The sequence below is a fragment of the Hyla sarda genome, chromosome 6, assembly GCF_029499605.1.
Source record: "Hyla sarda isolate aHylSar1 chromosome 6, aHylSar1.hap1, whole genome shotgun sequence".
NCBI lineage: Eukaryota > Metazoa > Chordata > Amphibia > Anura > Hylidae > Hyla > Hyla sarda.
In genome coordinates this window covers 53,619,696-53,691,784 of record NC_079194.1, presented here as the reverse complement: position 1 = coordinate 53,691,784, position 72,089 = coordinate 53,619,696, and the positions used below count along the sequence as shown (strand labels likewise).

Here is a 72,089-nt window from a genome sequence, read left to right as displayed (position 1 = left end):
CGGCTTACTTTTCTACACTGGACCTGATGAGTGGGTACTGGCAAGTCCCTATGGCCGAGGAGGATCAAGAAAAGACGGCATTTGTGACCCCAATGGGGCTCTTCGAGTTCAAGAGTATGCCCTTTGGGTTTTGCAACGCCCCAGCTACCTTTCAGTGGCTGATGGAAAGATGCCTTGGGCACTCGAATTTTCAGATTGTCCTTCTCTATCTGGATGACGTCATCGTCTACTCTCGGACGTACCAAGAGCATCTTGAACATCTCAGAGAAGTCTTCCAGGTCCTTATCCAGCATGGCCTGAAAGTAAAGCCCTCCAAGTGCCACTTGCTGAAGCCCAAGGTCCACTATCTGGGGCATGTCGTCAGTGCTGAAGGTGTCCAACCCGATCCCGATAAACTGAGTGCCGTAAAAGAGTGGCCTACACCCAGAACTGTACGTGAAGTTCGAAGTTTCCTGGGGTTTGCCGGTTATTACAGACGGTTCATCCCTTATTTCGCCCAGATTGCCGGGCCTCTGACTACACTGTTACGGGGAATTGCCAAGGAGAACTATAATGGGAGACTCCCTATACAGTGGGGTGAAGACCAAGAAGTGGCTTTTCGGGCTCTGAAGCATCTCCTTACTGAGCCTCCTTACCCTATTCTAGCCTACCCTGACTACAGCCAGCCGTTCCGGTTATACACTGATGCCAGCTTTGAAGGCTTGGGGGCTATTCTGTCGCAGATGCAAGATGGTAAGGAGAGAGTCATAGCCTGTGCTAGCCGACATCTTCGGGGAGCAGAGAAGAATGATGCTAACAGCAGTTCTTTTAAACTCGAACTCCTTGCGCTGGTCTGGGCGGTCACCGAGAAATTCAAGGACTATTTGGCCGCTACGCCCTTCATTGTCTACACTGACAACAATCCATTGGCGCATCTGAACACTGCCAAGTTGGGGGCCATTGAGCAACGCTGGGCTTTCCGATTGGCAAACTATGATTTCAATATCAAATACTTCAGTGGAAAGAGTAATGTTAATGCAGATGTGCTCTCCCGTATGGCCCCTGGTGAGGAGCCCCCCATGGAGGATGTATGGGAAGATGTGGAGATGCTGCCTTTTTATCAGATGTTCGTGAGCCAGAACATTCTAACCGCTCAAGAAGGTGATGACCCTTGGCCTCCTAACGCACCCAAAGACTTGTACACTTGGAGGACTCTGCAAGACGAGAGTAGGGTCATGGGAGACCTCTTGGACTACTTACTGCAAAAGAGAGTGCCGACTAGGCTCCGCAAGGCGCAAGGGGACTTGGAATTGAAGCGGTTGTGGCAGCAAATGAATAGTCCGTTCCTTCACAAAGGACTGCTATGTCGAAATTCCTTGGACCCAATGTCTGGAGAACGCCTGCATCAGATCTTGGTCCCGCGATGGTTCTCAATGCTTATCACGACAAGTCGGGACACTTTGGGGTCCACAAGACCGAGGCCACTATCCGAAGAAGGTTCTACTGGGTAGGGATGCGTGGAGATATAGAGAGGTGGTGTGCCAAGTGCATTATCTGTAATGTCGCCAAGAATTCTCGCAAGGACGCAAGAGCTCCGTTGCATCCCATTCATACTAAGAGGCCTAATCAACTGGTTGTCCTGGATCACGTGAAGTTAGCCCCAACTCGATCAGGATACACCTACGCCTTGACTATGGTGGATCATTACTCCAAGTGGGTAGTTGTTGTGCTCGTCAAGGATCTTACTGCCAGGACGGCCGCCCAGGTCTTCTACAGCCATTGGGTCCAACCACTCGGGTGTTCTGAATCGGTCCTCACTGATCGGGGAACTGCGTTTGAAGCTCAACTGTTCCAAGAACTCTGTCAGTTTCATGATTGTAGGAAGCTCAGGACCACTGCATATCACCCTCAAGGGAATGGGCTGTGCGAGAGAATTAATCAGGTGTTTATTCACATGCTAAGGGCAGCATCTGTTTCGAAGCACGAAGAGTGGCCTAGACTACTGCCTGAACTGTTGGAAATGTATAATTAATACTGTCCACTGTCCACTGTTCCACCGGGTACACTCCCTTCTTTTTGATGATGGGCCGACACGGTCAACTGCCTAAAGTTAGAGCCTTCGGCTTGCAAGCACCTTTCAACAACTCTCCTCAGGCCTCTCAAGAGTGGGTCTCTGAGCACCAAAGACAGATTGAGGAAGCCAAAGATATTGTATAGAAGAAGATGGGCGAGGCTCAGTACAGACAGCAAAAGTACTACAATCGGCATGCATCCGCTCGACCACTGCAACTTGGGGATAGAGTCTGGCTCCGAAAGTTTCCTCGGTCGCATAAACTGGACTCTCTGTGGGAGACGGAGCCTTACACTATTACGGCCCTGCCATACCCCGACACGGTCGTTTATGAGGTACGGAAGGAGGGGTTCCAGCCACAGATAGTCCACTGAAATAGGCTAAAGCTGTGCATGAAAGACGACTTGCCCGAGCCACCTCCTCCAGCACCCTCAGAGGCAAGGCCAACAAGAGAGTATGTTCCGGGAGAGGGAATCCACCCCACAATGGATGTTTCGCTGTTCTCCTCTCCTCACCCTACTATGTTCTTTGTTGTACAGTGTCCGGCTGCAGTGCAGCCAACTTTGATCTCTACGCCTGGCCCAGAGTGTCCTATAGTGACAGCTCCAAGTACTCCCATTCTCCTACCAAGTACTCCATGACTTCCCTCACCAAACCTAATGGATCCCGCCAGTCCCATAGAGAGTGTGACTCCTGTTGCAGATTCACCAGAGGGTCGAATTGGGATCGAAGTTGTCAGAGAATTGTCCTTTGAAGACGTCCCTGAGAGTCAGGAAGTGGTGTTGCGTTGGTCTCAAAGGTCCACTCAAGGGAAACTACCCCTAAGATATCAAGACTGACCTTCCACACAGTAATAAACACATAGTACCTCAAAACAATCACTGAGTTTACTTAAATTTAGTACACCAAACAAACAAAAATTTATATCACACTAAAGTAAATGCCTTGGGAATTGTAGCTAATGTAATTTTTCCACTAATTCTCTGTTCCTATATGTGTGCGAGATATTCTGCCTGGCCAGTTGATACTCTTGCTAGCTTAAAGATAATGCACGCATTTAAAGGTAACCTAGGAAAGGATTATCTGTTGTATTCTAGGGATAGGAGCATGTAGTCAATAGACCCTAGTAGCCAGCTTTATTGGTAGAAAGCCTCGGGCAAGCCAATATACTTCCAGTGTACTAAACAGGTAGCTAATATGGCACAAATGTATAGTGAGATTTCAATTTTCTAGTGAACCTAAATAAAAATGTATAGTGAGATTTCAATTGTCTAGTGAGCTAGAGAAAGAAAAATGCTAAGTAGGATGTGTCTCATGTGACTAATATTCTGTTACTAAATTCATGAACTAACCCACCTTGTTCGTGAGTTTACCCAAACCAATGTATGTACATCAAAAGTAAATGTTAAGTAGGTTTATAGGTTGTACCCGACCTTCACTTTGTCCCTCTGTCTTAGGGGACTGACGTTGAGGCCGACTTATCTTAAGTAAGGGGGTTTGTGGTGTCCCGGTACCTTATTACATTCAGTACCTAGTGTAGAGGTCCCCAAAGTCAGAGTAACTACATTCAGGTAGGGTTTCTCAGGTGGGACAGCCCCTAGTCGCCTCTCCTTATGTCTAACTTTAATGTTAATAAATGTATATATTAATAATTGTAACTATATTGTATGGAAATGTATAGTACTTACCTTGTTCAGCGTCGCAGGGCCTTCGGTCATGTGACCAAGCTAGTAACCTATATGGTATGTTGCAGGACCTTAGTAGGTCCTTGGGTCACGTGTTACCCAGAAATCTCTGTAAAGGTGATTTACATACGTTTGGACCAATTAGCATTAGTCCAGCCCCTGCCCATATAAGGGAGCTGTGTCCAATTAGCGCTCTCTTGGGTTGCTGCTCTCGTGGATGCCGGACTAACAGGACAGTGTGCTAAGCAACTTTCAAAGACACACTAGGCCTCCAAACCTACGGCCTCAGCAGAATCAAAAATTCTGAGTCTTACTCTAATTCCTGCTAATACTAGCGTCACTACTGGACCGCAACTAATTCCCCTAAATCCAGTGGAACAGCGCAATATACTAGAGACTCTTAAAGCTAAAGTCCCAACCATTGTCAATCTCCAAAAGGAAGCTGTATTGATGAGAGACTGTTATGTTAATGAAGTGTACAGAAAATCTTCAGTAAAGTTAATGCTGTTTGCAGAAGCTTTCTGGTTGTGGACAATCCATTATTACTCTCTACTTAAACTCACTATCATCTACCTCCCTATTGTTCCTGGGAAGGGCGGTGGTAGGAAAAGCTTTATTGAGGAGCTTTCACCCTGGCATCACGAATAGCAAGGGTTACCAAGCACCCTTTAATACCAGTACAGCTACACTCCCCATACTCTACACCCCCCAAGCTACCACAAATTCGACATGGGGGAGGCCACCTCGTCTTTCTGCTAAGCCCTGCACACTTTTTGGAAGTTGATGCGGGAGGCGTATAGTCCCATGAAACTAGGCCCACATGTATGATGAATTCATCTCCGTCAGTATTGTTTCGCAGCCTTTCTATACTGGGTCTTCCCGAGTCAAAGAAATTTAAAAGAGTTAAACTAAGTCTACACTGTTTTATTGCAAAGTAAATGGCATATTACACTGCACTGGTGCCAGTTAATACGTAATAATAAATGTAAAATGCGACTCACAGGAGAAAGTTGATGTCACTCAATGTCATGCAGGGGACCGCTAGAGCCGTCACCCAACAGGGAGGGTTTACAGCCTGGAGTCCCGGGTGCGCGAACGACTGTTAAATACTTGCCAATAAAAAATTGTATACCCTGTTATGTTCCAACTAAGGCTGGGTCCACACTACGTTTTGTCCCATACGGGAGCGCATACGGCAGGGGGGAGCTAAAACCTCGCGCTCCCGTATGTGACCGTATGCGCTCCCGTATGTCATTCATTTCAATGAGCCGACCGGAGTGAAACGTTCGGTCCGGTCGGCTCATTTTTGCGCCGTATGCGCTTTTACAACCGGACCTAAAACCGTGGTTGACCACAGTTTTAGGTCCGGTTGTAAAAGCGCATACGGCGCAAAAATGAGCCGACCGGACCGAACGTTTCACTCCGGCCGGCTCATTGAAGTGAATGGCATACGGGAGCGCATACGGTGACATACGGGAGCGCGAGATTTTAGCTCCCCCCTGCCGTATGCGCTCCCGTATGGGAGAAAACGTAGTGTGAACCCACCCTAAGGTATGTCTAATGCACTTATTGCTTCAACTATATAGAGTATTAGAGATTGGAGAGGAGGTGCAAAAATTGTGACACATTTCCTTTAAAGGGGTTCTCCGGTGCTTAGACATCTTATCCCCTATCCAAAGGGGATAAGATGCCTGATCACGGGAGTCCCGCCGCTAGGGACCCCCGGGATCTTGCAAGCGGCACCCCGTTTGTAATCAGTCCCCGGAGCATGTTCGATGATAGATGTCACGCCCCCTCCCATAGACTTGCATTGAGGGGCGGAGCGTGATGTCACACACCGCCGGCGGCGTGACGTCACACACCGCCGCCCTTGTGGTCGTCCGCAATCAGACCCAGAGCGAACACGCTCCGGGGACTGATTACAAACGGGGTGCCGCGTGCAAGATCCCGGGGTCCCCAGCGGCGGGACTCCTGCGATCAGGCATCTTATCCCCTATCCTTTGGATACATTTAACATTTCAGCCAATTGTGGTGTCCCAGCACCGGTGGCTGTCCTGTGGTTTTAGACTGTTTCGGGCAGCCTGATAGCACGAGGTGTTGGGCCCACTAGAGTCCTATTGTTCTATTAATTATATGTATATTGTAATATAAGAATAATATATGTTCCCTAAATTAATTCTGTTTTGGTTCCATGTATGTATGTTTAACAAGTTACTGTGCCTTTAAAACGTGAGCAGTAACCCCATGTGACCATGCGAGCCAATGAGACCCCAAAAGTCTCCCTCTGTGTAGTGAGGTACAGGGGAGGAGTTAGTCAGTCCACAGTTAGTTTCCAACCTAGTGAGACTCCTGAGCATCAGCTAAGCTCAGGTGTGCTGTGTGCTGTGTGTCCTATGTAGAGGCCTACTTCAGCTTTAAAGGGGTACTTCACTGAAAAACATTATTTTTTTTAATCAACTGGTGCCAGAAAGCTAAACAGATTTGTAAATTACTTCTATTTAAAAATCTTAATCCTTCCAGTACTTTTCAGCTGCTGTATGCTCCACAGGAAGTTCTTTTCTTTTTGAATCTCCTTTCTGTCTGACCACAGTGCTCTCTGCTGACACCTCTGGCCATTTTAGGAACTGTCCAGAGTAGGAGCAAATCCCCATAGCAAACCTATCCTGCTCCGGAAAGTTCCTAAAATGGACAGAGGTGTCAGCAGAGAGCACTGTGGTCAGACAGAAAGGAAATTCAAAAAGAAAAGAACTTTCTCTGTAGTATACAGCAGCTGATAAGTACTGGAAGGATTGGAAGGATTAAGATTTTTAAATAGAAGTAATTTACAAATCTGTTTAACTTTCTGGCACCAGTTGATTAAAAAGAAAAACAAAAAAAAATGTTTTCCAGGGGAGTACCCCTTTAATATTTCCAATGGTCATCCTACAAGTGTCACCCGCAGGAGGGATACATGCTCCTGCAGAATAGTCTACAGTGCCTTGGAAGGACCCTAGCAACCAGAATCTACAGTCTACAATGCCGTCCGGTGAAAAGTACCACAAGTCTCAGAATGGCAATAAGACCCGCAAGGGGTATGCTGGACTCTCACACCAAGGCCAGCTGTCTGTGTAATAACATTGTATGGAGAAAATAGTATGCACTCACCGCTAGGCTATGGTTGTCAATCCTAGAAGTCCGGGGACACGAGTGGAATCGGCGTCTACATGGAACAATCGGAGGCTACACCGGTTGTTTCGCGGGATCAACCCACTTCTTCCGGCCTCGAGGCCGGAAGAAGTGGGTTGATCCCGCGAAACAAACGGTGTAGCCTCCGAGCGCTCCATGTAGACGCCGATTCCACTCGTGTCCCCGGACTTCTAGGATTGACAGCCATAGCCTAGTGGTGAGTGCATACTATTTTCTCTATACAATATTACTATGATACTGCAGCTTTTCTGATATGCACCCCGCAGGTGGCGTTTTCACGCGAGTACCCCGGACCGCCATATCTGTATATACGATCCATAAGGAGCCATAGAACAGGCTTAGATAACATTGCACACCTTGTGAGTGCCCCCTGAGTGAGTAACCTGACGTCAGTGTGTTCATTCACTCATCGGGTCTGGCCCAGAAGAAGCTGTCTCCCACCTTCGGACCGTGAATTGGTGCCCTGGCATCACAAAGTGATAAGGTAGGTCTACTAACACCCAGTGGTTGCCACATAATGATACACTGCAGCAATCAAAATGCAACCTAAAGCCCAAATGTGAACCACCACCTGCAGCCCGGCTTGTTAAACCATAGAAAAACACATATACTTACTTGAATGAAAATCTTCACAATCCTAGTCTACAGCCTTGCTTATTCCATCTAGAGAGACTGGTTATAAGTAGTGTTGATCAACCAAATGTTTCCTGGAAACTCATTACCACATGCTCCGAATCTAGTCTAGTGGCCAATCACAGGAAGTGCTGGCCTATTTAAAACCGCAGCTGTCTACATCCTGTGTCTGATTAATTTGGCCTGCAAGTAATCTAACTTCTTGCTGCATTTTTGAACTTTCCAATTCAACAAAGAAACCTGCATTATATTTTGTCATACATTTACATACTAAACGCTGTTTTAGGTCTGACTAAGTGGAACCCTTTTTTTTCTGTGATCATTAACACCACTATACTCCAAGTAACTATTGTCCAGGGTTGTCATCCTCCACGGGTGCCACCCGCTCAGTTTTTTATTTTTTTTGGTTGACAGTAAACAGAACTGTATCTTCATTCCTGGGATGTGCATACTAGAGATGAGCAGATTTTTTGAAAAATTCGATTCTGACAAATTGTATTAATGTATTTTAATAATGTGTGTGTGTGCGTTTCACTTTTTTTTCCTGACACCCGATGTGATCATCCTATCTAGAGATGAGCGAATCGAATCGGACGAAGTCGAATTCATTCCGAATTTCCTGAAAAATTCAATTCGGACTTTGACATGCTTCGAAATAACGAATTTCTTCATTAGCGACTCCCGCTGCGATCCTCCTGTATAATGTATAGATGCGGGCAGCTTTCTCGCATCTCTGCAATAGATAAGACGATCACAGGGGGTGTCAGAAGTGACACCCGCTGTGATCTGTCTATTAATGTAGGTACTACAGCTCTCAGAATGAAGCAGAGTGTGCTCCATGTTGGGAGCAGTAGTACCTGCAGTTAAGGTCAGATCAAAGCGGGTGTCACTCCTGACACCTGCTGCGATCGTCCTATCTATTGCAGAGATGTGAGAAAGCCGCCCGCATCTATACATTATACAGGACGTTAGCAGTGGGTGTCGCTAATGAAGAAATTTGTTATTTCAAATCGAGTTGAAGTTCGGATTTGGTCTGAATCAAATTTCTCATGAAATTCGGAACGAATTCCACTTCGTCAGATTTGATTTGCTCATCTCTAGTGCATACAGTTGAATACTATGGCAGAGCAGGGGGCTGACAACCTCCTACATGTTATTCCCTCCTATGGCCTACAACAGTGTTTTCCAAACAGTGTATCTCAAGCGGTTCAAAACTACAACTCACAACATGCCCAGACAGCCTTCTGCATCTACTGCTACCATCTTGCATACAGGGCTGGCGCCACCTATTGACAATAGGCCTTGAACGCCTACTTGATGAGAGGTGCTATCCGGGGCCAAAACATTTTTTTAGACTGCTTCCCTACCCCTGCGAGGCCCCCTTGTTATGTTGGGCTGAAGGGGACCTTGTTCAGGGCAGGTGCCCCGGCCCCATGGTCGACAACTTGGAACTGGTTATCCTGAATCCATTGTTCTATCAGCACTTTCACACTTTTGTATACTGTCTATTTGCATAGGTTCAGCCCATAGATCATGGTAATTCTTTGTCTCAAAGTTTCTAGAAGTAACAGTTGCCATTTTAGGTCCAGGTAGATCTCCACTGTTCTTGTCTATGCTTTGGCAGCTAAGTGTCTACTTGAATACAATGGTGCACAAAATAATCATATTGGAGGATCACCTCACGCAAACTCCGTATTAAGGGCAGACAGCTATTCTTAAAGAATTCTATGGCATATTCTGCAACAAAGCACCAGCTCTGACATACAGTCTACAGTCATAGGATCATCAAAAAGCTCATTATTGCTAGGAAGGCTTCCAGATCATAAAGCCAGCCGAGCATTGTGAGTATTAATAAGAGGCCTGCTTGGTCTACAGCCTTATGTGTCATACATATCATTATACACAGATCGGCAGAGAAGTAAGCAGGGTGTGCAGCAAAGTATAACAGGATTGACTGATAAATCCATTGCCTTGTCATAGAACCCGCAAAACCTGAACACGGAGGGTGGAAGAAAGGCTGGAAAGGCACATCTGTTTTGAAATTCCAGGATCTTCGCTGCTTTCTGAGCCACGTTGGTCAGATGTTGTACAACTTGTCCAAAATTGGGAACACAATGGGAGTTATAGGGTACATTCCCACACGGTGTATTTGCTGCGTATTTGCTGCTGCGTATTTTATTTTCTCTGTTGAAGTCAATGGGTAGGAAAATACGCAGCACCAAATACGCACCAAAATACGCCGTGTGGGAACGTACCCATAAATGCCAAAAAAAAATGTTTCCTTTAAACATTGCATCATACATGTTAGTGAGCAAACAGTTCATACAGAATATACCGTGCCCTCCAAACTCAATTCCCCGGCAGATTCCACAGACATAGCTTGAGTATCTTGTTACAATATTGGTGAAACGCTGCCGTAATAAAATGGCCTAAGGCAAATTAGCAGAGCACAGTAAGGCTAGGTTCAGACTACGGAATCTCCAGGCAGAAAATTTACGCCCGGAGATTCCAAGTGCGGCCGCTGCAGTCTTCAATAGACTCCAATGTGTTCCGCGCGGATTTCCACCTGAAGAAAGAGCAACCCCATTCTTCAGGCGGAAATTTCCAAGCGGATTTTCCGTTCACAAATTCCGCTTCACAAATTCCGAAGTGTGAATTTGTGAACGGAAACCCATTCACTACACTATACATTTTAGCATCATGAATTCACTGGGTATTCCTCTGATGTGGTCCACAAGAGAAATTCCGACAAGGATTGGAATTCTGTCAACAGATTGAACATCTTCTGCAAGAATCTGCAAGTAAAAGCCCATAAGGCCATGTTCACATGGTGATATTTTTGCATAACATCTGCCTGGAAAACAGAAAATGCTGGCAAAAGGAAAGCTCGGAAATGCGCAGTCTCCATAGAGGTGTCAATTCTATTGGTGAAGACCGAAATTGGGATTTCCATGGCAGCATCTGCAGTGGACATTTCACCATATGCACAGTGCAACAAAATCCCATTACAAGTAACGGGACTCCGCTTGGGAATCCTGTTGTGTGGACTCTGTAGATGGAAAAATATCAAAAATGTATGGTGATGCCTTGAAGGCCAAATGGGGCTGTGTTTTTAAGGGGTTAAGGATTTTTGTTTAGTTTATTACTGGTCTAAAATGGAACAAAAACAAAAACTTTACTCGCCTAGGACACAGACAATTTTTATTTTTGCATTTCCCTCTTTTTTCCTCCTCAGCTTTGAATAGCTAGAACGCTTTAAAAAAAATTTCATCTCAGATCCATGTTTTTTTAGGACCAATTGTACTTTGTAATATTACCTTTAATTTTTCCATTAAAAAAAATCAGCAAAACCCCAAATAATTAGTTGTATGATCAAATAAATTTTTTAAATAAAATTTATTAAAAATGTAAAATTGGGGAGGGGCCATACTGACATGTTATCTTGATTCTTTCAGGTCAGTCTTCTAGGCAAGTCATTACAACAATAACCAATTTATATTGATACGCTTAAAAATAAATAAATAATATATATATTTTTTTCTTTCTTTTCAAGGGTAGGGTTACACGTGCTGTATTCTGCATATTTTCAGTTTCTGCATATTTTCTGTAGCTGATTTTGCTACCCATTAACTTCAATGGGTAAAAAATACCCTGAATAAAATGGCACAGGTGATCCTACCCTTAATGAGAATGCTAAAGATTTCGCTGTTCTGACCCATATAACTTTTCTTTTCTTTTCCCACCAATGGGGCTATGTTTAGGGCTTATTTTTGCATTGCTATCAGTAGTTTTTATAGGTGCTAATTTGGTGTATAATTACGTTTTGGTCATTCATTAGTTTTTCTGGGATGTGAAGTGACCAAAAAAAACTCAATTCTTGAATTTGTCTCCGTTTATGCAGTTTACCACCCTAATTTCATCCTGTATTAAGAATCCCAGAAAACCACTTTTACCCCTAGAGGACATGTGACTTACATGTACATCGTTGCTGCCTGGTCCTTTGTGCACAACATACATGTACGCACGGCCGGTTTAAGGCTTAGCGTGGCCCTGGGCAAAATCAAAAGAGGGGCCCCAAAAGTCGTAATAGTGCACTAACCAGATTTGCAAATTTTTGGTCACTTCAAATACCATTAAAAAAATATCTAAAAAGCAATTGAAAAGTTCCATCAAAAACAAAAATGGTACCGATAAAAACTACAAATCACAGCGCAAAAAATGACCCTCATACATCCCCATATACAGAAAAATAATAGTTATAGGGATCAGAATAGTACAATTATATATTTTTGTATTGTTCCCTTACATTAGGTTGGCAGTATAGTTCCCCCCACATAAGGTTGGCAGTATAGTCCCCCCACATTAGGCTGGCAGTATAGTTCCCCCCACATTAGGTTGGCAGTATAGTTCCCCCCACAATAGGTTGGCAGTATAGTTCCCCCACATTAGGCTGTAGTTCCCCCCACAAATGTGGTTGTAGTTCTCCCACATTCGCTTGGCAGTGTAGTTCCCCCACATTAGGTTGGCAGCATAGTTCCCCCACATTAGGTTGGCAGTATAGTTCCCCCACTTTAGGCTGGCAGTATAAGTCCCCCACATTAGGTTGGCAGTATAAGTCCCCCCACATTAGGTTGGCAGTATAGTTCCCCGACATTAGCTGTGCAGTATAGTTCCCCCACATTTGGTGTGCAGTATAGTTCCCCCAAATTAGGTGTGCAGTATAGTTCCCCCAAATTAGGTGTGCAGCATAGTTCCCACACATTAGGTGTGCAGTATAGTTCCCCCACATTAGGTGTGCAGTATAGTTCCCCCACATTAGTCGTGCAGTATAGTTCCTCCACATTAGGTTGTAGTCCCCCTAGATTAGGTTGTAGTCCCCCTAGATTAGGTTGTAGTCCCCCTACATTAGATTGTAGTCCCCCCACATTAGGTGCAGTATAGTTCCCCACATTAGGTGCAGTATAGTTCCCCCACAGACATACAGCCTTCAGCCATATACAGTGTATGTGTCACGATGCCGGCTGGCAGGTAGTGGATCCTCTGTGCCAGAGAGGGATTGGCGTGGACCGTGCTAGTGGATCGGTTCTAAGTCACTACTGGTTTTCACCAGAGCCCGCCGCAAAGCGGGATGGTCTTGCTGCGGCGGTAGTGACCAGGTCGTATCCACTAGCAACGGCTCACCTCTCTGGCTGCTGAAGATAGGCGCGGTACAAGGGAGTAGACAGAAGCAAGGTCGGACGTAGCAGAAGGTCGGGGCAGGCAGCAAGGATCGTAGTCAGGGGCAACGGCAGGAGGTCTGGAACACAGGCTAGGAACACACAAGGAAACGCTTTCACTGGCACGATGGCAACAAGATCCGGCAAGGGAGTGCAGGGGAAGTGAGGTGATATAGGGAAGTGCACAGGTGAACAGACTAATTGGAATCACTGCGCCAATCAGCGGCGCAGTGGCCCTTTAAATCGCAAAGACCCGGCGCGCGCGCGCCCTAGGGAGCGGGGCCGCGCGCGCCGGGACAGGACCGAGGGAGAGCGAGTCAGGTACGGGAGCCGGGGTGCGCATCGCGAGCGGGCGCTACCCGCATCGCGAATCGCATCCCGGCTGGAAGCGGAATCGCAGCGCCCCGGGTCAGTGGATCTGACCGGAGCGCTGCAGCGGGGAGAGTGTAGCGAGCGCTCCGGGGAGGAGCGGGGACCCGGAGCGCTCGGCGTAACAGTACCCCCCCCCTTGGGTCTCCCCCTCTTCTTAGAGCCTGAGAACCTGAGGAGCAGACTTTTGTCTAGGATGTTGTCCTCAGGTTCCCAGGATCTCTCTTCAGGACCACAACCCTCCCAATCCACTAAAAAAAAAGTTTTCCCTCTGACCTTTTTAGAAGCTAAGATCTCTTTGACAGAGAAGATGTCCGAGGAGCCGGAAACAGGAGTGGGAGGAACAGATTTGGGAGAAAAACGGTTGAGGATGAGTGGTTTAAGAAGAGAAACGTGAAAGGCATTAGGGATACGAAGAGAAGGAGGAAGAAGAAGTTTGTAAGAGACAGGATTAATCTGACACAAAATTTTGAAAGGACCAAGATAGCGTGGTCCCAACTTGTAGCTAGGGACACGGAAGCGGACATATTTAGCGGAGAGCCATACCTTGTCTCCAGGGGAAAAAATGGGAGGGGCTCTTCTTTTCTTATCCGCGAACTTCTTCATGCGTGATGAAGCCTGTAAGAGAGAATTTTGGGTCTCTCTCCATATGATGGAAAGGTCACGAGAAATTTCATCCACAGCGGGCAGACCAGAGGGCAAGGGGGTAGGGAGGGGGGGAAGAGGGTGACGGCCGTACACCACGAAAAATGGGGATTTGGAGGAAGATTCAGAGACTCTGAAGTTATACGAGAATTCGGCCCATGGAAGGAGATCTGCCCAGTCATCCTGGCGGGAGGAAACAAAATGTCGCAAATAATCACCCAAGACCTGGTTAATTCTTTCTACTTGTCCATTGGACTGGGGATGATATGCAGAAGAAAAATTTAATTTAATCTTGAGTTGTTTACAGAGAGCCCTCCAGAATTTAGACACGAATTGGACGCCTCTATCCGAGACGATCTGCGTAGGCAACCCGTGAAGACGAAAAATGTGTACAAAAAATTGTTTAGCCAACTGAGGCGCTGAAGGAAGACCAGGAAGAGGGATGAAATGTGCCATTTTGGAGAATCGATCAACGACCACCCAAATAACAGTGTTGCCACGGGAAGGGGGTAAATCAGTAATAAAATCCATACCAATCAGAGACCAAGGCTGTTCGGGGACAGGCAGGGGATGAAGAAGACCAGCGGGCTTCTGGCGAGGAGTCTTATCCCGGGCACAGATAGTGCAGGCTCGCACAAAGTCCACAACATCCGTCTCCAGAGTCGGCCACCAATAGAAGCGGGAGATGAGTTGCACAGATTTCTTGATGCCCACATGACCTGCGAGATGGGAGGAGTGACCCCATTTGAGGATTCCGAGGCGTTGGCGTGGAGAAACAAAGGTCTTTCCTGGAGGAGTTTGCCTGATGGAGGCTGGAGAAGTGGAGATCAGGCAGTCAGGTGGAATGATGTGTTGCGGAGAGAGTTCAACTTCTGAGGCATCCGAGGAACGAGAGAGAGCATCGGCCCTAATGTTCTTATCGGCAGGCCGAAAGTGAATCTCAAAATTAAATCGGGCAAAGAACAGAGACCACCGGGCCTGGCGAGGATTTAGCCGTTGGGCAGACTGGAGGTAGGAGAGGTTCTTGTGGTCGGTGTAAATAATAACTGGAAATCTTGATCCCTCCAGCAGATGCCTCCATTCCTCAAGTGCTAATTTGATGGCTAGAAGCTCTCGATCCCCGATGGAGTAGTTCCTCTCCGCCGGAGAGAAGGTCCTAGAAAAAAAACCACAAGTGACAGCATGCCCGGAAGAATTTTTTTGTAGAAGAACAGCTCCAGCTCCCACTGAGGAGGCATCAACCTCCAATAGGAAGGGTTTGGAAGGGTCAGGTCTGGAGAGCACGGGAGCCGAAGAAAAGGCAGACTTGAGTCGTTTAAAGGCGTCTTCCGCTTGAGGAGGCCAAGACTTGGGATCGGCATTTTTTTTGGTTAAAGCCACGATAGGAGCCACAACGGTAGAAAAATGTGGAATAAATTGCCTGTAATAATTGGCGAACCCCAAAAAGCGTTGGATAGCACGGAGTCCGGAGGGGCGTGGCCAATCTAAGACGGCAGAGAGTTTGTCTGGATCCATTTGTAGTCCCTGGCCAGAGACCAAATATCCTAGAAAAGGAAGAGATTGGCATTCAAACAGACATTTCTCAATTTTGGCATAGAGTTGATTGTCACGAAGTCTCTGAAGAACCATACGGACATGCTGGCGGTGTTCTTCTAGATTGGCAGAAAAAATTAGGATATCGTCCAGATATACAACAACACAGGAGTATAACAGATCACGAAAAATTTCATTAACAAAGTCTTGGAAGACAGCAGGGGCGTTGCACAGGCCAAAGGGCATGACCAGATACTCAAAGTGTCCATCTCTGGTGTTAAATGCCGTTTTCCACTCATCCCCCTCTCTGATGCGGATGAGGTTATAGGCACCTCTTAAGTCCAGTTTAGTAAAGATGTGGGCACCTTGGAGGCGATCAAAGAGTTCAGAGATGAGGGGTAGGGGGTAGCGGTTCTTAACCGTGATTTTATTAAGACCGCGGTAGTCAATGCAAGGACGTAGGGAGCCATCTTTTTTGGACACAAAGAAAAATCCGGCTCCGGCAGGAGAGGAGGATTTACGGATAAAGCCCTTTTTTAAATTTTCCTGGACGTATTCAGACATGGCAAGAGTCTCTGGGGCAGAGAGAGGATAAATTCTGCCCCGGGGTGGAGTAGTGCCCGGGAGGAGGTCGATAGGACAATCATAAGGCCTGTGAGGAGGTAGAGTCTCAGCTTGTTTTTTGCAGAAAACATCCGCGAAGTCCATATAGGCCTTAGGGAGACCGGTTACTGGAGGAACCACAGAGTCACGGCAAGGGTTACTGGGAACCGGTTTTAGACAGTCCTTGGAACAAGAGGGCCCCCAACTCTTGATCTCCCCAGTGGACCAATCCAGGGTTGGGGAATGAAGTTGAAGCCAGGGAAGTCCAAGGAGAATTTCCGAGGTGCAATTGGGGAGGACCAAAAGTTCAATCCTCTCGTGATGAGATCCGATGCTCATTAAAAGGGGCTCCGTGCGGAAACGTATGGTACAGTCCAATCTTTCATTGTTTACACAATTGATGTAAAGGGGTCTGGCGAGACTGGTCACTGGGACGTTGAACTTGTTGACGAGAGAGGCCAAAATAAAATTTCCTGCAGATCCAGAGTCCAAGAAGGCCACAGTAGAGAAGGAGAAGGCAGAGGCAGACATCCGCACAGGCACAGTAAGACGTGGAGAAGCAGAGTAGACATCAAGGACTGTCTCACCTTTGTGCGGAGTCAGCGTACGTCTTTCCAGGCGGGGAGGACGGATAGGACAATCCCTCAGGAAGTGTTCGGTACTAGCACAGTACAGGCAGAGGTTCTCCATGCGGCGTCGTGTCCTCTCTTGAGGTGTCAGGCGAGACCGGTCGACCTGCATAGCCTCCACGGCGGGAGGCACAGGAACGGATTGCAGGGGACCAGAGGAGAGAGGAGCCGAGGAGAAGAAACGCCTCGTGCGAACAGAGTCCATATCTTGGCGGAGCTCCTGACGCCTTTCGGAAAAACGCATGTCAATGCGAGTGGCTAGGTGAATGAGTTCATGTAGATTAGCAGGAATTTCTCGTGCGGCCAGAACATCTTTAATGTTGCTGGATAGGCCTTTTTTAAAGGTCGCGCAGAGGGCCTCATTATTCCAGGATAATTCTGAAGCAAGAGTACGGAATTGTACGGCATACTCGCCAACGGAAGAATTACCCTGGACCAGGTTCAACAGGGCAGTCTCAGCAGAAGAGGCTCGGGCAGGTTCCTCAAAGACACTTCGGATTTCCGAGAAGAAGGAGTGTACAGAGGCAGTGACGGGGTCATTGCGGTCCCAGAGCGGTGTGGCCCAAGACAGGGCTTTTCCAGACAGAAGGCTGACTACGAAAGCCACCTTAGACCTTTCAGTGGGAAACTGGTCCGACATCATCTCCAGATGCAGGGAACATTGGGAAAGAAAGCCACGGCAAAACTTAGAGTCCCCATCAAATTTATCCGGCAAGGATAGGCGTAGACCAGGAGCGGCCACTCGCTGCGGAGGAGGTGCAGGAGCTGGCGGAGGAGATGACTGCTGAAGCTGTGGTAGTAACTGCTGTAGCATAACGGTCAGTTGAGACAGCTGTTGGCCTTGTTGCGCTATCTGTTGTGACTGCTGGGCGACCACCGTGGTAAGGTCAGCGACAACTGGCAGAGGAACTTCAGCGGGATCCATGGCCGGATCTACTGTCACGATGCCGGCTGGCAGGTAGTGGATCCTCTGTGCCAGAGAGGGATTGGCGTGGACCGTGCTAGTGGATCGGTTCTAAGTCACTACTGGTTTTCACCAGAGCCCGCCGCAAAGCGGGATGGTCTTGCTGCGGCGGTAGTGACCAGGTCGTATCCACTAGCAACGGCTCACCTCTCTGGCTGCTGAAGATAGGCGCGGTACAAGGGAGTAGACAGAAGCAAGGTCGGACGTAGCAGAAGGTCGGGGCAGGCAGCAAGGATCGTAGTCAGGGGCAACGGCAGGAGGTCTGGAACACAGGCTAGGAACACACAAGGAAACGCTTTCACTGGCACGATGGCAACAAGATCCGGCAAGGGAGTGCAGGGGAAGTGAGGTGATATAGGGAAGTGCACAGGTGAACACACTAATTGGAATCACTGCGCCAATCAGCGGCGCAGTGGCCCTTTAGATCGCAAAGACCCGGCGCGCGCGCGCCCTAGGGAGCGGGGCCGCGCGCGCCGGGACAGGACCGAGGGAGAGCGAGTCAGGTACGGGAGCCGGGGTGCGCATCGCGAGCGGGCGCTACCCGCATCGCGAATCGCATCCCGGCTGGAAGCGGAATCGCAGCGCCCCGGGTCAGTGGATCTGACCGGAGCGCTGCAGCGGGGAGAGTGTAGCGAGCGCTCCGGGGAGGAGCGGGGACCCGGAGCGCTCGGCGTAACAGTATGGCTGGAGGCTGTATGCCTGTGTACTGCCCCACTTCAGTGCTCAGTCTACCGCTTCTCTGGTCTGGGGTCACAATCTATTACTATAGCCTATAGGCCATAGCAGTAGGTCCCAGGACTGGAGGAGTGGTGGTCGGAGCACTGAAGCAAACGTGCAGCAGGTAACTTACCAGTCCACCAGCGGGCGTCCTCCTCCTTGATGCTCCGCTCCTCCATTCCTATGGGTGCACGCACGGGACGTCAGTGACGTCCCTGCATGCGCTACCTCCCGGCGGCCCCTGCATTTTTTTATTATTTAACGCGAGGCCGCACAAAGGTAACAGGGACATCCTTGTGTCCCGAAAAGATCTTTCGGGAGACAGGGATGTCCAGAATGTGATGGGGACCCTGCGGGCTGCTCAGTGGCGGATCCCCCCTGGAGCTGCCACTGAGCAGCCCACAAGGGGCCCTGGGCAATTGTCCGGATTGCCCCGCCCTAACGCCGGCCCTGCATGTATGTTGCATTGTACAGTGAGTCAATAAATAAACAATGAATTACTCACATTACCTATCCCAGTGATTTCCTCCATTAACCTATTAATTGCCCCGATTTTGACAGATGTGGCGTATTTTACCTGCCGATTGGCATCCTTGCAACGTGACTGCAGAGCAGAGTCCTCATTGTGTAGCCTGTACAGGCCCCACAGCGATCTGCTGATAAACTCTGCCTCAACAGACTCTACTAGCAGATCACTGATCACACTGACCAACGCTATGTGATTAGCATTACATTGCATTGACTATGCTAAGTATAATAGTCCCGTGTGGCCTTAAAAAAGTGTAAATAAAAAACCCTTTTAGTTTAACTTTTTATTTTTAACCCTTTAATAACATGGGGTTAATGATCAGCTCTATTTTATTTTATTTAAATCACGTGTCTTTTTAAGTGGTATTAACCTTGAAATACTTTTAGTGAGAGAAGCAATTCTCAGATTGTTTTTTTTTCACAATGTATTGTACTTTAAAATTAGATATTCTTGTGCATTTTTACACAGTGTTCACCATGCAGGATAAATAACATTATCATTTCATAGTATAACTCGTTAAGAACATGGTGATACTTATTGTGTACAGGCTTTTTTATTATAATATAAGGCTTTATTTGGAAAGGGGTACATATATATATATATATATATATATATATATATATATATATATATTGGGGACAAGGGCAAGGAAAGGGCACCACTTCCAATGTAAAACGGAGATTCAAAAAGGCCATTAGCACTCCGTGGGCTTTCTGGGTAAGGAATATGCAAAGTAACTCATCACACCACCTTCTCAGGTAGTATAATAATTATTTTTTTACACTAATTATTGGGATCACATGACAAGATTGCATCGCAGGGTTGCCAATGGGGGACAGGGGAAGCCCCCTCCCCCTATCATTCCTATAGATGCCGTGGTCAGTACTGACCATGGCATCTATAGGGTTAATACTAGCACGATCTTGGCAGCTGCGGCAGGACATTCACCGTCTGATCTCCTTTGCCGTGTTTAGAGTAATCAGGACATAGTCACAAGAATGTACCCGCTACAAGGACGTACCCATACAATCTGGGAGAGAAGGGGTTAAAATATAAATAAGCTCCTCCCCTGATAAAAAATTCAAATCAGCATCCCCCCTTTTCCCATTTTTCAAGCAAAATAAACTAAAACATATTTGGTATCACCACGTGCGAAATAGTCTGAACTATTAAAATAGTGTTGAGCGGCATAGGCCATATTCGAATTCGCAATATTTCGCGAATATATGGACGAATACTTGTCATATATTCGCTAAATTCGCATATTCGTAATATTTGCGGTTTATTTTCGCATATGCGAAAATTTTCATACGCGGAAATTAGCATATACAAAAATTAGCATAAGTGAAAATTCGTATATGTGAAAATTTGCATATGCAACTTTTCGCATATGCGAAAATTCGTACGCCAGTCTCAAACAGTAGTATTAGAGCCTTCTTTACACCACACAAGCTGGAAGCAGAGAAGGATGATCACTGTGATGTGTACTGTGGAAAAAAAACAACAAAAAAAACGAATATTCGTAATTGCGAGTATATAGTGCTATATTCGCGAATTCGCGAATATGCGATATTCGCAAATAAAATTCGCATTGCGAATATTCGCGAGCAACACTATATTAAAATATAACATTCGTGATCGTGTATGGTTGATGGTGTGGTATAGCGGGGTTCAATGCAGAGCAGATGTTGTAACCCTGGGGGCAGATGTTATTAACCCCTTCTTGTCGTGACGCCAGGGCATGGTTTAGCCTTAACCACCTGAAGGTAATACCGCTGGTCCTGGGCTAGGCACGGGGGGCAATGAAGGCACAGTCTATGCAGACAGCATCTATGAAGACAGATGGCACAGTCTATGCAGTACAGCCAATATCCCAATGTGGTGACCAATGGCACAGGGGGACCTCGCAGGCTTGCTGGGACATGTAGTATGTAGAGACACTTTAGTGCAGGCCACGGTGACTATATAGAAGACTTGGCAATTGACATGAAGATGACCTTGAGCTGACTTTGTGGCTGTAGACTTTAGGCTTGAGGCCTCCAATGCTCCGGACACTCGAAGACGTCTGGACTGAACTGGGCCTCAGGAACAAGAGCTAAGAGCTCCAAGAGAGAGATTGCAGCCCCTCCCCTGGTTATATAGAGGAGCTTAGCAAGGATCTCATAGGTCACTTGGGGGGGGGTCACCTGGTCACTAGTGCCTCCTGGGTAACAAGCACATGGTATAATATTTACAGCAACAGTATACTAGTAATCCAAACATATACAGTAACCCCCCCCGACCTACGATGGCCCCGCATACGATCGTTTCAGCATACGATGGCCTCTCAGAGACCATCGCATGTTGAAGGCAGCATCAACATACGATGCTTTTGTATGTCGGGGCCATCGCATAAACGGCTGTCGGGCAGCGCAGACTGCTACAGCTGCCACCGGATAGCAGTTTACGGTGCCCCGTGTGGTCCGCTGACGATCACTTACCTGTCCTCGGGGCTCCAGCGCGTCCTCTTCGGGATCCTCTGCATCGTCTGCATTCTCCATCGTCGTCATCACGTCGCTGCGCACGCTGTCCCGTCATCCAATAGGAGCGGCGTGCGGTGCGACGTGATGGCGGCAACGGAGAGTGAGGATGCCGGGGAAGCAGAAGCCTTGCCGGAGCATCGGGGACACCCCAGGGATGCGGCGACAGCAATGGAGGGCGACATCCAGGGCAGCGGGGACGAGCAGTGACGGTCCGGAGCGCCAGGGACAGGTGAGTATAACCTCCAATACCAGTGGTCTTCAACCTGCGGACCTCCAGATGTTGCAAAACTACAACTCCCAGCATGCTGGGTGTTGTAGTTTTGCAACATCTGGAGGTCCGCAGGTTGTAGACCACTGTCCTGTACTTTACATTGCACGGATGCCTCAACATACGATGGTTTCAACAAACGATGGTCCATTTGGAACGGATTACCATTGTATGCTGAGGGACCACTGTACACAATAGGGGTTACACTGTAAGGGGGGCCCTGGGGACATGGAGAAGAAATGTACGGGGAGACACCATCCCGTACTGGGCCACCACAATGGCGCAACTGTAAAACAAAACCAAAGTCCAAAATTGTTTTTCTGGGATGCGATGGGATCAAAAAAGTCCTATCAAAACAAGAATGGTGCCCATAAAAACTACAAATCATGACACAAGAAATGATCCCTCGCACAACACCATACCAAAATAAAAAAGCTACGTAAATATGGGTATAGTCTAAATCAAATTGACCCACAGAATAAAGAGAACATACCGTAAAATGCAGCGTAAAACAAAAAATATAAATAAAAAGTAGCAAAATTGCATTTTATTTTCTCCATAGGGTCAAGCAGAGTGTGAACACAACCCAAGGCACACGCTCAGCTACAACTCTCTATTCCAGTGTTTTCCAACCTGGATGCCTCCAGCTGTTGCAAAACTACAACTCCCAGCATGCCCAGCAGCCAAAGGTTGTAGTTTTGCAACAGCTGGAGGCACACTGTTTGGCAAACACTGGTCTACTAACATCCCAAGGGGGGAGATTCATCAAAACCTGTGCAGAGTTGACCATTTGCACATAGCAACCAATTAGATCGCTTCTTTCAGTTTGAAAAAAGGCCTCTAAAAATAAAGAAGCGATCTGATTGGTTGCTATGGTCAACTACAGGTCTTGAGGAATAGCCCCTTGTCTCTAGGATCCGTCAACTCATTCGCACAAGTGACTAGTATATCGCATCCCATGAGGAATAGATAGGAGTGACGCAGTGACGTAGACCACGCCCCTCTCATCCGCCAACAGCCACACACACAACCACTCCGGTCATGTGACTACACGTAACGTAACCTCTTGGAACTACAGCTCCCAGAATTCCCTCCCCTTCCCTTTGACGTCATGTCAAATATGGCGCCGTGCACGGAGCTCCCCACGTTTGCAGCACCGGCTGGATACACAGGTATTACACGTGTATGGTGTATCACTTGTGGTGTATTATCAGTGTAGCCGATATGATCTGTGTATTAGGAAGCTTGAAGTGTTTCTGAATTGTTTTGTTGTGTATAGTGTGCAGTGGTTGTGTGTAGTGTGCAGTGGTTGTGTGTAGTGTGCAGTGGTTGTGTGTAGTGTGCAGTGGTTGTGTGTAGTGTGTAGTGTTTGTGTGTAGTGTGTAGTGTTTGTGTGTAGTGTGTAGTGTTTGTGTGTAGTGTGTAGTGTGCAGTGGTTGTGTGTAGTGTGCAGTGGTTGTGTGCAGTGTGCAGTGGTTGTGTGCAGTGGTTGTGTGTAGTGTGCAGTGGTTGTGTGTAGTGTGCAGTGTGTGCAGTGGTTGTGTGTAGTGTGCAGTGGTTGTGTGTAGTGTGCAGTGGTTGTGTGTAGTGTGCAGTGGTTGTGTGTAGTGTGCAGTGGTTGTGTGTAGTGTGCAGTGGTTGTGTGTAGTGGTTGTGTGTAGTGGTTGTGTGCAGTGTGCAGTGGTTGTGTGTAGTGTGCAGTGGTTGTGTGTAGTGTGCAGTGGTTGTGTGTAGTGTGCAGTGGTTGTGTGTAGTGTGCAGTGGTTGTGTGTAGTGTGTAGTGGTTGTGTGTAGTGTGTAGTGTGTGCAGTGGTTGTGTGTAGTGGTTGTGTGTAGTGTGCAGTGGTTGTGTGTAGTGTGCAGTGGTTGTGTGTAGTGTGCAGTGGTTGTGTGTAGTGTGTAGTGGTTGTGTGTAGTGTGCAGTGGTTGTGTGTAGTGGTTGACACGCTCCCTTACCGCGGGCTGTCGGGGCCCCAGCAGTTGGACCCCCGCGATCTGCAACTTATCCCCTATCCTTCGGATAGGGGATAAGTTGTTCACCACTGGACGACCCCTTTAAGTCAGTGGCAGTCATACCTTTTGCATGTGTGAAAACCCAAGCTGACCTGGAATTAATAATGAGTATATATCATGTATATGTTTTGTTCTATACCGTATATCTGTGTGTTCTTCTGTCTTCAGCCGTTCCAGTTCAGTTCTCAGAGGAGCAGAACGGGCACCACTGCTTATATGTCAAAGAACATCAAGTCCGAGGAGAACTGGATAAAACCCATCCACAGAATCGTACCTTGTTTGTTATTAACATCCCGGCATATGTCACCACGGTGAGAAAGGATGGGGGACGGGGGCTCTTGTAGAGTTTGGTCGCAGAAAATAATTTGACCATCTCTTTTTAAGCACTTTAAATTGTTACTGTCATTTTGTCAGGGGTACACCAGTGGAAACTTATTTTTTTTATTTATTTATTTTTTTTAATCAACTGGTGCCAGAAAGTGAAACAGATTTTTAAATTACTTCTGTTAAAAAAAAAATAATCCTTCCAGTACTTATTAACTGCGGAATACTACAGAGGAAATTCTATTCTTTTTGGAACACAGAGCTCTCTGCTGACATCACGACCACAGTGCTTTTTGCTGACATCTCTGTCCATTTTAAGAACTGTCCAGAGTAGGAGAAAATCCCCATAGAAAACATATGCTGCTTGGACAGTTCCTAAAATGGACAGAGATGTCAGCAGAGAGCACTGAGGTCATGATGTCAGCAGAGAGCTCTGTGTTCCAAAAAGAAAACCATTTCCTCTGTAGTATTCAGCAGCTAATAAGTACTGGAAGGATTAAGTTATTATTATTTTTTTTTTAATAGAAGTAATTTACAAATCTGTTTCACTTTCTGGCACCAGTTTTATTTAAAAAAAAGTTTACCACCAGAGTACCCCTTTAACCCCTTAAGGACACATGACGTTCTCATACGTCTCCATGTCCGAGTCCTTAAGGACACATGACGTATGAGAACGTCATGTGTTTTGCCGGCCCCCCGCAACCATCTGGAGCGGAGCCGGCGCCCGATTCCTGCTGAAATCGATCAGCAGGCATCGGGGCATATCGCCCAGGGGGGTCATGATGACCCCCCATGTCGGCGATCGCGGCGCATCGCTCGTCAATTCAGACGAGCGATGCGCTGCGATTCCGTTCCCCGCCGCTCGCCGGGCGGGGATCGGAGCCGGATGTCTGCTGATTTCTATCAGCAGACATCCCGGCAGTGTGCCGGAGGAGGTACGGAGGACCTCCTATACCGGCGATCGCTGCAGGACGCCGGTAAGTACTAACCGGCGTTCTGCAGCGGTTCCAGGTCATCAGGGTCACGTGTGACCCTGTGACCTGGATATAGATGGTGACTGGTGGTGTAGTATACACCACCAATCACCATCCATGCTGTACTTGGGGCTGGCATTGTGGCCACCCCCTCAGTACAGTTGTGATTGGGTGGCCAAAGTGGCCACACCAATCACAATGTAATGGGAGGGGATCTGGTGGGCTAGGAGCACGTTGCTCCGTTCTGCCCACCATTCCACAGAGATCTGGTGTGCAGGACGGAGCCCCGTGCTGCCCACCATCCCCTCAGTAAAAAAAAAGTGCCCCTTGCCCCCTTTCTGTGGCCCCTTGGCACAGAAATCCCCAGGGATAGCTTTAGATTAGGTAGGGACAGGTTAGGGTTAAAAAAAAAAAATAGTTTTTAATTTTTTTTTTTTCGGCGTACCTCAGTGGGTGTCCGTGGGTCCGTAGCACCTTTAGCTGCGTGACCCCGGCCCTGCTGGGTCGCTGCGGTCTGCCGTCAGCCTTTTTTTTTGGCGCAGATCTTTTTTTTTTTTTTTTTTTTTTCACTAAGCGTGTGTGCGGACCCTCTTAGTTATAAAAGAGCGGTCCGCCACCGTTTGTTAAAGCCCACCCGCCGCTGATCAGTCCCGTAGTACTGATCAGCGTTTTTTTTTTGTGGTGCCGGCGCTTTTTTTCGGGTTTTCTAGCGTGTTTTTGCCCCCATAGGCGGTCCGTGCCACCAGTAGCAGGCGTGTACTGTGTGGACGGACCGTACCTGTGTGTGCAGCCTGTCCCACCGCTGTCGGTGATTTATCACTGATCAGCGTTTTTTTTTTTGGTTCAGGCGGGTGCATTTTTTTCGGGGTAAAGCGTTTTTTTATTTATTTTTTTCGGGTTTTTTGTGTGGGGGTCTGTGAACAAGCCACCAGCCACTGTCCTGGGCTGAGTGGCTGGACCCCCCACTGACTTCTGCGCCCCCTGCCGCCACAAGCGCTAATCAGTGCGCACACCACTGATTAGATAAACGCTTATTTTTTTGGTGCAGGGTTTTTTTTTTGCGCTAGAAGTCCCCCTTTTTTTTAAAAGTCCCCTTTTTATTTTATATTTTTTTCTGTTAGGGCGGGTTAGTTTAGTTAGGTTAGGCTAGGGCGGGTTAGGGCGGGTTAGGGAGGTAGTATCTCACCACACCACACGCAGCACACACACCAATAAAGTTTTCCCCCCCCCCACACACACATATCCGTATCCCCATTAGAGTAGGGAAATGGCCCGCAGAGTGTTTTCGGCGGAGGAGGCATATGACCTAATTGCCTCCGACTCTGAAAGCATCTCAGAGGACGATGAAGACCCCACCTTCCTTATTTCATCGTCCTCCTCATCATCTAGTTCAGATGATGAGCCACCAAGGCGGCGAACTCGCCGCCATGCGGTGCCGCAAACCTCCTCTGTCCTTGAGCCTGTGCCCCATGCTAGTATGAGTCCCCCTGGCGCTCATACTAGTGAAGCCCCCCTGCCAAGGTCACTGGTACCTCGTACCGGAGAACTTGACTGGGCTGAGCCAGCGGACCACGAGCCCGTGATTCCTGAGTTTGTTGGCGAGTCAGGAATCAAAATTAACATCGCCGGGTTCACTGAAAAGGACTTTTTCGGTCATTTTTTCAGTGACGACTTTGTTAATTTGATGGTTACACAGACGAATCTGTACGCCCAACAGTTCGTCGCCGCTAACCCGGGCTCACTTTTAGCTAGACCCGGCGGCTGGACTCCAGTCGATGCAGCCGAAATGAGGACCTTTTGGGGCCTTGCGCTGCATATGGGTATAGTTAAAAAACCCTGTGTCAGGCAATATTGGAGTGGGGACGTCTTTTACCAGACACCCCTCTACAGTATGGCCATGACACGTTCCCGGTTCGAGGCCATTCGGAGATGTTTGCATTATGCTGATAGTGCGGCATGTCCCCCCCGAACTGATCCCGCGTATGACCGCCTGTATAAAATCAGGCCGGTCATCAATCACTTCGGGGCCAGATTTTGGGAGGCCTATGTCCCGGAGCGGGAGGTCTCTATTGATGAGTCGCTCATCAGCTTCAAGGGGAGACTCAGCTTCCGGCAATACATCCCGACCAAGCGAGCGCGGTATGGCGTGAAGATGTATAAACTTTGCGAGAGTACCTCCGGGTACACTTGCAAGTTTATGGTGTATGAGGGACGAGATTCCCGCATTGAACCCCCAGATTGTTCCCCCACTCTGGGTGTTAGCGGGAAAATCGTTTGGGGCCTTTTGCACCCATTGCTAGATAAAGGTTACCACCTTTACGTGGATAACTTTTATACTAGTATCCCTCTCTTTTCATCCCTCGCCGCCAGATCCACGGTCGCTTGTGGGACAGTCCGGAAGAATCAAAGAGGCCTTCCGCCCCATCATTCCCTACATGCTCCTATCCCCCGGGGTGAGTCCTGTGCCTTTTCCCATGAGAACCTGTTGTTGGTCCGGTATAAGGACAAGAGGGATGTCCTTATGCTCACCACAATTCATGGGAATGGCAGCACCCCTGTCCCTGTGCGAGGTACCGCGGGACCGGTCCTCAAGCCCGATTGTATTCTGGACTACAATCGGTATATGGGGGGAGTTGATCTTTCTGATCAAGTCCTCAAGCCATATAATGCCATGCGGAAAACACGCGTATGGTATAAAAAGGTTGCGGTCTACATGGTACAGGTTGCCATGTACAACTCTTTTATACTGTACCAGAACGCTGGCAACACAGGGACATACCTGGAGTACCAAGAGGTAGTTCTAAAGGCCCTCATCTATGGTGATCGCCAAAGAGCGGGTCAGAGCACCTCTGGAACTTTAGGTCCCCGGATCGTCCCCGGCCAACACTTTCCATGTGTGATCCCCAACACTGGAAGGTCGGGACGAACCCAGAAAAGATGCAGAGTGTGTCACAGGAAGGGGAGACGGATGGACACCACCATTCAGTGTGACACTTGCCCCGATCATCCGGGCCTCTGCATAGGCTGCTTCAGGGAGTATCACACTTCCATGGAGTACTAAATTTTCCATTCTTTGCCCTAAATTTCATTCCCCAGAATTCGGCTCCAATGTACCAGTCCAGGGTACATTATCTTCCAAATTTTATACCAAAATACCCTACCCCCAAAAAATCAAACCCAAAACCTCTTTCCCAATGCCCCTCATAATATCTTTGTCCCCCAAAAATGGGTCATGGGACACAGAGTCAACAGCATTGGAGGTTTGCAGTTGCCTCAAATGCGCAACGCTCTCTCTCTCCACCTGAGCGGGTTGCGCATTTGAGGTAACAGAATAGGGACGGCCCCACATATCCCCTTCCCAGAATGATGATTCAGAGTATAGGGTTTGGGGCGGGCATCATTTTTACTTTTGGCTGTACTCTGGGTCATCATTCTGGGAAAATAATTGGCATATCAGTTCTAAAATTGCAATTTTTTTTCCCCCCCATAGTACACTTCATCCATTCCTGGAAAATAAATGAAGGGAACACCCGTCTGTTCCAAATCTCCACTTCACCCTATACACCTTCCTTAGGGGGTGTACTGTTTGTAGTATTCTCACATGTGGGTGTTCCTTTCTTGTATTTTCCTCTGAATGTATGTAACTGTTAGGTCCGTAACAAACATCCGCCTCAAATGCGAAGAGTTCTCGCTGAGCTCTGTCGTATTTCCAGGCGACAATTCGGAGTCACATGTTAGTTGTTCCCAGAAAAATGAAGCAGAGTATAGGTTGAAAATTGCAATATTCAAAAGCTACCCTTCATCCATTCCTGGAAAATAAATTTAGGAAACACCTGTGCATTAAAAATGTCCTCTTTACCCCTATACCCATTCCTCAGGGTGGGTACTTTCTGTAATGGTGTCACATGTGGGTGTTTCATTTTTGTATTTTCCTCGGAATGTATGTAACCGTCAGCTACTGATATGCCAAAGGTCACAAATACAAAGTGACCTCTATGACTTCTGAGCCTTGTTGTGCGCCCGTCCAGCACGTTACCCCATATGTGGATGTATTTTTATAGTCAGGGGGAAAAGCCCTCCAAAATGTGTAACCCAATTCCTCATATTACCCCTTGTGAAAATGTTAATAATTGGGTAACCCCAGCATTTTACTGTAAAAAAAATCTAATTTTTCAATTTATGGCCCACTTTTCAAAAAACCTGTGAGGTGTAAGTACTCACTGTAACACTGTTACGTTCCCCAAGGGGTCTAGTTTCCAAAATGTATGCCATGTTTTTTTTTTTTTTTTTTTTACTGTCCTGGCACCATAGGGGCTTCCGAAATGCGGCATGTCCCCAGAGCAAAATTTGTAACTCCTCTTCTGAGACCTGTAGTGCGCCAGCAGAGCACTTTTCACCCCCATATGGGGCGTTTTCTGAATCAGGAGAAATTGGGCTTCAAATTTTGGGGGGTATTTTCTGCTTTAACCCTTTGTAAAAATGTTAAATTTTTGGGAAACCAAGCATTTTTGGTAAAATTTATTCTTTTTTTTTTGCATATGCCAAAGTCGTGAAACCCTTGTGGGGTATTAAGGTTCACTTTACCCCTTGTTACGTTCCCCAAGGGGTCTAGTTTCCAAAATGGTATGCCATGTGTTTTTTTTTTTGCTGTCCTGGCACCATAGGGGCTTCCTAAAAGAGGCATGCCCCCAGAGCAAAATTTGCTTCAAAAAAGCCAAATGTGACTCCTTCTCTTCTGGGACCTGTAGTGCGCCAACAGAGCACTTTTCACCCCCATATGGGGTGTTTTCTGAATCGGGAGAAATTGGGCTTCAAATTTTGGGGGGTATTTTCTGCTTTAACCCTTTGTAAAAATGTTAAATTTTTGGGAAACCAAGCATTTTTGGTAAAATGTATTCTTTTTTTTTTGCATATGCCAAAGTCGTGAAACCCTTGTGGGGTATTAAGGTTCACTTTACCCCTTGTTACGTTCCCCAAGGGGTCTAGTTTCCAAAATGGTATGCCATGTGTTTTTTTTTTTGCTGTCCTGGCACCATAGGGGCTTCCTAAATGAGGCATGCCCCCAGAGCAAAATTTGCTTCAAAAAAGCCAAATGTGACTCCTTCTCTTCTGGGACCTGTAGTGCGCCAGCAGAGCACTTTTCACCCCCATATGGGGTGTTTTCTGAATCGGGAGAAATTGGGCTTCAAATTTTGGGGGGTATTTTTGGATTTAACCCTTTGTAAAAATGTCAAATTTTTGGGAAACCAAGCATTTTAGATATTTTTTTTTTTTTTTTTTTTTACATTTGCAAAAGTTGTGAAACCCCTGTGGGGTATTAAGGCTCACTTAATTCCTTGTTACGTTCCTCAAGGGGTCTAGTTTCCAAAATGGTATGGCATGTGGGCGGTTTTAGCTGTTCTGGCACCATAGGGGCTTCCTAAATGCAACATGCCCCCCAAAAACCATTTCAGAAAAATATACTCTCCAAAATCCCCTTGTCGCTCCTTCGCTTCTGAGCCTTCTACTGCGCCCGCCGAACAATTAACATAGACATATGAGGTATGTGCTTACTCGAGAGGAATTGGGCTACAAACACAAGTAAAAATTTTCTCCTTTTACCCCTTGCAAACATAAAAAAATTGGGTCTACAAGAACATGCGAGTGTAAAAAATGAAGATTTTGAATTTTCTCCTTCACTTTGCTGCTATTCCTGTGAAACACCTAAAGGGTTAACACACTTACTGAATGTCATTTTGAATACTTTGGGGGGTGCAGTTTTTATAATGGGGTCATTTATGGTGTATTTCTAATATGAAGACCCTTCAAATCCACTTCAAAACTGAATTGGTCCCTGAAAAATATTGAGTTTGAAAATTTTGTGAAAATTTGGAAAATTGCTGCTGAACTTTGAAGCCCTCTGGTGTCTTCCAAAAGTAAAAACTCGTCAATTTTATGATGCAATCATAAAGTAGACATATTGTATATGTGAATAAAAAATAAATTTATTTTGAATATCCATTTTCCTTACAAGCAGAGAGCTTCAAAGTTAGAAAAATGCAAAATTTTCAATTTTTTCGTCAAATTTTGGGATTTTTCACCAAGAAATTATGCAAGTTACCATAAAATTTTACCACTATGTTAAAGTAGAATATGTCACGAAAAAACAATCTCGGAATCAGAATGATAACTAAAAGCATTCCAGAGTTATTAATGTTTAAAGTGACAGTGGTCAGAATTGCAAAAAACGCTCCGGTCCTTAAGGTATAAAATGGCCTAGTCCTTAAGGGGTTAAAAGACCTGTCATGCACTGATCTCTAGATATACCAGCGCACTTCACTCCCGGCTCAGTGCAGAAGATGGAATCCATAGACTTATAATGTCAGAGAGAGCGCCGAGTCAGGGGGTGAAGCGCATAGGTATATACTTCTCCCCTCTATATCTAAAGATAATGGGGGGTCTTGGCACTGAGACCTCGACCGATCAAAAGTTATGATGCCAATTTATTATTTTTCTTTCTTTTATGATGGCAATGTTTTAAAGAGATTAATGTTTTGTTGCCCTATCTGAGGACAGTGTATTAAATAAGATGCTGATTAGGACAATGGTCACTTACATTGTTCTGTGCAGCAATTTTTTTCTGATATCTTTGTGAATTTTGAGGACACTGAGCTCCAGACCCTTAGTCTTCTTCATTATGTGCACACACTCAGTAGTTTGCTACACGGCTCAAAAAAATAAAGGGAACACTTAAACACCACAATGTATCTCCAAGTCAATGACACTTCTGTGAAATCACACTGTCCACTCAGGAAGAACACTGATTGACAATCAATTTCACGTGATGTTGTGCAAATGGAACAGACAACAGGTGGAAATTATACGCAATTAGCAAGACAACCCCTAATAAAGGAGTGGTTCTGCAGGTGATGGCCACAGACCACTTCTCAGTTCCTATGCTTCCTGGCTGATGTTTTGGTCACTTTTGAATGCTGGCGGTGCTTTCACTCTAGTGGTAGCATGAGACGGAGTCTACAGCCCACACAAGTGGCTCAGGTAGTGCAGCTCATCCAGGATGTCACATAAATGTGAGCTGTGGCAAGAAGGTTTGCTGTGTCTGTCAGGGTAATGTCCATAGCATGAAGGCGCTACCAGGAGACAGACCAGTACATCAGGAGACGTGGAGGAGGCCGTAGGAGGGCAACAACCCAGCAGCAGGACCGCTACCTCCACCTTTGTGCAAGGAGGAGCAGGAAGAGCACTGCCAGAGCCCTGCAAAATGACCTCCAGCAGGCCACAAATGTTCATATGTCCACCCCAACGGTCAGAGACAGACTTCATGAGGGTGGTATGAGGGCCTGACGTCCAAAGGTGGGGGTTGTGCTTACAGCCCAAAACCGTGCAGGATGTTTGGCATTTGTCAGAGAACACTAAGATTGGCAAATTCGCCACTGGCGCCCTGTGCTCTTCACGGATGAAAGCAGGTTCACACTGAGCACATGTGACAGTCTGGAGATGCCGTGGAGAACGTTCTGCTGCCTGCAACATCCTCCAGCATGACCGGTTTGGCGGTGGGTCAGTAATGGTGTGGGGTGGCATTTCTTTGGGGGGGGCCGCACAGCCCTCCATGTGCTTGCCAGAGGTAGCCTGACTGCCATTAGGTACCGAGATGAGATCCTCAGACCCCTTGTGAGACCATATGCTGGAGCGGTTGGCCCTGGGTTCCTCCTAATGCAAGACAATGCTAGACCTCATGTGGCTGGAGAGTGTCAGCAGTTCCTGCAAGAGGAAGGCATTGATGCTATGGACTGGCCCGCCCATTCCCCAGACCTGAATCCGATTGAGCACATCTGGGACATCATGTCTCACTCCATCCACCAACACCACATTGCTCCACAGACTGTCCAGGAGTTGGCGGATGCTTTAGGCCAGGTCTGGGAGGACATCCCTCAGGAGACCATCCACCACCTCATCAGGAGCATGCCCAGGCATTGTAGGGAGGTCATACGGGCACGTGGAGGCCACACACACTACTGAGCCTCATTTTGACTTGTTTTAAGGACATTGCATAAAGTTGGATCAGCCTGTAGTGTGGTTTTCTACTTTGATTTTGAGTGTGACTCCATATCCAGACCTCCATGGGTTGATAAATTTGATTTCCATTGATAATTTTTGTGTGATTTTGTTGTCAGCACATTCAACTATGTAAAGACAAAAGTATTTCATACAATTAGTTCATTCATTCAGATCTAGGATGTGTTATTTTAGTGTTCCCTTTATTTATTTATTTTTTTGACTATTGTATATTCATTAGGACAAGCTCCTACTTGTCTTGTCTTCTGAACGGCGGCACCAATCGCATTGGGTTATATCTCCTTTTAATCCAGTTCGCTCGCATTATAACCCGGTGTATTGGGTTTGGTGCGGGTGAACCAGCTTATCACTGACAATGAAGTTCTACTCAATCCCTTTTGTACTGAGCGTGGTATTCATGGCGGTCTCCCCAGTTTACCCCCTGCCTGGATCGGGTTGATGAGTCTCTTGCCCCTTTGTGTGTAAGGAGAAACCTGTCAACCAAGCTAGATAAGGGCAAGACCACCTTCTGGACACTACAATTGTGCAATGGGTCGGCTTAGAACAGTGTTTTTATTTAGTTTTTTTCTGAAACGCAGCATTTCAGAGTAACTCTTGTTAATCATGAGGGAGCCGGTCTGGGTTTGATGCTGCAACGGGCAGGCAACATAATTGCAGACTCCCTTTACTAAAGTGCTTGTCAAGTTGGAAGTTCAAAAAATAATATGCAAGTCAGTGGAAAGGATGTTATGTTATTTCCTTAATGGTTTTTTGGTTTAATTTTTTTTTTTTCTCTAGTCCATTAGTATATAGAGCTGTGATCTGTGACTACAATTTATATACAGTGTCAAACCCCCTGCTGCTGCTCCATCCCTCCACCTTTAGCACCGCCTCCTCTGATTGGCTGCCGAGTATAAACACAAGCCCACCACGGGATCGCCAGGATGTCAGTGTATGGAGAGCTCCTCTCCATTAGGCTGTGTTCACATGATGACATTTCTGCATGGACATTCCGCAGCAGCAGAGTCCCATTGATTTCAGTAGGATTCTGCTGCACGGTTCACATGGCAGAATTTCCGCACCGGATGTTACTGGTGTGGAAATTCCGATTCCAGTGTCCACAGAAAGAATAGTCATGTCTAATCATTTGCGCAGTCCACACAAAAAGCATGCTGGCCAATGAGACGGCGCATGCTCTGCAGGCGCTCCGCTGTCAGTAAACGTTATCACACGGACATTCTACCATGTGACCATAGCCTAACAGTAGCAGCAGAATGATTATTGAGTAGAGATGACTAAATAACCAGTCTGAAGATTATCAGGGAATTGTCGCACATTTAAACCTCAGCTACATGGAAAGCTGAAGGGTCTTTTGCATCCTGTGGAAAGTTATTTTTTTTTTTTTTTTAAATGGTACTCTGGTGAAAACCTTTTTTTCTTTTAAATCAACTGGTGGCAGAAAGTTAAACATATTTGTAAATGACTTCTATTAAAAAATCTTAAGCCTTCCTATACTCATTAGCTGCTGAATACTACAGAGGAAATTCTTTTCTTTTTGGAATGCTCTCTGATGACATCACAAGCACAGTTCTCTCTGCTGATGTTTTTATAATAACGCTTTATTTATTGTTGTCCTTAGTGGGATTTGAACCCAAGTCCCCAGCACTGCAAGGCAGTAGTGCTAACCACTGAGCCACCATGCTGCCCTTAGCATACATCTGCTATGCACGGTTGCTAAAATGGACAGATGTCAGCAGAGAGCACTGTGCTCGTGATGTCGTCAGTGTTCCAAAAAGAAAATAAATTTCTCTGTAGCATTCAGCAGCTAATAAGTACTGGAAGGATTAAGATTTCTTAATAGAGGTAATTTACAAATATGTTTAACTTTCTGCCAACAGTTGATTTTAACGAAAAAAGGTTTACACCGGAGTACCCCTTTAAGAATAAAAAAGAGAGATGTAACGGTATCTTCCCCCCCCCCCCCCCCCCCCCCCCCACACCAAAAAAAAAAAAAAAGCCTTAAGCTGTCCAGGCCTGCTGGGAGTTGTAGTGTTTAATTTTGAAACAGCTAGAGGCACACTGCAAAACACTGAATTATAGTCTTGTGTATGTGAGGAAAACCTATTTTTTTGTTTTTAATAGGCTATTTGATTTATCCTGACTTTTAGCAATGAACAGGTTGGACAACACTATATAGATACGAAGACCTTACGGTTGGCTAGCGATCTTTCTCATTACAATATATTTTTCTCTAGAATGGTTTATCGGAGATCTTCAAGTCCTGGGGCCATGTTGAATCTGTGGAACTGCTTGACAAACCAGGTCCTTCTATGAAAAAAAAGGTGCAGGGGCATTCATTCTTCACCCAGAAAGCCGCTAAGGTGAGGCTAATAATATGGATGGGGGTTGATGTAGTTACTTAAAGGGAGTACTCCGCTGCTCAGCAACAAACTGTTCCGAACGCTGGCGCCGAGAGCTCGTGATGTCATAGCCCCGCCCCCCTCATGATGTCACACCCTGCCCCCTCAATGCAAGTCTATGGGAGGGGGCGTGACGCCCCCTCCCATAGACTTGCATTGAGGGGGCGGGGCTATGACGTCACAAGCTCCCGCCTCCAGTGTTCGGAACAGTTTAGTTCCAAACGTTGAGCAGCAGTGTACCCCTTTAAGTCTGTATGGGTTCTGCAGAATTGTTTTCTTCATCCCGGTTTCCTGGGAGGAAGACATTTTAGATGCAGTTGAATGTGGGCTTTTTTATTTTTTTTATTAGTTTTTTCCAACAGAAAAAAAAATTACAAATAGCTGCCATCCAATGACATATATAAAGATAAGCCAACAGTAGTACACGCACAGGGGGAGATTTATTACAACTTGTGCAGAGAAAAAGTTGCCCATAGCAACCAATTAGGCCCATTTAAAAATGAGTGATCTGACTGGTTGCTATGGGCAACTGGTCTACTCTTTCTGCACAGCTTTTAATAAATCTCCCCTCACAGTGTTAAAAAGGTGTGCAGTCCTACAAAAAGACATAAAAACTCATAAGTCATAGCCAAAAGTTGTTGTTGTTTCTTATAGGTGACGTTGCGATAAAGTGAAACTAATCATTGACCAAAAAAAAGTTAAATACAGTGATCCCTCTATAACTTCTAATAGTCTCAGGTTACAATATTTACAACATACAATGGTCTTTTCTGGACCATTGTAACCTAAACCAGACTCAACATACAATGTACAGACAGTCCAGATCTGTGAAACGGATCAATGGCCGGAAGAACCGACCAATCAGAATGGGCAATTTACTGGTAAAGCCCCTGTATTACTGAAGTGTATGCACTAAATTCCTGTCTGGTAGCGCCCCCTACAGTACAGGGAGATATTACATGTTCTGTACTCTTTACCTGTATTACTGAAGCGTATGCGCTGACTGGTGTTTGGTAGTGCCCCCTACAGTACAGGGAGATATTACATGTTCTGTACTCTTTACCTGTATTACTGAAGCGTATGCACTGACTGGTGTTTGGTAGCGCCCCCTACAGTACAGGGAGGTATTACATGTTCTGTACTCTTACCTGTGCCAGGGTTAGCTGCTCCTTTGGACACCAGGTGGGGGCGGCTCCATGTTACTTTTTTAGGACACTGTGTACTGTACAGGACCCTGAAGAAGCTCCTGTCCTCTACATAGACAGTGATTACAGCTCCCAGCAGATCTTTATTACTTTTATATGTAAGGATTTGCTTTATCTGTATTAGTTATCTACTTATTTTTCTTCCTCACTTTTTCCTGTTTTTGGATGACATTTTGGGTCTTCAGAACCAATTACCAGGTTTTCATTACATTAGCGGCTCAAAATCCAATGGGTTGAACATACAATGGTCGTCCGGGAACCAGTTATTAGTGTAACTTGAGACCACTGTATAAGTATTTGTAATACGGCTCTACAATAAGAACCCCTTGTGCTAAGACTGAGAGGCCCTGTGAGTAACACGTGTGAGTACTTATAAAGGATGCACTATGCCCAGAACACTCATGTAGCCCTTCCTGCAAACCTACAGTCATGGCCGTAAATGTTGGCACCCCTGAAATTTTTCAAGAAAATTATTTCTCACAGAAAAGGATTGCAGCAACACGTTTTGCTATAGCCATGTTTATTCCCTTTGTGTGTATTGGAACTAAACCAAAAAAGAGGACAAAAAGCAAATTGGACATAAAGTCACACGAAACTCCAAAAATGTCCTGGACAAAATTATTGGCACCCTTAACTTAATATTTGGTTGCACAACCATCAATAAGCTTCTTACACCTCTCAGCCGGAATGTTGGACCACTCTTCCTTTGCAAACTGCTCCAGGTCTCTCTTATTGGAAGGCGCCTTTTCCCAACAGCAATTTTACGATTTCTCCACAGGTGTTCAATGGGATTTAGATCTGGACTCATTGCTGAACTTCAGAACTTTCCAGCACTTTGTTGCCATCCATTTCTGGGTGCTTTTTGACGTATGTCTGGGGTCATTGTCCTGCTGGAAGACCCAAGATCTTGGACGCAAACCCAGCTTTCTGACACTGGGCTGTACAGTGCGACCCAATATCCGTTAGTAATATCAGATTTCATGATGCCTTGTACACATTCAAGGCACCCAGTGCCAGAGGCAGCAAAACAACCCCAAAACATCATTGAACCTCCACCATATTTCACTGTAGGTACTGTGTTCTTTTCTTTGTAAGCCTCATTCCATTTTTGGTAAACAGTAGAATCATGTGCTTTACCAAAAAGCTCTATCTTGGTCTCATCTGTCTACAAGACATTTTCCCAAGGATTTTGGCTTACTCAAGTTCATTTTGGCTAAATGTAGTCTTGCTTTTTTATGTCTCTGTGTCAGCAGTGGGGTCCTCCTGGGTCTCCTGCCATAGAGTTTCATTTCATTTAAATGTTGACGGATAGTTCGTGCTGACACTGATGCTCCCTGAGCCTGCAGGACAGCTTGAATATCTTTGGAACTTGTTTGGGGCTGCTTATCCACCATCTGGACTATCCTGTGTTGACACCTTTTCATCAATTTTTCTCTTCTGTCCACGCCCAGGGAGATCAGCTACAGTGCCATGGGTTGCAAACTTCTTGTTAATGTTGCGCACTGTGGACAAAGGCAAATCTAGATCTCTGGAGAAGGACTTATAATCTAGAGATTGTTGATTGTTGAACTCGGACAGTTCTCTTCTCCTCTTTCTGCTGTCCATGCTTAGTGTGGCACACACACACACACACACACACACAATGCAAAGACTACATGGACTTCTCTCCTTTTTTTAATCTGCTTTCAGGTGTGATTTTTATATTGCCCACACCTGTTACTTGCCCCAGGTGAGTTTAAAGGAGCATCACATGCTTGAAACAATCACATTTTTCCACAATTTTTAAAGGGCGCCAATATTTTGTCCAGACCATTTTTGGAGTTTGGTGACATTATGTCCAATTTGCTTTTTTTCCCTCCCTTTTTTGGTTTAGTTCCAATACACACAAAGGGAATAAACATGTGTATAGCAAAACATGTGTTACTGCAATCCTTTTCTGAGAGAAATACATTTACGGCCATGACTGTACATGCCATTTATAGTGTTATGATTGGGTTTTCCCACAGTGACTTACTACCAGGTGCCCTAGTAGGAAAATACCCATAGCGGGCACAGGGACCTTTGATAGCCTTTTTACACCCCAAGATTGTGTCATATGGGTGTTGCAGAAGGAGCCACCACTTGCTATTGACCCCAACATCTAAGGGAAACCCCCCCCCCCCCCCCCCCCCCCCAAAAAAGTAACTTTCTACTTACATGTTTTTATGTCCAGGCATCAGATGTTTGCCTCCTCTACCTGACCACCCAGCATACATTTGCCTGCTCAGTGTTAGGCTGGGTTCCCATTACATTTCCCCCAATACGGGAGCGCATACGGCAGGGGAGAGCTAAAACCTCGCGCTCCCGTATGCCTTTCTATGCGCTCCTGGAGTGAAATGTCCGGTCGGCTCATTTTTGCCCCGTATGCGCTTTTACAACCGGACCTAAAACCGTGGTCGACCACTGGAAAACCCCTTTAATTTCGGTTTCTCTGTTAAAGGATGAAGAAATCCAGCTTTATTTAACTATTGTTCATATTGTTTTTTTTTTTTTGTTACTAACAATAATAACCTGTTGTGTATTACAGGGCTTCAAAGTGGCTTATGTTGTGTTCAAAAAAGCAACTGCGGTAAAAAAATTCAGGCTCGAGAAAGTCCCGACGTCACTGGTCGTATCAACAAGAGATGATTTTGTAAAAGCCGGAATACACAGTGAGTTAATCTGAAATTTTATTGGTGGTTCTAAGGGTAGGTTCACACGCCCGGATTTTTTAGCGGGTTTTCTGCTGCGTATTTGAAAGTGGGCGGGCTCTTCTCGGCTGTCCGCAGCAGATTTTCTGCGGCAGAATGTACACTGCAGAAAATCCACCACAGTCCCTACTGACTTCAATGGAGCCTGCGGCGGATTTTCCTCAGTGTACATTCCGCCGCAGAAAATCTGTGGCGGAAAGCTGAGAAGAGCCCGCCCACTTTCAAATATGCAGCGGAAAACCCGCTAAAAAATCAGCGCGTGTGAACGTACCCGAAGGCTTTATATATGGATCCGCTTCATTCATGAGCAGCTGATCCTGGTATTCTTCATCCCATTGAATTGAATTTGCCATCTGTAATACCAGGTACAGCCCCTAACCCAGTGTTTTCCAAACAGGGTGCCTCCAGCTGTTGCAAAACTACAAATCTCAGCATGCCCTGACAGCCTTTGGCTGTCCGGGCATGCTGAGAGTTGTAGTTTTGCAACAGCTGGAGGCACTTTGTTTGGGAAAATGCTGCACTACCCAGCGTACGGCAGTGTGCCTGGTAGGAAGCAGAAAGGCTGCAGTGATCAGCGAGGGTTCTTGGCCTATCCTTAAAGGGGTACTCCGGTGGAAAAACACTTTTTTTTTTCTCTCTTTTTAAATCAACTGGTGCCAGAAAGTTAAACATATTTGTAAATTACTTCTATAAAAAATCTTAATCCTTCCTGTATTTATTAGCTGCTGAATGCTACAGAGGAAATTATTTTCTTTTTGGAATGCTCTCTGATGACACGAGAACACTGCTCTCTGCTGACTTATTATAATAAGTCTTTATTTATTGTTGTCCTTAGTGGGATTTGAACCCAAGGCCCCAGCATTGCAAGGCAGCAGTGCTAACCACTAAGCCACCATGCTGCCCTTAGCATACATCTGCTATGCATGGTTGCTAAAATGGACAGAGATGTCAGCAGAGAGCACTGTGGTCGTGATGTCATCAGTGTTCCAAAAAGAAAGGAATTTCCTCTGTAGCATTCAGCAGCTAATAAGTACTGGAAGGATTAAGATTTTTTAATAGAAGTAATTAACAAATATGTTTAACTTTCTGGCACCAGTTGATTTAAAAAAGAAAAAATTGCTTTTCCACCGGAGTACCCCTTTAACTGGGTTATCCAGGTTTAGAAAAATGGCAGATTTCTTAAAAAAAAAAAGACAGCACTACACCTGTCCTCAGGTTGTATGTGTTATTGCAGCTCTATTAAAACGGAGCCAAGTTGTAATACCACACACAACCTGGGGACAGGTGGGGTGCTGTCTTGAAGAGTAAATGAGCTCTCTCTATTCCTGCATCACTTCTTTAAAAAAAAAAAAAATAATTACCTATATTTCCTTTCTGTTGCCTGAGCTACAAGTCATACAAGTCATTTGGCGCGGTCTCTGGAAGAGATTTATCAGTTAGACTGGTCCTCTGGTGGGAAACAATTTTTAGAAAAACAGAGCTGATTTCTTTAAAAAAAAAACTGGAAAGAACTACACAACTTCTTCTGGAGCATACAGCAGCTAAATACTGGAAGGATTAAGATTTTTTAAATAGAAGTAATTTGCACATTTTTCTTTTTTACTTTTTCTGGCACCAGTTGACTTTAAAAAAAAAAAATTGTTTTCCACTGGAGTACCCCTTTAAGGCCGACGGGTAGATAAAAACCACCTGGGACTTGGCCTTTAACATTATTACAGGGATTTGGGGTTTATTCTTAAAATGTATTTATTCTCTAACACTGAAACTTTGTTTTACCCAATTCAGAGTGGATAGAGGATTATGAGAATTCTTTTACGGACGTTGCTGCTCTCCAAGCTGAAATTGATCAGTATATGCAGGAATATGATGCTAAACAGGCAAAGGTAAAAGAATTTGGGGTGATGAGGGTTTTAGGTACCCATTCTAGTTTGGGGTCCATAGCATCCAATCACAGTGCAGCTTTCTTCATCATTTCTTTTAGTGCTCTTCATGTTATGGTGATGTCTGCTTATCTCCCATCTCCACAGGATGTTATCTTCCCCAGAGTACCCCTTTTTAAAGATATGTTTTGAAAATTTTTAGTTGATGGCCTATCCACAGAACAGGGCATTACTCGCTAATCGGGTGGATGCCAACACCAGACATCTCAGCCATCAGCCATTTGGCACCCTACACTATTTAGTGAACATGGCTGAAATAGTGGTAGTGCCAGGTAACTGCAGCTCAGCCATTTTGTACTTCAGTGGGAACTGAGCTGCAGTTACCTGGCACTACCACTATACAACTTCTGGCCCCATTCACTGTATAATGTGGAGCACTGATAAGCAGAAATGCCAGTGTAGTGAAGACAACAGTGCCTCATAGCCAAATGTGACCAGAGCAACTGCTCCAAATGCCGACTTGGCAAAGCCACTGTGACTGGCTGGGATGCGCACACCCGCCCCCTACGATTGGTCACATTGACTACGAGGCACGGTTTTCTTTACAACACCGGCACCCAGCTGTGGATAGACCATCAAAGTCCTTCTAAATCTGTGCTGTGATTGGTTAGTAGGGGAATAAGGACATTTATTTTTTATTTTTTCTTCTCTCCCCCCTCCCCCAGTTTCTTAAATCTTCTTTTGTCTCCTGTTTTCTGATTACTATATCCTGCCGCGTGCTTCATCTTAAGACAACCATACACAAATCCTAGTCAGCTGACTACTCCTCTCCTGAGATAGTGTTCCTAATGTTAAAATCCACTATATAAACCTATCATTCATTACATTAAAACGGGGGAATGAGTAACTTTGATGTCATTACATTAACTAGAGATGAGCGAACTTACAGTAAATTCGATTCGTCACTAACTTCTCGGCTCGGCAGTTGATGACTTTTCCTGCATAAATGAGTTCAGCTTTCAGGTGCTCCGGTGGGCTGGAAAAGGTGGATACAGTCCTAGGAGACTCTTTCCTAGGAATGTATCCACCTTTTCCAGCCCACCGGAGCACCTGAAAGCTGAACTCATTTATGCAGGATAAGTCATCAACTGCCGAGCCGAGAAGTTCGTGACAAATCGAATTTACTGTAAGTTCGCTCATCTCTAACATTAACCTCCCCCAGGACAGCATCCAGTTCTTTACCTTGTATTGGAGGCAAGCAGAACATTCAAGGGCCAAATTGTGGTGACTGGGTCACAACATCTCTGTAATGGCAGATCTTGTGTTTCCAGTATACAGTACAGTGATCCCCCAACATACAATTGTTTCAACATACAGTGGTCTTTTCTGGACCATTGTAACTTGAAACCAGACTCAACATACAATGTACGGACAGTCCAGATCTGTGAAACGTGTCATTGGCTGGAAGATCTGACCAATCAGAATGGGCATTTACTGGTAAAACCCCTGTATTACTGAAGTGCATGCACTGAATTCCTGTCTGGTAGCGCCCCCTACAGTACAGGAAGGTATTACATGTTCTGTACTACTCTTTACCTGTACCAGGGTTAGCTGCTCCTTTGGACACCAGGTGAGGGCGGCTCCATGTTACTTTTTTAGGACACTGTGTACTGTACAGGACCCTGAAGAAGCTCCTGTCCTCTACATAGACAGTGATTACAGCTCCCAGCAGATCTTTCTTACTTTTATATCTAAGGATTTGCTTTATCTATATTAGTTATCTACTTATTGTTCTTTAATCCTGACTTTTTCCTATTTTTAGATGACATTTTGGGGCTTCAGAACCAATTACCAGGTTTCCATAGAGTTATGGTCTCAACATACAATGGTTTCAACATACAATGGTCGTCCTGGAACCAATTAATATTGTAACTTGAGGGACCACTGTAGTTAGTAACAAACAAGAGGGGGCTGTGGATGCCTAAGGCCCACTGATGTGCATGGGGAGTAAACGCTAGCCTGTCTGGTCCTATTCCCCAGAAGAAATGTCGAACAAACTGCTGGTAAAATGACTGTCTGGCTATGATGGGTGTCAGCGCACACGTTCCATCACTGCTCCCTGCACTTGTTTCCTTGCATGGTCATGCTTATTCATAGCAGAAACAAAGGCTGCTGCCCCTTCCAACAGCTGACTGGTGAGGGCCTATCTCAGTGTTTCCCAAGCAGAGTGCCTCCAGCTGTTGCAAAACTACAACTCCCAGCATGCCCGGACAGCCAACGGCTGTCCGGGCATGCTAGGAGTTGTAGTTTTGCAACAGCTGGAGGCACCTTGATTGGGAATCACTGGCCTATCCTGAGGCTGGATAACCCCCCTTACTGTTTACTAATACACGATATAATGATGGGCTGGCATCATGTATGGAGATGGCTAATATAAAGTGTATATTTCAATAGAAAGAGGACAAAGCCAAGGAAGAAGAAGGGGTACCCGATGAGGAGGGCTGGATAACCGTCACAAGAAAGGGTCGCCGCCCAGGCACAGCCAGGACAGAAGCCATCAATCTTCGGCTGACACAGAAGGAAAAGAGAAAGAGAGCCCAGAAAGAGCTTCTAAACTTCTACGCTTGGCAGCATCGGAATAAAAAGAAAGAACGTAAGTGCCAAATTTTTCCTATGCTCTTTTATTTAAAGGTTTACTCCGCTCCCCAGCGTCCGCAACATTGAGTTCCGAACGCTGTGTGCGGGCTTCCGTGTTCACGCCTGACCCCCCTCAATGAAGGTCTATGGGAAGGGGGCGTGACATGACTGTGTAATGTCACAAGGGGGTGGGTGTGAACACGGAAGCCGCACACAGCGTTAGGAATAGAGATGAGCGAACTTACAGTAAATTCGATTCGTCTCGAACTTCTCGGCTCGGCAGTTGATGACTTATCCTGCATAAATGAGTTCAGCTTTCAGGTGCTCCCGTGGGCTGGAAAAGGTGGATACAGTCCTAGGAGACTCTTTCCTAGGACTGTATCCATCTTTTCCAGCCCACCGGAACTCCTGAAAGCTGAACTAATTTATGCAGGATAAGTCATCAACTGCCGAGCTGAGAAGTTCGTGACGAATCAAATTTACTGTAAGTTCGCTCATCTCTAGTTAGGAACTCAATGTTCTGGACGCTGGGTAGCCGAGTAACCCTTTAACTTTTTTTTCTATTATTATTTATTTTTTAACCCCTTGGGGACAGAGCCCATTATGACCCTAAGGACGGGAGCATTTTTTGCACATCTGACCACTGTCACTTTAAGCATTAATAACTCTGGAATGCTTTTACTTCTAAATTTGATTCCGAGATTGTTTTTTCGTGACATATTCTACTTTATGTTAGTGGTAAATTTTCGTCGATACTTGCATCCTTTCTTGGTGAAAAATTAAAAAATTTCATAAAAAATTTGAAAATTTAGCATTTTTCTAACTTTGAAGCTCTCTGCTTATAAGGAATATGGATATTCCAAATAAATTATATATTGATTCACATATACAATATGTCTACTTTATGTTTGCATCATAAAATTGACAAGTTTTTACTTTTGGAAGACATCAGAGGGCTTCAAAGTTCAGCAACAATTTTCCAATTTTTCGCAAAATTTTCAAAATCGGAATTTTTCAGGGACCAGTTCAGGTTTGAAGTGGATTTGAAGGGTCTTCATCTTAGAAATACCCGATAAATGACCCCATTATAAAAACTGCACCCCTCAAAGTATTCAAAATGACATTCAGTCAGCGTTTTAACCCTTTAGGTGTTTCACAGGAATAGCAGCAAAGTGAAGGAGAAAATTCAAAATCTTCATTTTTTACACTGGCATGTTTTTGTAGACCCAATTTTTGAATTTTTACAAGGGGTAAAAGGAAAAAAATCCTCTCAAAATTTGTAACCCAATTTCACTCGAGTAAGAAAATACCTCATATGTGTATGTCAAGTGTTCGGCAGGTTCACTAGAGGGCTCAGAAGCGAAGGAGCAACAATGGGATTTAGGAGAGTGAGTTTTTCTGAAATGGTTTTTGCGGGGCATGTCCCATTTAGGAAGCACCTATGGTTCCAGAACAGCAAAAAACCCCACATTGCTTACTATTATGGAAACGACACCCCTCAAGGAACGCAACAAGGGGTATGGTGAGCCTTAACACCCCACAGGTGTTTGACAACTTTTTGTTAAAGTCGGATGTGTAAATGAAAAAAAAATATTTGTCCACTAAAATGCTGGTTTTTCCCCAAATTTTACTTTTTTACAAAGGGTAATAGGAGAAAATGCCCCCCCAAAATTTGTAACCCCACTTCTTCTGAGTATGGAAATACCCCATGTTTGGACGTAAAGTGCACTGCGAGCGAACTACAACGCTCAGATGAGAAGGAGCGCCATTGAGCTTTTAGAGAGATAATTTGTTTGGAATGGAAGTCGGGGGCCATGTGCATTTACAAAGCCCCCCCCCCCCCCCCACATGTGACCCCATTTTGGAAACTACACCCCTCACAGAATGTAATAAGGGGTACAGTGAGCATTTACACCCCACTGGCGTTTGACAGATCTTTGGAACAGTGGGCTGTGCAAACAAAAAAATTAAATTTTTCATTTTCACGTACCACTGTTCCAAAAATCTTTCAGACCCCTGTGGGGCATAAATGCTCACTGTACCCCTTATTACATTACACGAGGGGTGTAGTTTCCAAAATGGGGTCACATGTGGTTATTTATTTTGCATTTATGTCAGAACCGCTGTAAAATCAGCCACCCCTGTGCAAATCACCAATTTAGGCCTCAAATGTACATAGTGCGCTCTCACTCCTGAGCCTTGTTGTGCACCCCCAGAGCATTTTACGCCCACATATGGGGTATTTCCGTACTCAGGAGAAATTGCGTTACAAATTTTGGGGGTCTTTTTTTCCTTTTACCTCTTGTGAAAATAAAAAGTAAAGGGCAACACCAGCATGTTAGTGTAAAAAAAAAAAAAAAAAAAAAAAAAAAAAAAATTTTTTTACACTAACAGGCTGGTGTAGACCCAACTTTTCCTTTTCATAAGGGGTAAAAGCCGAAAAAGCCCCCCAAAATTTGTAGTGTAATTTCTCCCGAGTACGGACATACCCTTAACTGTTTTCTTGAAATACGACAGGGCTCTGAAGTGAGAGAGCGCCATGCGCATTTGAGGACTAAATTAGGGATTACATAGGGGTGGACAAAGGGGTATTCTACGCCAGTGATTCCCAAACAGGGTGCCTCCAGCTGTTGCTAAACTCCCAGCATGCCTGGACAGTCAGTGGCTGTCCGGAAATGCTGGGAGTTGTTGTTTTGCAACAGCTGGAGGCTCCGTTTTGGAAACACTGCTGTACAATACGTTTTTCCTTTTTATTGGGGGGGACAGTGTAAGGGGGTGTTTATGTAGTGTTTTACTCTTTATTATGTGTTAGTGTAGTGTAGTGTTTTTAGGGTACATTCACACTGGCGGGTTACGGTGAGTTTCCCGCTTGGAATTTGCGCTGCGGCGAAAAATTTGCCGCAGCTCATACTTGAAGCAGGAAACTTGCTGTAAACCCGCCCGTGTGAATGTACCCTGTACGTTCACATGGGGGGGGGGGGGGAGGCAAACCTCCAGCTGTTTCAAAACTACAACTCCCAGCATGCACTGTCTGTCAGTACATGCTGGGAGTTGTAGTTTTGAAACAGCTGGAGGCACACTGGTTGGAAAATACTGAGTTGGGTTCTGTTACCTAACTCAGTATTTTCCAACCAGTGTGCCTCCAGCTGTTGCAAAATTACAATTCCCAGCATGTCTGATCACAGGGCATGCTGGGAGATGTAGTTATGAAACAGCTGGAGGTACGCAACTACAACTCCCAGCATGCCGAGACAGCTGTTTTCTGTGTGGGCATGCTGGAATTTGTAGTTTTGCAACATCTGGAGTGCTACAATTTAGAGACCACTGAACAGTGATCTCCAAACTGTGGACCTCCAGATGTTGCAAAACTACAACTCCCAGCATGCCCAGACAGCAAACAGCTGTCTGGGCATGCTGGGAGTTGTAGTTTTGCAACATCTGGAGGGCTACAGTCTAGAGACCACTATAGTGGTCTCAGACTGTAGCCCTCTAGATGTTGCTAGGCAAATACTCACCGGCTTCCGTCGCATCCGGGAGCCGTCCTCTTCTGCCGCATGCCGCCGCAGATCTCCGTCGCTGCCGCCGATCCCCGTCGCTCCGCTGCCTCCGGAGGGGTAAGTGGACGTCGGCGCCCGCTCCTCTTCGTTTTCCCCGTTCTGCCCCGCCTATTGTGGGAGGGCAGGACGGGGAAAACGAAAGTAAACCCCTCCGCCCCTGATCTGCTATTGGTGGTCGCGTCTAGACCACCAATAGCAGAGATAGGAGGGGTGGCAACCCTGCCACCTCACTCCTATCGCTTTAGGGGGATCGTGGGTGTCTTAGACACCCGCGATCCCCCTTCTATTCCGGGTCACCAGGTCACCATAGACCCGTAATCGGCGCAAATCGCAAGTGTGAATTCACTTGCGATTTGCGCCGATCGCCGACATGGGGGGGTCTAATGACCCCCCTGGGCATTTGCACGGGGTGCCTGCTGATCGATATCAGCAGTCACCCCGGCGCGATCCCCGCCCGGAGCGCGGCGGGGACCGAAATTCTCACGGGCGTATGGATACGCCCTTCGTCCCCAACAGGTTAAATGACAGTCTAAACCAGGTAGGTAATGAACATCTTGTACTGTAAGTCATGAGTTGCTCTGCCCAATCAGGGCCTGAGTGCAGTACTGGCATAGAGGTACGACCCAAACTATACAGTACGCCAGTGTTCAGCTGTTGCGAAATCATAACTCGCATGATGGGAGATGTAGTTTTTCAACTGCTGGAGTGGGCACAGCAACACTACACTGCAAAAAGCATCTCCAAACCGGGTTCATACAGGGATATACTGAGTGCAGTTGAAGAATACAAAGCCTATGGCACCCAAAGTCCTGCAGAATTAAAGCTGTGACTGATCACTGACCGGTTACACTGGCAGCACCTGATGGACCTCATTGACTTCTAATTAAGACTGCCAGTTCTGCCATGATGGCCGTCATTTCGACAGGAATAGCTGCCTTCAGTCTCATGCTGCCTGTACCATGGGCAGCATGAAACCTTGACAGGCTCCTTTCTTACAATGAGGTTTTGGTTTAGTTTGAACCGCTGTGGCATTTTAGATTAAACCTTAAACTGGCTGGAAATGGCCTCAGAGTCAGCAGGTAGGTGCCCACCAACTTCTCCCCTCCTTGATGATTTCGATAATACTCTCCCTATACAAAGTAGGGGGAGATCTTGTAGTTATGACCTAGCTGGAAGTAGGGCTGCACCAATATCACGTTCTATAGGTCGGCCATAAATCCCGTTCTCCTCCATGCAGGCCAGTGTCTGAGACTTACAGGACCTTCCTGCTCTGCCAATCACTGGCCTGACACATGACACCTCTGCGACCACTGATTGGCTGGGAAAGGTCCTAGTATTTGGGAGGACAGAGACACCAGGATCACATGGAGAAAAGGATCTGCGACAGACCTACGGGGACCGGGGCGAGGCGATCATCAGGTTTTTTTTTTTTTTTTTTTTAATATGGTTTCCCAGCCAGGATGCACCCAGCTGTTGCATAACTACAATCCCCAGCATGGCTGTCCGGGAATGCTGGGAGTTGTAGTTTTGCAACAGCTGGGTGCCCCCGGCTGCTAAACACTGATTTACCATTTGAATTGCAGCGGTGGCCCAGACCCTGCATGCATTTGCGATATGGGCTGTCACAGATAATCGTAAATTTAATTTTTCATTTGCACAGCCCACTGTTCCAAAGATCTGTCAAACGCCAGTGGGGTGTAAATACTCACTGCACCCCTTATTAAATTATGTGAGGGGTTTAGTTTCCAAAATAGGGTCACATGTGGGGGGTCCACTGTTCTGGCACCACGGGGGGCTTTGTAAACGCACATGGCCCCTGACTTCCATTCCAAATTTTTTTTCCCAAAAGCTCAATGGCGCTCCTCCTCCTGAGCATTGTAGTGCGCCAGCAGAGCACTTGACGTCCCATACTCAGAAGAGATGGGGTTACAAATTTGGGGGGTCTTTTCTGCTATTAACCCTTGCAAAAATGTGAAATTTGGGGGAAAACACACATTTTAGTGAAAAATTTTTTTTTTTTTTACATATGCAAAAGTCGTGAAACCCCTGTGGGGTATTAAGGCTCACTTAATTCCTTGTTACGTTCCTCAAGGGGTCTAGTTTCCAAAATGGTATGGCATGTTTTTTTTTTATATTTTTTTTTTTTTTTGCTGTTCTGGCACCATAGGGGCTTCCTAAATGCAACATGCCCCCCAAAAACCATTTCAGAAAAACGTACTCTCCAAAATCCCCTTGTCGCTCCTTCGCTTCTGAGCCCTCTACTGTGCCCGCCGAACAATTTTACATAGACATATGAGGTATGTGCTTACTCGAGAGAAATTGGGCTGCAAGTATATATTTTCTCCTTTTACCCCTTGTAAAAATAAAAAAATTGGGTCTACAAGAACATGCGAGTGTAAAAAATGAAGATTGTGAATTTTCTCCTTCACTTTGCTGCTATTCCTGTAAAACACCTAAAGGGTTAAAACGCTGACTGAATGTAATTTTGAATACTTTTGGGGGGTGTAGGTATAATGGGGTAATTTATGGGGTATTTCTAATATGAAGACCCTTCAAATCCACTTCAAAACTGAACTGGTCCCTGAAAAATAGTGTTTGAAAATTTTGTGAAAAATTGGAAAATTGCTGCTGAACTTTGAAGCCCTCTGGTGTCTTCCAAAAGTAAAAACATGTCAACTTTATGATGCAAACATAAAGTAGACATATTGTATATGTGAATCAAAAAAAAACATTTATTTGGAATATCCATTTTCCTTACAAGCAGAGATGAGCGAACCTACAGTAAACTCGATTCGTCACGAACTTCTCGGCTCGGCAGTTGATGTCTTTTCCTGCATAAATTAGTTCAGCTTTCAGGTGCTCCTGTGGGTTGGAAAAGGTGGATACAGTCCTAGGAGACTTTCCTAGGACTGTATCCACCTTTTCCAGCCCACCGGAGCACCTGAAGGCTGAACTAATGTATGCTGGAAAAGTCATCAACAACCGAGCCGAGAATTTCGTGACGATTCAAATTTACTGTAAGTTCGCTCATCTCTAGCAGAGAGCTTCAAAGTTAGAAAAATGCAAATTTTTCAAATTTTTCATAAAATTTGGGGATTTTTCACCAAGAAAGGATACCACAAAATTTTACCACTATGTTAAAGTAGAATATGTCACGAAAAAACATTCTCGGAATCAGAATAACTAAAAGCATTCCAGAGTTATTAAAAAGTGACAGTGGTCAGATATGCAAAGAACGCTCTGGTCCTAAGGTGTAAAATGGCCTGGTCCTTAAGGGGTTAATAGTATCCGCCCCAATGACTTAGAACACTGTTTCATCCAGTGTTCTAAGTATTTCTCCCCCGTCATACTATACTGTTGTAAGAGAAGAGTCACTGCCGTTTCATACTGCCTGTGGTTTGGGCAGCATGAAACTGAAGACAGGTTTCCATAAAATTCCATATAAATAGGTTTTACGTGACTTGACAGATCACAACATTTCATAAATGTGAATACTCTGTAATATGAAGTGGGATGAAATGGAGGAATCATGCAGCTGTCCTGTTTACTGTATCTTTCAGACCTGGCTGAGTTACGGCAGAAGTTTGAGGAGGATAAGCAGAAGATCGCACTGATGAGAGCGCAGAGAAGGTTCCGACCTTACTGAAAGTCCTGTCTCTGCGGTTTAATGTATCCTGTTATATTATACAGACTGGAAACACTGATAGCAGATGTACATATTACTTTTATTCATCAATCCATGACTGCAGTATTTGTTTATCTGGTAAAAGCAACATGAAAGATGGCGGTTGTGTTTGTACATAAATGGAAAAACTGCATTAAAGGGGTACTCCACTGGAAAACACTTAAAAAAAAGAAATAAAAAAAACTGGTGCCCGAAACAGATTTGTAAATTACTTCTGTTTAAAAAAAATCTTAACCCCCCCTTAACGACCCAGGTTGTAAATGTACGTCCTGGTGACATGGTACTTAACGCATCAGGACATACACTTACGTCCTATACATAATTGAAAGCATCGGAGCGATGTTCGGGTCATGCGCGGTAGGTCCCGGCTGCTGATAGCAGCCAGGGACCCACCGGTAATGGCGGACATCCGCGATCGTGCGGATGTGCGCTATTAACCCCTCAGATGCCGTGATCAATACAGATAATGGCATCTGCAGAAGTGCGACACTTAATGTGGATGATCAGATCGCCCGCAGCGACGCCGTCCATATCCATAATGGCGGACGGAGGTCCCCTCCCTTGCCTCAGGAGGTCTGTCTCCCGGCATCTCCTGCTGTGGTCTGAGATCGAGCAGAAGATGACCGATAATACTGATAAGTGCTGTGTCCTATGCATAGCACTGAACAGTATTGGCAATCAAAGGAATGATATGAATAGTCCCCTATGGGAATTATTAAAGTGCAGTAAAAAAAAGTGGAAAAAAAATTTGAAAAACCCCCAATAAAAATTGAAATAGTCAGTTTTTTCCCCATTTTACCCCCAAAAAGTGTAAAACATTTTTTTTTATAAACCTATTTGGTATCGCTGCGTGCATAAATTTAATTATCCCGAACGGTGAACAGCGTGAACGTGAAAAAAAGGTCCAAAATTGCTGTTTTTTTTTTTTTTATAACATTTTATTCCCCAAAAAATTGATAACATTTATTAAGTTTTTTTTATATATGCAAATATGGTATCAAAAAAAATTAGATGACGGCGCAAAAAAAATTAGCCGTCATACCGCCGCTTATACGGAAAAATGAAAAAACTATAGGTCAGCAAAATAGAGGGGTTTTAAACGTACTAATTTGGTTAAAAAGTTTGCGATTTTTTTTTTTTTTTTTTTTTTTATGTGGTATAATAGAAAAATATGTTATCAGTATCATTGTATTCTGTGGGTCAATACGATTAAATGTCTATTACTGTAAAGTGTACAGCATGAAAACAAAACCTTCCAACATTTGCTAAATTGCAGTTTTCTTATCAATTTCCCCCCACAAATAGTATTTTTTTGTTGCGCCATACATTTCATGGTAAAATGAGTGATGTCATCACAAAGGACAACTTGTCGCTCAAAAAACAAGCCCTCATACTAACCTGTGGATGAAAATATAAGGTCCTTAAGGGGTTAATCCTTTCAGTACTTATCAGCTGCTGCATGACCAAAAAGAAAGGAACTTCCTGTGGAATTTCCTTTCCGTCTGACCACAGTGCTCTCTGCTGACACCTCTGTCCATGTCAGGAACTGGACAGTTCTTAAAATGGACAGAGGTGTCAGCAGAGCACTGTGGTCAGACAGAAAGAAAATTCAAAAAGAAAAGAACTTCCTGTGGAGCATGCAGCAGCTAAGTACTGGAAGGGTTAAGTATTTTTTTTCTGGCACCAGTTGATTTAAAAAAAAAAAAAAAAAAGTGTTCCAGTGGAGTACTTACTACTTTAACTTTTAAATGACTGCTAATGCGCGTTATGGCAGTGGTTGATTATACAGCCAGCACTTGCAGCATATAGGGCAGGCTTTATCTCATAGCTAACACCTGTCAGCATTAGACTTAACCTTCTACATGCCTTTGTCAATAGCAACTGCAGCATGTAGATGGGACTTTTTGATCGCTGTCAGATTACCATCAAAACAAAATGGTACTGATTAAAAACTACAGATCACAGCGCCAAAAATGAACTCTCACACATCCACATGCTAATCTTCGTACAAAGTTATATTTTTAAAAAGTAGTAAAACTAAATAAAACCTGTATAAATTGGTTATCGTAATAATTGGATGGACCCTACAGAATAAAGATAATGTCATTGTTACTGTAAAGTGCACTTTGTAGAAGTCACCAAAAGTTACAAAATGGCGTGTCATATGGGGGGGTGTAATATAATTGATGTGACACATATGGGTCTGTAGGTAGAAAATTTAAAGCATTATGATTATTAGAAAGTGCGGACTTGAAATGTTATTTAAACTAGGGATCGACCGATATCGTTTTTTTTTAGGGCCGATACCGATAATCGGTGGAGGTTAGGGCCGATAGCCGATAACTTATACCGGAATATCGGTATAAGTTATCGGCTATTTAACCCCCTGCGACACTGCTGCAGATCATTGATTTAAAGCGGGCGCTTTAAATCAATGCACTGCAGTGGCTTTTGCGGCGCCATAGGCCGCCGCCGCCACCCGCTTCTCTCCCCCTGCCTATCCGGGGATCCTGAGTCCTATCACCGACACCGTGCCTAGGGGTGCCTCCAGCTGTTGCAAAACTACAACTCCCAGCATGCCCGGACAGCCAATGGCTGTCCGGGCATGCTGGGAGTTGTAGTTTTGCAACAGCTGGAGGGCCTACTGTAGGTATAGTATATTATACAGACCCCTGTCCATCCCAGAACCCTGACTCACCTTTCCAGTTGCTGCAGGGACTGTCCTGGGAGGGTGGTCCGGGCCATCCATCCATCCATCCTTCCTGTAGTGTCCGGCGGCATTCCGAGTGGAGGGTGAACCGGTCCGGGCTGTCCTTCTCCAGGGGTCCTCTTCTCCACTCTGGGCAGGCTCCGGCCTAGTAATGCTGCATAGACGCAGCGACACACCTGGCGTCACGGCGTAGCTGTGTCTATGCAGCGTACTAGGCCAGAGCCTGCCCGGAGTGGAGAAGAGGACCCCTGGAGAAGGACAGCCCGGACCGGTTCACCCTCCACCCGGAATGCCGCCGGACACTACAGGAAGGATGGATGGCCCGGACCACCCCCATGACGGGTAAGTTTAATTTTTTTTTTTATTGACTCGGAGGGTAGGGGAGGGAAAAAAAAAACCTCACATTGCTTTCTACATGGAAAAATACAATGATGTATTCCGCTGCACAGTGCATCCAGTGACATGCCAGCAGTGGATATTCCGCCACCAGAAAAATGGTCTTGTTCATTCATCAGGCGGAATTTGAAGTTTTAAGCAGAATTTCCATGTCCGCTCAGGAATTTCGGCATTAATCTTAACATGTTAAGTGATTGGGTTTCCATCAACCCATTCACACTACACAATTTCTGACAGAAAATTCAACCAGAACATGGACTGTGCTTGATGTTCTGGCAGAAGCTGCTCTGCAGACATTGCCGCTGAATTAGTCGGTGCTGGCCATGCTCGGAGGCTCCGGACACAAGATACCCAATACCAAAGCTTCTGCTCCAGGTATGGGGGTATGCGGGGAGTTGTAGTTTTTCAACTGCTGGAGGGACACAGGTTGGAGATCACTGCTAGAGATGAGCGAATTTACAGTAAATTCGATTCGTCACGAACTTCTCGGCTCGGCAGTTGATGACTTTTCCTGCATAAATGAGTTCAGCTTTCAGGTGCTCCGATGGGCTGGAAAAGGTGGATACAGTCCTAGGAGACTCTTTCCTAGGACTGTATCCACCTTTTCCAGCCCACGGGAGCACCGGAAAGCTGAACTAATTTATGCAGGAAAAGTCAGCGACCGCCGAGTCGAGAAGTTCGTGACTAATCGAATTTACTGTAAGTTCGCTCATCTCTAATCACTGCCTTAAAGCATAGATTTTCTCATACCTTTTTATAAGGATAATATTTTCCCCATTGTTCAAAAGAAAAGTTTTGACTTAATGGGGTACTCTGGGGAACTAAACCCATAGCCCATCCTTTCCCTCTCACCAACCTATTTGTCTCTCAGTGGTCTTCAAACTGTGGCCCTCCAGCTGTTGCAAAACTACAATTCCCAGCATGCCCGGACAGCCAACGGCTGGCCGGGCATGCTGGGAGTTGTAGTTTTGAAACAGCTGGAGGGCCACAGTTTGAAGACCGCTGGTCTATCTAAATATTCATTAGCTATAGAGCAGTTTCCCTCTTCCAGCTGTCACTTAATGCAGGGAGTGAGAGAAAGACGTCATTATCAGATCCACCTTGTCTCTTGCAAACCCCTTGAGACCTATCCCTCACCCTCCTGGAAGACAAACACCATGGGGAGATTTATCAAAACCTGTGCAGAGGAATAGTTGCCCAGTTACCCAGAGCAACCAATCAGATCACTTTCACTTTGCAGAGGCCTTGTTAAAAATGAAAGAAGCGATCTGATTGGTTGCTATGGGCAACTTTTCCTCTGGACAGGTTTTGATAAATCTTCCCCCATGTGATTTCTGTCTTGTCTGGCTCCCCTCCCTCTGAGAGGATCTTGCTTGGAGAGAAACAGCCCAGCATCTCCTCAGCACATGACACTGCTCTTTGCCTGCTGCCATTCAGAGCGTATCATGATTTATTGCTGGGGGGGGGAGGATAGTTTGAAGGAAAAGACATGTACAGTGTGTGTTGCTGACTGTTTACAAAACAGCATGCACACATATAGCAAAAGCAATTGGCTGGCAGCCATTAGAGATGAGAGAACTTACAGTAAATTCGATTCGTCACAAACTTCTCGGCTCGGCAGTTGATGACTTTTCTTGCATAAATTAGTTCAGCTTTCAGGTGCTCCGGTGGGCTGGAAAAGGTGGATACAGTCCTAGGAAAGAGTCTCCTAGGAATGTATCCACCTTTTCCATCCCACGGGAGCACCTGAAAGCTAAACTGATTTATGCAGGAAAAGTCATCAACGGCCGAGCCGAGAAGTTTGTGACGAATCGAATTTACTGTAAGTTCGCTCATCTCTAGCAGCCATTACACAAAGCTGCACTGACTGCTGGGAGTTGTAGTCTGTGCTGCAAGCAAAGATAAATATTCAGGAGACAACAGGGGCCACAAGAGCTGCCAAAACCACATGGACAACTAGAGGGGACACAGAACAGGTATTATGGTGGTTTTGGGGCATTTTTATTTTTCTTAACTTCCCCGGAGAACCCCTTTTATCCTTCACCTACATCCTGTCCCATCTACTGCAGTTTCTTTCAACCATGTTATCCATGCTTTACAAAAAAAAAGGTGTAAATATAAATAGTTTTATTGCTATGTCAGACAATGGGGTATGTTTAATCAAAGTGGCATAAAAGACTTTCAAAGAAAATGACATTTAACCCATGGTGGCTTAACACAAAGGTTGAGTCTGAACGTCTTGTATGGGTGACATCTTGTTCGGATTTAAGGATAATAATTGTTCATAAAAAATCTGCTTCACCAGGTTTTTCCGTCAATTGTTAAAGCTGCGAGTGAACGTAAGGCCGCTCATAGAGCTCATTCACAATGATTTTGGCAATCTTCTCTGGTTCATTCAAATGTACAAAATGATTTCCATCCACGATAGTGGACTGAAAGCGCTAAAGAAACAAAACAAAACTAAAGTCTGTATTTAATTTTTTTTACATTGATAGTACAAAACAGTAGGGTCAAATATTTTATTGTAATGTGATTAGAGGGACACCAGATCTCAACCAGTTATTTGCAGCCGCTTCTGTGCACAATGGAGGCAGGGAGCCAGTTTGCCGAGCTTCCCTGCCTCCTCAATAGGCCGCGCAATGCCTGCCCTTGTGATGACTATTCTAATTTCTTAACGCTCACGTCCTAGTGACCCGAGGGTGGAGAAATTAGATTATTCGTATCGGGGGCACATTAAGGAGGCAGGGGAGCACAGAAGTGCTTTAGCAATAGGGTAACAAAGGGCCATAACTTTGCAACTACAGAACCAATTAAAGTAAGTGGCCCCTCAATTTAAAGCTGTTCACCCGCATTATAACCCAGTGTACAGTGGTCCCTCAACATATGATGGTAATCCGTTCCAAACGGACCATCGTTTGTTGAAACCATCGCATGTTGAAGGATCCGTGCAATGTAAAGTATAGGACAGTGGTCTACAACCTGCAGACCTCCAGATGTTGCAAAACTACAACACCCAGCATGCCCGGACAGCCGTTGGCTGTCCGGGCATGCTGGGAGTTGTAGTTTTGCAACATCTGGAGGTCCGCAGGTTGAAGACCACTGTTAGAGGAAGTTGTACTCACCTGTCCCTGCCGCTCCGGACTGTCACCGCTGCCCGGGATGTCGCCGTCCATCGCTGTCGCCGCGTCCCCGACGCTCCGGCAAGGCCTCTGCTTCCCCGGCATCCGAGCGCTCCGTCGCCACCATCACATTGTTACGCACGCCGCTCCTATTGGATGACAGGATGGCGTACGCAGCGACGTGATGATGTCGATGGAGAGCGCCGACGTTGCAGGGGATCCCAAAGAGGACAGGCCGAAGCCCCGAGGACAGGTAAGTGATCGTCAGCGGACCACACGGGGCATCGTAAACGGCTATCCCGTGGCAGCTGAAGCAGTCTGCGCTGCCGGATAGCCGTTTATGCGATGGCCCCGACATACAAAAGCATCGTATGTTGATGCTGCCTTCAACATGCGATGGCCATCGCATGTTGAAATTATCGTATGTCGGGGCCATCGTAGATCGGGGGGGGGGGGGGGGGGGGGGAGGGAGGGAGGGTCGAGGGTCACTGTATTGGGTTTAGTGTGGGTGAACAGGATGTCAATTTCCCTTTAAAGGAAAACTGTCAGCCAGTTCACCCACACTAAACCCAATATAGTGGTTGATAGTGTGGGTGAACTGGAGTCCATAAAGGGTTCACTTTTTTGTGTGCTCCCCCACTAAAGTTGTGTTTTCGGTCTCCTCAGTGGTGCCTGGAGTCACACGCCCCCTGAGCGCAGCACTGTCTGTACAGCGCATGCGCCTCACGTTTTTACACAGCTCATCATCAGGACTTAAGAGCTGCGTAGAAAAACGCCAGGCGCATGCGCTCTACAGACAGAGCGCTCCGCTCAGGGGGTGTGTGACTCCACAAGAACGTAGGGTTGCAGTAAATTAATATGCAAACTGGGTGGGCTTAGGCACCTTCGTCTGGGACCCAAAGCGTGACGGATGGCGGGAGAACCGCCTTCAAAGCACCACTGAGAAGTCGGACAACACCGCTTTAGCGGGGGGAAACGAAGTGGCCAGGGCACACAAAAAGTGAACCCTTTATGGACTCCAGTTCACCCACACTATCACCCAGCATATAAGGTTTAGGGTGGGTGAACTGGCTGATAATTTTCCTTTTAATACACAATAGTACATTACAAATTACAACACATCATAAAGCATAGACTAACCTCCCTCAAGTTTTCTCTATATCCACGCAGTAGTGCTTGTCCCATATCTGTGTAAACGCCTCTCATTAAATCCGCTGATATTCCTTCATTTGCCCTATAAGAAAACATGTAAGATCCCAAGACCTGGTTTTAGTGGTTACCTTGAAGTAGGACGCTGCGTTTTTGTTTCCGGCTAAGGTATACATTTTATATACTTGGAAAAAGGGGGAAAAAAAATTATATAACTAGAGGACAGCATAGCCACAAAGTGGCGCATTCTAAATCAGTGAGGATGAAAGAAAAACACTTACCAAAGAAAGGACAACTGCAGCGCTAGCAAATTAGGGCCCAAATGTAATAATATCACAAGCTATATACGTTTCTAAATGGGATCCATTAGCTGGTCCTGTTTCTCCGCTATGCCGCCACCGGAAGTAATCTCCTGGTCCCCTAACGCACGTAGCGTCGACCTATTATTCTCTATGGAGCCGCCATCTTGGTCGACGCTACGTCACAAATGCCCATAATGCGCCAGGGGATTGCTTCACTCCCCCTGCAAAGTTTTCCGAAGCTAGAGCGGGGAGGAGCGAGGGAAGAGGCCGCACGTCTGCAGGACATAAGCCACGCCCCTTGGGTTCGGAAATCTCACGTCACACCCCCCGCTCTTACATTACACAAGAAGCAGGGGGAGAGTGGGGACGGATACAGCTCGGTACACAGCTCCATCCCCCGCACACAGCTCGGTACACAGCTCCATCCCCCGCACACAGCTCGGTACACAGCTCCATCCCCCGCACACAGCTCGGTACACAGCTCCATCCCCCGCACATAGCTCCATCCCCTCCCCCTGCTCTGTCTCCCCAGGACCTCATCTACCTCGGGGAGGCTGTAAGTTTGCACGGGGAAAACACAGGGAGGGGAGAGAGGACGTCCGTGCACAGCTCCTTCACCTCCATAATGATGTGTGAGGAGGACAGACTGCAGGGGAATAAATATCATACTGGGGATGATTTCTATGTGTGAGGGAGGGGGGGAGACTCCTGAATGACACATGCTGGGAGTTGTAGTCCCTGTTATGTGTGTGAATGCCAGTGTTTCCCAACCAGGGAATGCTGGGAGTAGTAGTTTTGCAACATCTGGAGAGCGAAGGGGGGGAGGAGGGAGAGCAGCAGCTAACAGGAAGCTGGCGCAGGGAGTCATGGGAAATGTAGTCTTTATGACATGGCTGCTTACTGCTACAGGTGGCACTTACAAGAGAATGGCTGGGCCAAATTTGACAAATGAGGTATCGTTGGAAAGGTCTTTGAAAGAGCTATCAGATGAGGTAAACTTTTTTTTTTTTTTTATATGTATGAGCGCTGCAGATGTCCTTTAAGAGAGATGTCTTGAAGGGAACCAAGCATCCGATTTTACGCGCCCGTAAGCAGTCCCCTGGGCGGGGAGCTCCTCTCACCTACTCCCGTTGTTTGGCCGACAGCAACTCCCCCTCCGCTTCATTCATGGGCCGCATCATTACTGCTCACTGAACAGACTGAGCAGAGCGATGACACGGACAATCAATCAGGCGGAGAGGGCGTTGCTGCCGGGCAAACAACGGAAGTAGGTGAGAGGAGCTCCCCGCCCAGGAAGCTATAATCCTCACCATCCCCGCAGGCAGCAGCATCCCCCAGCGATGGTGAGGATAACGATTTTACCCTATATAACTCTTGGCAAAGCGTTATTTAGGGTACAATCTGATGATTGGTTCCCTTTAAAGGAATAGCAGCTACTCCCCACATTAAAAGCATAAACAATATTTTTCCTATATCCAGGAGGACTCTTGAAGCTTACCAATGGAGAAGAGAGAGAAGTTACAGTGATTTGATTCGTCACAAACTTCTCGGCTCGGTAGTTGCTGACTTTAGCCTGCATAAACTAGTTCAACTTTTCAGGTGCTCTGGAGACTCTCTCCTAGGACTGTATCCACCTTTTCCAGCCCACCGGAGCACCTGAAAGCTGAACTATGTGCCTGAATGACCTCCCTACAACGCCGGGGCATGCTCCTGATGAGGTGGCGGATGGTCTCCTGAGGAATGTCCTTCCAGACCTGGACTAAAGCATCCGCCAACTCCTGGATAGTCTGTGGTGCAACGTGGTGTTGGTGGATGGATCGAGACATGATGTCCCAGATGTGCTCAATCGGATTTAGGTCTGGGGAACGGGCGGGCCAGTCCATAGCATCAATGCTTTCATATGACACACTCCAGCCACATGAGGTCTAGCATTGTCTTGCATTAGGGGGAACCCAGGGCCAACCGCACCAGCAAATGGTCGCACAATGACTGAGGATCTCATCTCCGTACCTAATGGCAGTCAGGCTACCTCTGGCAAGCACATGGAGGGCTGTGCGGCCCCCCAAAGAAATGCCACCCCACACCATTACTGACCCACTGCCAAAGTGGTCATGCTGGAGGATGTTGAAGGCAGCAGAACATTCTCCACTGCGTCTCCAGACTTTGTCACATCTGTCATATGTTCTCAGTGTGAACCTGCTTTCATCTGTGAAGAGCACAGGGCACCAGTGGCGAATTTGCCAATCTTGGTGTTCTCTGGCAAATGCCAAACGTCCCCCACCTGTGGACATCGGGCCCTCATTCCACCCTCATGGAGTCTGTGTCTGACTGTTTGAGTGGACACATGCACATTTGTGGCCTGCTGTAGGTCATTTTGCAGGGCTCTGGCAGTGCTCCTCCTTGCACAAAGGCGGAGGTAGCGGTCCTGCTGCTGGGTTGTTGCCCTCCTACGGCCTCCTCCACGTCTCCTGATGTACTGGCCTGTCTCCTGGTAGCGCCTCCATGCTCTGGACACTATGCTGACAGACACAGCAAACCTTGCCACAGCTCGAATTATTGTGCCATCCTGGATGGCTCAGGCCACTTGTGTGGGTTGTAGACTCCGTCTCATGCTACCACTAGAGTGAAAGCACCGCCAGCATTCAAAAGAGACCAAAACATCAGTCAGAAAGCATAGGAACTGAGAAGTGGTCTGTGGTCACCACCTGCAGAACATCTCCTTTATTGGGGGTGTCTTGCTAATTGCCTATAGTTTCCACCTGTTGTCTGTTCCATTTGCAAAACAACATGTAAAATTGATTGTCAATCAGTGTTGCTTCAATGCCAGAGTACCTCAGCAGGGTGCTTGTCCAGCAGTTAAAAACGGTGATGCTTCAAAGGTGCGGCTCGGAGGATTACTGTTTCCTATCCCAACTCTGGGGTTAGGAATGATTCTGCAGGAACGAGATGTGGTAAAGTAATTCCTTTATTTAGACAACGTGTTTCGCAAGGGGTCCCTTGCTTCGTCAGGTCATAACAAAGACATACAAGCGTTCTTTATATACATGCACAAGATTTTGAAAAATTGCGGCAGATGGGACGTAGTGTTGACGTCACTTAGTTGCCGGATGTGATCGGCTTTGCCATTGCATCCCTGTCATGATGCTGATTTCGGAGTTAAAAGGTAAATTCAAAGAACATGTCGTCACATACAAAAGGATCGCATGAGCATACTCTCCGTTTTGTGGAGACGATCAACAATAACCCCTTTGGGATCATCCTCACCTCACAACAATCCACCGAAAAAATAGAATTTCTGGACCTTGAAATTTTGCATGATTCTTCCAAAATACATACTGCCACCTATTTAAAAAAAGTAGACGCAAATAGCTCCCTTTCTTTTAACAGTGCACATTTGAAAAAATGGAAAACCAATATCCCCGTCAGTCAATTCAAAAGAATTAGAAAAAACTCTACACTAACGGACACCTTCCATAAGCAAGCAGAATTATTAAAGGAGTAGTCCAATGGTAAAAAATTCTATACAGTTAGCAACAGTTTAAAAAGTGATATAACTTTGTAATATACTCACATAACCCATCTGGAACGGAAAGAACCTTATTCAGTGATTTCTCTCTAGACAGGAAGCAGCATAATCCAGCATCTCCACCTACACTTCTTCTACAGCCTGTGGTCAGCTCCTCATTCCTTTCCTCATAGTTCTCAATATGTGAGTGCTCACCAATCACAGCACTCACACATTGAACCAATCACAGCACTCACACATTGAACCAATCACAGCACTCACACATTGAACCAATCACAGCACTCACACATTGAACCAATCACAGCACTCACACATTGAACCAATCACAGCACTCACACTGAACCAATCACAGCACTCCTGCTTGAGCCTGGTCACATGGGTGCCATGCTGTAAGCCAGGAGAAGTGTGAGGGAGAGAATGAGGACTGACACTGCCCCTCCCCCCCCCCCAGCTCTGTCTACACAGGACCTCACATATCATGGGGAGGTTTCAAGTTTGCATGGGAGGAGGGGAGGGAGGACGTGTGTGCGGAGACATATTACACAGGCTGGGGATGCATAGACTGCAGGGGAATAAATATCTTACTGGGGATGATTTATATGTGTGAGGAGGGATCTCCTGAATGACATGCTGGGAGTTGTAGTCCCTGTTATGTGTGTGTATGCTAGTGTTTCCAAACCAGTGTGCCTCCAGCTGTTGCAAAACTACAACTTCAAGCATGCCCTGACAGACTTTGGACAGCTGGAGGCACACTGGTTGGGAAACACTGTTCTAGCCTATTAAGCATACATATCATGTTACATCAGTGTTTCCCAACCAGGGTGCCTCCAGATGTTGCAAAACTACTACCAGCATTCCCTGGTTGGGAAACACTAGCATACACACGTAACAGGGACTACAACTCCCAGCATGTCATTCAGGAGTCCCCCCCCCACCACACATAGAAATCATCCCAGTATGATATTTATTCCCTGTAGTCTATACACCACCAGCCCGTGCAGTGTAATATGTCTCCTCACATATAGAAATCATCCCCAGCCCCTGCAGTGTAATGTCTCCTCATATATAGAAATAATCCCCAGCCCGTACAGTGCAGTATGTCTCCTCACATATAGAAATCATCCCCCGCCCGTGCAGTGTAATATGTCTCCTCACATATAGAAATCATCCCCAGCCCGTGCAGTGCAGTATGTCTCCTCACATATAGAAATCATTCCCAGCCCGTGCAGTGTAATATGTCTCCTCATATATAGAAATCATCCCCAGCCCGTACAGTGCAGTATATCTCCTCACATATAGAAATCATCCCCAGCCCCTGCAGTGTAATATGTCTCCTCACATATAGAAATCATCCCCAGCCCGTACAGTGCAGTATATCTCCTCACATATAGAAATCATCCCCAGCCCCTGCAGTGTAATATGTCTCCTCACATATAGAAATCATCCCCAGCCCGTGCAGTGTAATATGTCTCCTCACATATAGAAATCATCCCCAGCCCCTGCAGTGCAGTATGTCTCCTCACATATAGAAATCATCCCCAGCCCGTGCAGTGTAATATGTCTCCTCACATATAGAAATCATCCCCAGCCTGTACAGTGCAGTATATCTCCTCACATATAGAAATCATCCCCAGCCCCTGCAGTGTAATATGTCTCCTTACATATAGAAATCATCCCCAGCCCCTGCAGTGTAATATGTCTCCTCACATATAGAAATCATCCCCAGCCCGTACAGTGCAGTATATCTCCTCACATATAGAAATCATCCCCAGCCCCTGCAGTGTAATATGTCTCCTCACATATAGAAATCATCCCCAGCCTGTACAGTGCAGTATATCTCCTCACATATAGAAATCATCCCCAGCCCCTGCAGTGTAATATGTCTCCTCACATATAGAAATCATCCCCAGCCCGTGCAGTGTAATATGTCTCCTCCCATATAGAAATCATCCCCAGCCCCTGCAGTGTAATATGTCTCCTCACATATAGAAATCATCCCCAGCCCGTGCAGTGTAATATGTCTCCTCACATATAGAAATCATCCCCAGCCCCTGCAGTGTAATATGTCTCCTCACATATAGAAATTATCCCCAGCCCCTGCAGTGTAATATGTCTCCTCACATATAGAAATCATCCCCAGCCCCTGCAGTGTAATATGTCTCCTCACATATAGAAATCATCCCCAGCCCGTGCAGTGTAATATGTCTCCTCACATATAGAAATCATCACCAGCCCGTGCAGTGTAATATGTCTCCTCACATATAGAAATCATCCCCAGCCCGTGCAGTGCAGTAGGTCTCCTCACATATAGAAATCATCCCCAGCCCCTGCAGTGTAATATGTCTCCTCACATATAGAAATCATCCCCAGCCCGTGCAGTGTAGTATGTCTCCTCACATATAGAAATCATCCCCAGCCCCTGCAGTGTAATATGTCTCCTCACATATAGAAATCATCCCCAGCCCGTGCAGTGTAGTATGTCTCCTCACATATAGAAATCATCCCCAGCCCGTGCAGTGTAATATGTCTCCTCACATATAGAAATCACCCCCAGCTCCTGCAGTGCAGTATGTCTCCTCACATATAGAAATCATCCCCAGCCCGTGCAGTGCAGTATGTCTCCTCACATATAGAAATCATCCCCAGCCCCTGCAGTGTAATGTCTCCTCACATATAGAAATAATCCCCAGCCCGTACAGTGCAGTATATCTCCTCACATATAGAAATCATCCCCAGCCCCTGCAGTGTAATATGTCTCCTCACATAGAAATCATCCCCAGCCCGTACAGTGCAGTATATCTCCTCACATATAGAAATCATCCCCAGCCCCTGCAGTGTAATATGTCTCCTCACATATAGAAATCATCCCCAGCCTGTACAGTGCAGTATATCTCCTCACATATAGAAATCATCCCCAGCCCCTGCAGTGTAATATGTCTCCTCACATATAGAAATCATCCCCAGCCCGTGCAGTGTAATATGTCTCCTCACATATAGAAATCATCCCCAGCCCCTGCAGTGTAATATGTCTCCTCACATATAGAAATCATCCCCAGCCCGTGCAGTGTAATATGTCTCCTCACATATAGAAATCATCCCCAGCCCCTGCAGTGTAATATGTCTCCTCACATATAGAAATCATCCCCAGCCCGTGCAGTGTAATATGTCTCCTCACATATAGAAATCATCCCCAGCCCGTGCAGTGTAATATGTCTCCTCACATATAGAAATCATCCCCAGCCCCGCAGTGTAATATGTCTCCTCACATATAGAAATCATCCCCAGCCCCTGCAGTGTAATATGTCTCCTCACATATAGAAATCATCCCCAGCCCGTGCAGTGTAGTATGTCTCCTCACATATAGAAATACTCCCCAGCCCGTGCAGTGTAATATGTCTCCTCACATATAAAAATCATCCCCAGCCCGTGCAGTGCAGTATGTCTCCTCACATATAGAAATCATCCCCAGCCCGTGCAGTGCAGTATGTCTCCTCACATATAGAAATTATCCCCAGCCCCTGCAGTGTAATATGTCTCCTCACATATAGAAATCATCCCCAGCCCGTGCAGTGTAATGTCTCCTCACATATAGAAATCATCCCCAGCCCCTGCAGTGTAATATGTCTCCTCACATATAGAAATCATCCCCAGCCCCTGCAGTGCAGTATGTCTCTTCACATATAGAAATCATCCCCAGCCCCTGCAGTGTAATATGTCTCCTCACCTATAGAAATCATCCCCAGCCCGTGCAGTGTAATATGTCTCCTCACATATAGAAATTATCCCCAGCCCCTGTAGTGTAATATGTCTCCTCACATATAGAAATCATCCCCAGCCCCGGCAGTGTAATATGTCTCCTCACATATAGAAATCATCCCCAGCCCCTGCAGTGTAATATGTCTCCTCACATATAGAAATCATCCCCAGCCCCTGCAGTGTAATATGTCTCCTCACATATAGAAATCATCCCCAGCCCGTGCAGTGTAATATGTCTCCTCACATATAGAAATCATCCCCAGCCCCTGCAGTGTAATATGTCTCCTCACATATAGAAATCATCCCCAGCCCGTGCAGTGTAATATGTCTCCTCACATATAGAAATCATCCCCAGCCCCTGCAGTGTAATATGTCTCCTCACATATAGAAATCATCCCCAGCCCGTGCAGTGTAATATGTCTCCTCACATATAGAAATCATCCCCAGCCCCTGCAGTGTAATATGTCTCCTCACATATAGAAATCATCCCCAGCCCGTGCAGTGTAATATGTCTCCTCACATATAGAAATCATCCCCAGCCCGTGCAGTGTAATATGTCTCCTCACATATAGAAATCATCCCCAGCCCGTGCAGTGTAATATGTCTCCTCACATATAGAAATTATCCCCAGCCCCGCAGTGTAATATGTCTCCTCACATATAGAAATCATCCCCAGCCCCTGCAGTGTAATATGTCTCCTCACATATAGAAATCATCCCCAGCCCGTGCAGTGTAATATGTCTCCTCACATATAGAAATCATCCCCAGCCCGTGCAGTGTAATATGTCTCCTCACATATAGAAATCATCCCCAGCCCGTGCAGTGTAATATGTCTCCTCACATATAGAAATTATCCCCAGCCCCGCAGTGTAATATGTCTCCTCACATATAGAAATCATCCCCAGCCCGTGCAGTGTAATGTGTCTCCTCACATATAGAAATCATCCCCAGCCCGTGCAGTGTAATATGTCTCCTCACATATAGAAATCATCCCCAGCCCCGGCAGTGTAATATGTCTCCTCACATATAGAAATCATCCCCAGCCCCTGCAGTGTAATATGTCTCCTCACCTATAGAAATCATCCCCAGCCCGTGCATTGTAATATGTCTCCTCACATATAGAATTCATCCCCAGCCCCTGCAGTGTAATATGTCTCCTCACATATAGAAATCATCCCCAGCCCGTGCAGTGCAGTATGTCTCCTCACATATAGAAATCATCCCCAGCCCGTGCAGTGCAGTATGTCTCCTCACATATAGAAATCATCCCCAGCCCCTGCAGTGTAATATGTCTCCTCACATATGGAAATCATCCCCAGCCCCGGCAGTGCAGTATGTCTCCTCGCATATAGAAATCATCCCCAGCCCCTGCAGTATAATATGTCTCCTCACATATAGAAATTATCCCCAGCCCCTGTAGTGTAATATGTCTCCTCACATATAGAAATCATCCCCAGCCCGTGCAGTTTAATATGTCTCCTCACATATAGAAATCATCCCCAGCCCCTGAAGTGCAGTATGTCTCCTCACATATAGAAATCACCCCCAGCCCCTGCAGTGCAGTATGTCTCCTCACATATAGAAATCATCCCCAGCCCCTGCAGTGCAGTATGTCTCCTCACATATAGAAATCATCCCCAGCCCGTGCAGTGCAGTATGTCTCCTCACCTATAGAAATCATCCCCAGCCCCTGCAGTGTAATATGTCTCCTCACATATAGAAATCATCCCCAGCTCGTGCAGTGCAGTATGTCTCCTCACATATAGAAATCATCCCCAGCCCGTGCAGTGCAGTATGTCTCCTCACATATAGAAATCATCCCCAGCCCCTGCAGTGTAATATGTCTCCTCACATATGGAAATCATCCCCAGCCCCGGCAGTGCAGTATGTCTCCTCGCATATAGAAATCATCCCCAGACCCTGCAGTGTAATATGTCTCCTCACATATAGAAATCATCCCCAGCCCCTGCAGTGTAATATGTCTCCTCACATATAGAAATCATCCCCAGCCCCTGCAGTGTAATATGTCTCCTTACATATAGAAATCATCCCCAGCCCGTGCAGTGTAATATGTCTCCTCACATATAGAAATCATCCCCAGCCCCTGCAGTGCAGTATGTCTCCTCACATATAGAAATCATCCCCAGCCCCTGCAGTGTAATATGTCTCCTCACATATAGAAATCATCCCCAGCCCCTGCAGTGTAATATGTCTCCTCACATATAGAAATCATCCCCAGCCCGTGCAGTGCAGTATGTCTCCTCACATATAGAAATCATCCCCAGCCCGTGCAGTGCAGTATGTCTCCTCACCTATAGAAATCATCCCCAGCCCCTGCAGTGTAATATGTCTCCTCACATATAGAAATCATCCCCAGCTCGTGCAGTGCAGTATGTCTCCTCACATATAGAAATCATCCCCAGCCCGTGCAGTGCAGTATGTCTCCTCACATATAGAAATCATCCCCAGCCCGTGCAGTGTAATATGTCTCCTCACATATAGAAATTATCCCCAGCCCCTGCAGTGTAATATGTCTCCTCACATATGGAAATCATCCCCAGCCCCGGCAGTGCAGTATGTCTCCTCGCATATAGAAATCATCCCCAGACCCTGCAGTGTAATATGTCTCCTCACATATAGAAATCATCCCCAGCCCCTGCAGTGTAATATGTCTCCTCACATATAGAAATCATCCCCAGCCCCTGCAGTGTAATATGTCTCCTTACATATAGAAATCATCCCCAGCCCGTGCAGTGTAATATGTCTCCTCACATATAGAAATCATCCCCAGCCCCTGCAGTGTAATATGTCTCTTCACATATAGAAATCATCCCCAGCCCCTGCAGTGTAATATGTCTCCTCACCTATAGAAATCATCCCCAGCCCCTGCAGTGTAATATGTCTCCTCACATATAGAAATCATTCCCAGCCCCTGCAGTGTAATATGTCTCCTCACATATAGAAATCATCCCCAGCCCCTGCAGTGTAATATGTCTCCTCACATATAGAAATCATCCCCAGCCCCTGCAGTGTAATATGTCTCCTCACATATAGAAATTATCCCCAGCCCCTGCAGTGTAATATGTCTCCTTACATATAGAAATCATCCCCAGCCCCTGCAGTGCAGTATGTCTCTTCACATATAGAAATCATCCCCAGCCCGTGCAGTGTAATATGTCTCCTCACATATAGAAATCATCCCCAGCCCCTGCAGTGTAATATGTCTCCTCACATGTAGAAATCATCCCCAGCCCCGGCAGTGTAATATGTCTCCTCACATATAGAAATCATCCCCAGCCCCTGCAGTGTAATATGTCTCCTCACATATAGAAATCATCCCCAGCCCGTGCAGTGTAATATGTCTCCTCACATATAGAAATCATTCCCAGCCCCTGCAGTGTAATATGTCTCCTCACATATAGAAATCATCCCCAGCCCGTACAGTGTAATATGTCTCCTCACATATGGAAATCATCCCCAGCCCCTGCAGTGTAATATGTCTCCTCACATATGGAAATCATCCCCAGCCCCTGCAGTGTAATATGTCTCCTCACATATGGAAATCATCCCCAGCCCCTGCAGTGTAATATGTCTCCTCACATATGGAAATCATCCCCAGCCCCTGCAGTGTAATATGTCTCCTCACATATAGAAATAATCCCCAGCCCGTACAGTGCAGTATATCTCCTCACATATAGAAATCATCCCCAGCCCGTGCAGTGTAATATGTCTCCTCACATATAGAAATCATCCCCAGCCCCTGCAGTGTAATATGTCTCCTCACATATAGAAATCATCCTCAGCCCCTGCAGTGTAATATGTCTCCTCACATATAGAAATCATCACCAGCCCCTGCAGTGTAATATGTCTCCTCACATATAGAAATCATCCCCAGCCCGTGCAGTGTAATATGTCTCCTCACATATAGAAATCATCCCCAGCCCCTGCAGTGCAGTATGTCTCTTCACATATAGAAATCATCCCCAGCCCCTGCAGTATAATATGTCTCCTCACATATAGAAATCATCCTCAGCCCGTGAAGTGTAATATGTCTCCTCACATATAGAAATCATCACCAGCCCCTGCAGTGTAATATGTCTCCTCACATATAGAAATCATCCCCAGCCCGTGCAGTGTAATATGTCTCCTCACATATAGAAATCATCCCCAGCCCGTGCAGTGTAATATGTCTCCTCACATATAGAAATCATCCCCAGCCCGTGCAGTGTAATATGTCTCCTCACATATAGAAATCATCCCCAGCCCCTGCAGTGCAGTATGTCTCTTCACATATAGAAATCATCCCCAGCCCCTGCAGTATAATATGTCTCCTCACATATAGAAATCATCCCCAGCCCCTGCAGTGCAGTATGTCTCCTCACATATAGAAATCATTCCCAGCCCCTGCAGTGTAATATGTCTCCTCACATATAGAAATCATCCCCAGCCCCTGCAGTGTAATATGTCTCCTCACATATAGAAATCATCCCCAGCCCCTGCAGTGTAATATGTCTCCTCACATATAGAAATCATCCCCAGCCCCTGCAGTGTAATATGTCTCCTTACATATAAAAATCATCCCCAGCCCCTGCAGTGTAATATGTCTCCTTACATATAGAAATCATCCCCAGCCCGTGCAGTGTAATATGTCTCCTCACATATAGAAATCATCCCCAGCCCCTGCAGTGTAATATGTCTCCTCACATATAGAAATCATTCCCAGCCCCTGCAGTGTAATATGTCTCCTCACCTATAGAAATCATCCCCAGCCCGTGCAGTGTAATATGTCTCCTCACATATAGAAATCATTCCCAGCCCCTGCAGTGTAATATGTCTCCTCACATATAGAAATCATCCCCAGCCCGTACAGTGTAATATGTTCCCTCACATATAGAAATCATCCCCAGCCCCTGCAGTGTAATATGTCTCCTCACATATAGAAATCATCCTCAGCCCCTGCAGTGTAATATGTCTCCTCACATATAGAAATCATCCCCAGCCCGTGCAGTGTAATATGTCTCCTCACATATAGAAATCATCCCCAGCCCGTGCAGTGTAATATGTCTCCTCACCTATAGAAATCATCCCCAGCCCCTGCAGTGTAATATGTCTCCTCACATATAGAAATCATCCCCAGCTCGTGCAGTGCAGTATGTCTCCTCACATATAGAAATCATCCCCAGCCCGTGCAGTGCAGTATGTCTCCTCACATATAGAAATCATCCCCAGCCCGTGCAGTGTAATATGTCTCCTCACATATAGAAATTATCCCCAGCCCCTGCAGTGTAATATGTCTCCTCACATATGGAAATCATCCCCAGCCCCGGCAGTGCAGTATGTCTCCTCGCACATAGAAATCATCCCCAGCCCCTGCAGTGTAATATGTCTCCTCACATATAGAAATCATCCCCAGCCCCTGCAGTGCAGTATGTCTCTTCACATATAGAAATCATCCCCAGCCCGTGCAGTGTAATATGTCTCCTCACATATAGAAATCATCCCCAGCCCCTGCAGTGTAATATGTCTCCTCACATATAGAAATCATCCCCAGCCCCTGCAGTGTAATATGTCTCCTTACATATAGAAATCATCCCCAGCCCGTGCAGTGTAATATGTCTCCTCACATATAGAAATCATCCCCAGCCCCTGCAGTGTAATATGTCTCTTCACATATAGAAATCATCCCCAGCCCCTGCAGTGTAATATGTCTCCTCACCTATAGAAATCATCCCCAGCCCGTGCAGTGTAATATGTCTCCTCACATATAGAAATCATTCCCAGCCCCTGCAGTGTAATATGTCTCCTCACATATAGAAATCATCCCCAGCCCCTGCAGTGTAATATGTCTCCTCACATATAGAAATCATTCCCAGCCCCTGCAGTGTAATATGTCTCCTCACATATAGAAATCATCCCCAGCCCCTGCAGTGTAATATGTCTCCTCACATATAGAAATCATCCCCAGCCCGTGCAGTGCAGTATGTCTCCTCACATATAGAAATCATCCCCAGCCCCTGCAGTGTAATATGTCTCCTCACATATAGAAATCATTCCCAGCCCCTGCAGTGTAATATGTCTCCTCACATATAGAAATCATCCCCAGCCC

At 46.0% G+C, this 72,089-nt stretch overlaps 2 protein-coding genes across 3 annotated transcripts in view; one reads left to right on the top strand and one right to left on the bottom strand.

Annotated features, from left to right (window-relative positions):
- The first annotated feature begins 22,499 nt into the window (after positions 1-22,499).
- RRP7A (ribosomal RNA processing 7 homolog A) lies at positions 22,500-51,124 on the top strand. Its single transcript, XM_056523771.1, has 7 exons — positions 22,500-22,721; positions 23,731-23,873; positions 35,168-35,293; positions 39,104-39,227; positions 41,052-41,149; positions 43,601-43,799; positions 50,901-51,124. The coding sequence occupies exons 1-7, from the start codon at positions 22,661-22,663 to the stop codon at positions 50,984-50,986; spliced, it is 837 nt and encodes a 278-aa protein (XP_056379746.1). The 5' UTR covers positions 22,500-22,660; the 3' UTR covers positions 50,987-51,124.
- Positions 51,125-55,936: 4,812 nt separating this feature from the next.
- The window catches only part of SERHL2 (serine hydrolase like 2), a 52,480-nt gene continuing 36,327 nt past the window's right edge, over positions 55,937-72,089 (bottom strand). For both annotated transcript variants that reach the window (XM_056528075.1, XM_056528074.1), the window contains exons 12-13: positions 58,391-58,484; positions 55,937-56,572 (exon numbers count right to left, since the gene is read on the bottom strand). In XM_056528075.1, coding sequence (XP_056384050.1) covers positions 56,453-56,572; positions 58,391-58,484 — 214 coding nt within the window. In that variant the 3' untranslated portion in view covers positions 55,937-56,452. The remainder of the gene's footprint in view (positions 56,573-58,390; positions 58,485-72,089) is intronic.

Excerpts from the sequence above, each read along its gene's own strand:
- RRP7A (XM_056523771.1), top strand. The coding sequence starts at position 22,661 with ATGTCAAATATGGCGCCGTGCACGGAGCTCCCCACGTTTGCAGCACCG. Across the intron at positions 23,874-35,167 it reads TCCCGGCATATGTCACCACG|AATGGTTTATCGGAGATCTT; the intron begins GTGAGAAAGGAT and ends ATTTTTCTCTAG. Across the intron at positions 43,800-50,900 it reads TCGGAATAAAAAGAAAGAAC|ACCTGGCTGAGTTACGGCAG; the intron begins GTAAGTGCCAAA and ends TGTATCTTTCAG.